The following is a 71,777-nucleotide window of genomic DNA, read 5'->3' as shown; positions in this document are numbered from 1 at the left end:
TTATTTTCTGACTCCCCTAGAAGTCTGCAAAAATATATCGTGGTTGTACAAAGTTTATTTGCATTTGTTTTACATATGTTTGAATCTCCAGAATGTAGTAGTCAATAATATATAGCAAATTATAATTATATGTTAGAAATGCCAAAGACTCCACATCCAAGGAATATGTCTAAATGTATGAATGTGTGTAAGTAGTTTACCCCTTTATACTTGGCTTTGATGACCAACGTGATCAATTTGTCTCTCTTCAATTTAAATGACTACAAGCATAAGGTTAGATTAAAAATAATATTTTCTTTGACACTTAGGGCTGGTGAATTATTTAGTTAAGTGGCTTCCATCCCTAATCATGAAGAATATGTTTATAATGAAAAAATGATGGGGTAAAAAGTTATTTTTGCATTTGGTTAGGAAGAGAATTATAACCCTTCATGAATACCTTAAAATATGAAAGTACCACACGTGTCACTATTGGAAAAAACAGATGTTTAAGAAGTAGTCTTGGAAGGGCGCCTGGATGGCGCAGTCGTTAAGCGTCTGCCTTCGGCTCAGGAGGTGATCCCGGCGTTCTGGGATCGAGCCCCACATCAGGCTCCTCTGCTGGGAGCCTGCTTCTTCCTCTTCCACTCCCCCTGCTTGTGTTCCCTCTCTCGCTGGCTATCTCTATCTCTGTCAAATAAATAAATAAAATCTTAAAAAAAAAAAAAAGAAGTAGTCTTGGAAGTTTGGGTAAGCACAATATTTAGTACTAGTATGTTTCAATCACAATATTTGGTGTAACTGTCATGTATTAGGGCATCTCAGTAACTTTCAGAGAGCCCACTACATAGCAAGTCTTCAGAAACGATTCGCTATAAGGAACAGCAAAGTGCAGTAACAGAGATCGAATAAAGATAGAAAAAAGAGGCATTGCGATGCCAGGCTGGCTCAGTCCATTAAGCACCTGCCTTCGGCTCAGGTCATGATCCCAGGCTCCAGGGATGGAGTCCTGCTTTGGGCTCCTTGCTCAGCGGGGAGCCTTCTTCTCCCTCTGCTTGCTGTTCCCCCTGCTTGTGTGCTCTCTCTATCTCCTCCTGACAAATAAATAAATAAAATTAAAAAAAAAAAGGAAGAAAAAAGAGGCATGGATAAAGATATAAATGAATAAATAAACAGCACCTCCTTTTAAAATTTATTTCCTCCTAGTTACCACTGACATTTCTACCCCATGTTGACTTAGAATTGAGAAAATGCTCAATTTCACCGATGTGACAGAGTTTATTCTTTTGGGACTGACCAGTCGTCAGGAATGGCAAGTCCTCTTCTTCATCATTTTTCTCATGGTCTATATTGTCACCGTGGTGGGCAATATTGGCATGATCGCGTTAATTAAGGTCAGTCCACAGCTTAACAGCCCCATGTACTTTTTTCTCAGTCATTTGTCATTTGTGGATGTGTGGTTTTCTTCCAACGTGACCCCCAAAATGCTGGAAAATCTGTTATCCGAGACAAAAACTATTTCTTATGCCGGCTGTCTGGTACAGTGTTTCTTCTTCATCGCCCTTGTCCACGTGGAAGTTTTCATTCTGGCTGTGATGGCCTTTGATAGGTACATGGCAATTGGGAAACCTCTGCTGTACAGCAGCAAAATGTCTCGGGCTGTGTGTGTGCGACTGATTTCTTTCCCTTACATCTATGGTTTTCTGACTAGTCTGGCCGCAACGCTGTGGACATATGGCTTGTCCTTTTGTGGGAATATTGAGATCAACCACTTCTATTGTGCGGACCCACCTCTCATCAAAATGGCGTGCGCTGGGACCTTTGTAAAAGAATATACCATGATCATACTTGCAGGCATTAATTTCACATATTCTCTGACTGTGGTGACCATTTCTTATCTGTTCATTCTCATTGCCATTCTGCGGATGCACTCAGCGGAAGGGAGGCGGAAGGCCTTTTCCACTTGTGGGTCCCACTTGACAGCTGTCGTCATATTTTATGGGACTCTCATGTTCATGTATCTCAGACGTCCAACAGAGGAGTCCTTGGAGCAGGGGAAAATGGTGGCTGTGTTTTATACCACAGTGATCCCCATGCTGAATCCCATGATCTACAGCCTGAGGAATAAAGGTGTGAAAGAGGCCATGAGCAAAGTGATCAGCAGAACGTGTATAACAAAATAAAATAAAATTCAGTGAATATTGTCGTCTGTGTTTCATAAGCATCTGTCATGTCAATAGGTTGTGATTCAGCATATCGCTCAAGACATTTTACAGAACCTAAAGATTTAGTGCATTAAAAATAAAAAAAAAAGTGGGATAGGCCGGTGACGGGTATTAAGGAGGGCACATACTGCATGGTGCACTGGGTGTTATATGCAAGTAATGAATCATGGAACATTGCATCAAGAACTGGGGATGTACTGTATGGTGACTAATATAACAAAATAAATATCAATAAAAAAAAAAACAACCTCCCCAAAGAAATAAAAATAAAGAGACTCAAAATGAAAGGAAAAAAAAAAAAAGGAGATGGATCCAATTCTTTTGATGTAAGTCGTGAGGATCAATTAGAACTTAAAAAATTAATTAATTGAAAAGGTTATTGGAACGAGTGTTCACAGGTACACTAATGGAAAGTGTTCGAATAGTTAGCTAGAATGAAAAGATTTTGCATTTCTTGTTAGAAAAAATGGAATGGATGAGTTTGGGAAAACTTATCAATTTGCCTATTTGGAGAGTAATTTGAGGAGGCCACGGGTTGTGATGAGTAGTGGGTGTTATTATCAATTAATGAAACATTGAACACATCAAAAACTAATGATGTAGTGTATATATGGTGGCTAACTGAACATAATAAAAAAAGAAAAAATAATGCATTTCATTTAGTTTTCTAGTATGATGACATAAAAATGGTGGTCTCGCTTCATTCCGTTATTAAAGCATTCTGTATATCTGCAGTACACAGACTATAGGAGTTTGCTAGGGCTGCCATAGCAAAATACTACAGACTGGGGGGTTTCAAAAACAGAAATTTATTTTTTCACAGTCCTGGAGGCTAGACATCCAAGGTCAAATTGCCAAAAATGCTGTTTTTTTCCCGAGGACTTTCCCTTTGGTTTACAAAAGCTGTCATCTCCCTGTGTCTTGTCATGGTCTTTACTCTGTGTGTCTGTGTCCTGCTCTCTTCTTCTTATAAGGACACCAGTCATCTTGGATTGAGACCTACTCCTAGGACCTCATTTTACTTTGATTTCCTCTTCAAAGATGTTACCTCTAAATACAGTCATATTCTAAGGTAGGGGGAGTCAGGACTTTGACATACAGATTTCAGAGAAACAGGAGTCAGCCCATAATGCAAGGTGACATGGTAATTGCATTATGACTCAAAGTTGGGACAATGCTGTGGAAGACACTGTCTCAGAAAACCTGGTTAAGCTGAAAATCACCATGGGAAACAGAATGCCATCTGAGCATCCATGGCTGACGTCACTGTTACTGGATAGACTTCCGGTGTATGAAGGAAAAAGCTGAGCCTGAACGTAAAGGAGAAAAGGCTTCACAGTGGTGAGCTCTCATGTTCGATCTTCACCGTGCCAGCTGTGATTTCTCCAGGGGACTCCGGCAGTGAGAAAAATGATCTAACAAAGTAATTGCCTCCCCTTCACCTGTTTGTGCAGTCTCTTAGGGAAATGGAGTTAACAAACAAATACTACAAATTCTGCCTGCGTTACTCACCAGAAGAGCCACTAATATTCCTTGTAAAGACGGTTGTTCCCCTGTAGCTGGTAGGTGTCTTTATTCTGGGAGTGTGTATAACCATGAACGCTCTGTTACTTATTTGGGCAATCACAAGTATTATCAAATTAGATTTATGATTTATAAATGCCTACATGGAAGGGAGAATGCCAATTACCTGGAAGGTGTAGACATTTAGGACTTCTGGTGCTGTGATTTATAAAAGTGATCAAGTAATGAGCCGAGAAGATAAGGGAATCAGCACATATTGAATGGCATTCTCTAGAATTCTTCATTTCACATGACTGGGAGCTCACATTTCTTGAGGGCTTGATATGGCTTGTTTATAACGCTATGCAGAGAGCACACTTTATTCCATGTAATCTTCCAAATAGTCCTGCCCATTTATGAAACCCCGTTTGCAGTAGAAGAAACTGAAACCCCAAAATATTAAGTAATATTCCCGGTTGAGTCGGATTGAAAGTGCTAAAGCCGGAACTGGAACTCAACCAGTTGACTACACAGCACATGTTTTGTGCTTGTTGCTGTTGCTGTTGTTGTTGTCATCAGAACATGGGGTTGTGTATAATATTATCCTGTATACTAACCTTGACAAGTTTGCCATTATCCATGGTGATAAGGACCAAATGCAATAGGGTTGTGTGATGGTTAAATGAACACTTGAGTCAGAGCTTGGCCTATAAGACACAGTGATGTAAGTGCTTTCTAAATATTAACTCAACTCACCCTCAAAGCAATCCTATGGCATTCCGTTCCTCAGCATTCATATTCGAAGAGTAGTTTCCTGCGGGACATTCTTAAGGAAAATAGATGACTTCAATATAGAAAAATAAACATGGACATTTTAGATAATATTAGGAGTCTGAATTTTTTCCTTTCAAGCAATAGAAGTCAACTCTAGATACCTTAAGCAAAAAGAAACTGTCTGGCCCCCCAATTTTTTCTAGACCTTTTTCCTAAGTTACAGGATGGAATTGATGATGAAATGAGAAATATGGTACATCAAAGGGGAACATTTTATTTCTAAAACTTTTAATAACTTTTTTTTAAAGATCAAACATGAGAAGTAAAATTTCCTTACAAAAATGGACATGTCTGTACTCGTCATTCATTTTGCTCACTAGGTATTTTAATTTCTTTGCCCTTTGTGCCCATGCTAGCCTTACCTTTCTCCTGTTTGGGGTTTAGGTGGAAGGGTGTGGCTATTTCTGGACGAGTTAGATTAGAATTCATATGTGTCACTTCTCAGCTGAGCACTTCATTGCTCATGAGAAAGCCCTTCAGTGTTTCTTTTTTTCCCCCTTTTCCTGGTGACCAGTGATATTTAAAAAATATAAGTTGTAAGCGTGGGTTCTTTAGTGAGGACATGTGGGAAATCGCCCTCCACCAACTCACACTAGAAATGTGGGATGGATGAGAGGTGCCCTCCGTCTTACAGGCTGCTACCGTATGTTGAGTTGCTTATTTCCGCGGCAGTGAGTAGCCTCTTCTGACTGAGACTATAGTAACTATACAGAATTCAAACATGTGAATGCATGTAACAGAGAAATGAAGCACCACGACCCTCCAAAAATAGTGTTTGGGATTTTATGTTTTTAGTTTTTTTCTGTTTCTACACATATGCATGTTTTCAGTTTAACTACCTTATTGTAATTATTTAAAATTACTAATGTAAAGCATATATACTGTTTTAAATGTCAAATAGTACTACAGGCTTATACCATTCCTGTCTCTCCCCCCCCCCCACACCCCGCCATCTCCCTGTAGCTAACACCTTGTTATTGTCGTTGGGCACTAACTCATTTTAAATTATAGGCCTATGTGTCTATGTATTGATTTTCAAACATGTGCACAATTGATTGGCGTCTTCTTACTGAAGTTAAAGTATAAAAATGCTTCCACCTATCCCTGCATCCCTACCCAAGAACCACCAGTTCTTTCTCCTCATCTTTCCAGTGTGGTCACATTTGAAGTTTTTCTTTAATTGGTAAGTGTGGTTAAAATAACTTTAAATACGGGGCGCCTGGGTGGCACAGCAGTTAAGCGTCTGCCTTCGGCTCAGGGCGTGATCCTGGCGTTATGGGATCGAGCCCCACATCAGGCTCCTCCACTATGAGCCTGCTTCTTCCTCTCCCACTCCCCCTGCTTGTGTTCCCTCTCTCGCTGGCTGTCTATCTCTGTCAAATAGATAAATAAAATCTTTTAAAAAAATAACTTTAAATATATCATTAGTAATACCTAAAGAATAATATGAGTAGCACTATGAACATTACACTTACTGATAACCAACACTTTACATAATAATATTAATGCAATTCTCTTCTTGCACAATTATTTGTTTTTCAGAGTTACTGGTTGTTTTACTTTGCTTTTTTTTTTTTTTTTTTTTTTAATTTCTTGCCAAACTTTCACAGAACTAAAAAGCACCTCTTGCAGAGACCAACCAATAAGTGACCTATAATTTACACATTTTCTCCCTGGGAGTTTTCTGTCTTCATTTTGGATTTTGCTGTGGTTGCTCTCTAGGTTTGTTGCAGAGCTGTTATCTGGAGATAGTGATTGCTACTCTTGGTTTAAAATGTTTCATTCATTCAACCTATGTCGATTACTGGGAAGAGGCTACAAACTAGAGATTCAGCAATACACAAGGCAGGAAACGTCCTGTATTAAGTTTCAGAGATGGGGTATTTCAGTAGTAAGGCATGTACACAAACAGATAATAAAATGTTTCAGCTGTTGGTCAGTGCTGTGCAGAAGGTAAAGCAAGGCAGTGTGAAAGACAGTGACTTGGCAACATCAGAAGTGAGGGTTGTGCTGATGTGTCAATTTCAGCGGCTGGGAAAGGACTCTTAGAGAAGTGACACTTTGAATCCAAGCCTCTTGGATCAGAAGAAGGCAAACACAAACAGACCTATGGGAACTGTAACCTGGAGAATCACTAGCAAGTACAAAGTTTCAGGATGAAGCCTGGCATGTTGAAGACACGGAAAGAAAAGCCATGTGGCTGGAGTGTAATAAATGGGAGAAACAATGGGAAGAGTTGATACCGGAAAAATGGTTCCTTATTTACTGGAAGGCACTGTGCATTGCCACAGTTGACAAGGCAAACAGACTGCATCAGTTTGTGTTCATGTCCACACTTCGGTTGCTGCCATGGTATATGTGGCCAGTGGTCCCTCAGGTCAGGCAGAACGGGAAGTAGTAGTTTGGTTCATTGAGCTTTTGTTTTTTTTTTTTTTTTTTTTTTTTTTTTTTTTTTTAATTACTGTTGTGTTGAGTTAGCAAAGATCAGTTTACGGAACACTTAACGGACTTTATGCTATCCAGCTCCAACTGTCTTGCACACATTTCTCTATATAATTTACGACTTAGCTAAAAACTTGTTGACTGATTCATGCTCCAAACAGTCTTTCTTTCTAGGTTATCATTGTTAAGCATTCTATTCAGGTTATGATAGTTAATATTATACAATTATCAATTACATATGTACATACTAGATGAGGAAGAAGGAATTCGGAAATACATAGTAAATGTGAAAATGGAGTTAATTAAAACATCCAGAAAAACATCGTAATTTGGAGGAAGGAGAGAGACAAAAATAAAATAAAAACTTTCAGGTTGTGTTTCCTAAAAATAGAAGAATCTATGTCTTTCGTCCATTTTCTCTGCATATGATTTGGGAATTGAGTAGGATATAACATCCATTTCATTAGATTTGTAGAATTCAAGTAGTAGGAGAGCCTATATTCTTTGTTCCAGTTGAGCCATTGGAAGCAACAAATTCCGCAACTGACAATGATTACAACATGTGTCTATGGAGGTACGGCTTCAGTCTTCCAAGAATTTCTATGGACCTGTACAGTGTGGTAGCTCCAGACTGTTGGCTTTCATGTAGCAACTCTTTATGCAGAGGAGTCCCATTGTTTATTGGATGAGATGGGGCATAATTCTGCCGATCTTGGACTGCTTAAATGACTGACCACCCAGGTGCCCCAGTTGTTGAGTTCTAAATATGGAAAACTCATCAGATAAGGATGAGATTGTATCTTTAGAATATCATCTCCATGATAGCAGGTGCTTTAAATTTTTTTTTTAACTCTACCTCAGGCCCATAGTAAGTGGATATATAAGTAAGTAAATGCATGTCAATGCTTGTAGATGCTGATCACAAGGTCAAGAATTGTGTTTTTCAATGCCTCGTAGTACATTCATCTTGTATAAGTCAGGTGCAGACCCATGGAAAGTAGGGACAGGACTGAATCGACTTAACTGGCTTTCACTTTGAAAAATGGAGCCTCAAAATATTAATTAATCTCATTTAGAGGAACAAAGTTGCATGCCTTACAATGAAGAGATTGTGAACTGAAAATTAACCCACCACATCTGCATACAATGCTCTACATTAAAGCAATAAAAATTAAAACCTTATATCTCCCAGATTAAATTCTGCTAATTTATCTTCTAAATGAGTAGAAACTATTCAGTACAGGGAGAGGGTAGCTATTAGAAATCATCTTCTAGTAATAAAAAGCATTTACCAAGGAATTCCTTTTAAACAATAAAATATTATCAACCTCTAATCTGGGAATTCAGTTAGGTGTTAGAGAAGTGTGTTAATTCTTTTCAGACGCAGAGAAGCCCGTTTGAGGCTCATCAGTGACATGTGAATATGATAGGGGCGCCTGGGTGGCACAGCGGTTAAGTGTCTGCCTTCGGCTTAGGGCGTGATCCTGGCGTTATGGGATCGAGCCCCACATCAGGCTCTTCTGCTATGACCCTGCTTCTTCCTCTCCCACTCCCCCTGCTTGTGTTCCCTCTCTTGCTGATTGTCTCTATCTCTGTCGAATAAATAAATAAAATCTTAAAAAAAAAAAGAATATGATATATGACATGCATCTTCCTTTATTTTCTCATTCTTTTTACAACTCTTCCGTACTGAACATGGAAGGGACTTTATTAATACACAGAATTGTACTCATGTAGTACAGATTGCTTGAAACGCATGACTGATGTAATACTGACATGATTATTATCGCATGGGACACTAAGATCCCCCCACCACAAACAAATGTAACAGAGTCACGGGGCAACAGACAAAACATTTTAAAAGAGGAAGAGGTAAAGTCTCAGGTTCTTCTAGCCCTTTTACTTTGTTTATTTTAAAAATTGTAATTCTGCTGGGAGTGACTTTGCTGTTGAGATGCATTTCCCGTTATAGATGATGCAGTGCATAGGTTTGTAATGACCTCTTCCGGTTTCTGTCTATACTCTCCAGTGAGAAAGCCCCCTAGTGGGAGATCCAACCCTTATAAATCCTACTGAATTATCCACTGACAATAACAGAGGAGATGTTTCTGAGGACACTTTTCCTTCATGTACAGGTAGGTTCCTGCACAAGGACATTCTATGTGTTTTTATGGAATCAGTCTGAAGTGGTGGCCCTCTAGGTCGTCCTTGTCATTCTGCGTAGAGAGAGAATGTTCTTGGGAAGGGTTATCATGGAGTGGGATGAGAAGCTTTGTTGCAGCAATGCATGTGGTTGGGGCCTTTGGCCTGATGCCGTAGTCCAAGATCTGCAGAATTATGCCCCATCTCATCCAGCAAACAATGGGACTCCTTCACGTAAAGGGTTGTTACATGATAGTCAGATGATAGTATTTCTGTTTTCTCTATTAAAGACATTTTCTCTTTTAGTACAAGTATCATTTTCCACTTCTCTCACTTTACCCTCCGATTCTCTCTCCCTCTCCTTCTTTCCTCTTTCTCCCCCATACGCATGTGCAGAGTCACTCAGTGGAACTTTTACACTGTTCTACCATCTGTGCTCAAACCAACAATCAGTTGAAGCACAATGATTGACAAGCCCTCTTACCCTGAAGACATTAAGAAATGACCATGTACTGTTTAGAACCCACTCGTCCTTTTCTGTCCCTTTTCTTCTACATCCTTTGATTGTTGGAGCTTGAACATGGAGACAATCTGGGAGAACAACCTCACTCTGCATATGATTTTTCTATTGTTCTCTGCCTTGTGAAAAATAGCGCTCTGAAGATGACTGTAAGATGTTGGCAGGTCCTCTATGGGCCCAGACATTTCCAAGGGGAAGCAATTTTCTTGGTTTGCCTAAGACTGAGGTGTTTCCTGGGATGCAAAACTTGCATTTCTAGACCAGGAAATTCCTGAGCAAACTGGATGACATTTGATCATGCTACATCTATCCCACCACAGACTGAGCTGGTCAAAGACATAGATGAATGGCCCTAGTGTCAACAGCTTGAATCTCATTCTGCTCCCCTGTCCAGATTTGTCATTAAATGCCGACTAAAATTTGAGACCTTCTTTGAGGTGGAGACTTCAGTTCCTATGGCTTGACTTACTCACTGATACGCTCCTCACTTCCTAATAGCATTTAACTTTTGCTTCTATGTTTTGATCATATTTGCCATAAGTGAAAAAGAAGCAATTAAGATGTTCTCATACATAGCAATCATATGGTTTATTAATCATCAAGAAATCAATGCATTTGTAAAAAAAATGTTTCTTAAGAGTGCTTGGATAGAATAGGCTGAGAACATTAACAGGTTTCTTGCCTAAATACGTGGAAATTGGATAATTATTTGGAAGAAGGTAAATGAATCATGTAGATCTCCCTACTGAGCGAAGAGGATCAGGAATAGAGTTGACAATGTTTTCTATTTCTCTTTTTTTCAAATTCACGGTTAGATGAGGTAACACCTCTCTGAACATACCATTTTGGCAAAGAGGATGTATCATGCAATCCCTTTCCGTTTGCCCCAGTCACTGCCAATAGCCTAAGGGAGGATAAAATCCATTTCCTGTTTTTCTAATCACCATCTGATTTCTAGCACATAAATTTCAACCCGGAAATGAGCAATGGGAGGCACAGATAGAGCTGGAAAACTAACATAGAGACAAATCCTAGAGAATAAAGAGGGCAGAACAGATCTCAGATGATAATGGGTAAGAAAAGTTGTGTCTTTTCACACAAGAAACAGGTTGGACATAACAGCTTATTATGGGTAAGAGAAGAACCAGTGATTTTTCTGGAAAGTATTAACTACATAAATGAATGAGTGAGAGAGTGAATGAATAAATATAAAAGTATTGTGGATGATGTTTTTCTAACTTGTGTTTTGCTGGCAAATACAACAGGATTATATGAAGAACCAATTATCATTGTGCAATCTATTGTTTCATAAATAAACAAGCTATACGTAGAATATTACTGCTGGCAAATGAGCTCAAAATATTTAAACTACTGAATTAGAATATCCTAAATGGTATTCAGAATCCAGATAGTTAGGCATTTTAATCTGATACAGTCAAAAACTAAAAACTATTTCCTCTCCAACCCTTCAAAAATGTCCTTAGCTTTTTGGTATGTTTTAGAAATGTCATTATTTTAAGCTTAAATATTGATAGAAGAGTATGGTAGGCTCTCACTCAGTGTCTCATTGCTCTTATCTTATTTTATTTTTTTTTTTAAAGATTTTATTTATTTATTCGACAGAGATAGAGACAGCCAGCGAGAGAGGGAACACAAGCGGGGGGAGTGGAAGAGGAAGAAGCAGGCTCATAGCGGAGGAGCCTGATGTGGGGCTCGATCCCATAACGCCGGGATCACGCCCTGAGCCGAAGGCAGACGCTTAACCGCTGTGCCACCCAGGCGCCCCTCATTGCTCTTATTTTATTCCAAATTCTAAGACAGAAAGAAAGGAAGAAAGAGGCTGCCATAGAATTTGTTAATGCTTCCAGACCCAAGGGAGAAGGCGTTCTAAAAGGAGAGGTGAAGCTTCAATTTATTCTTATTTGATTTGTTTGCAAGGTGGACAAATGTCTGGCAATGATTCAATTGTCGATTAGGTCAATTTTCAAAATTAAAAAAAAATCTTAAATTAATGTGATGCTTTAAAAGATTTTGCTTTTTTGGGATAAGGATGATTGGTTTACAGTAAACCATTTTCTACAGTTTTATTAAGTCATTTCTATGATAAACAGTTCAATTTGCAAGATTCATAATGGACACTGAACTTTCTGATTATGAATAGTATTTCTTTGTGGCTTTGAGTAAATTTCTACTATATTATAGACCTTCAAAACTTTATAAATCTAGTGAAGAGATAAAATGTATGCACATTTTAAAATGTGGGGCTGGTGTTAAAAGATGTTTTCTTTTCAAGAGATAGCAAGAACAAACATTCTCCTTCTGATTTTTTTTTTTAAGAGAGGGAGAGAAAGGGACAGGGAGGAAGAGAGAGAACCTTAAGGAGGTTCATCCCCAGCGAGGATCCTGACTGGGGCTCATTCAGTCACTGGAAGGAAGGCCTCCCAGTAACATCTGCATTAGCTTGTTATATGAATAAGAAATCAACTTCTGTGCAAAAACACCAAGATTCCAGAGATTGTTATGACTCCTAGTATTATTTTTAAAAAAGATTTATTTATTCATTTTAGAGAGATGGAGGGGAGGGGTAGTGGGAGAAGGAGAGAAAATCCAAAGTAGTCTCCCCTATGAAGTTGCAGCCTGATGCTGGGTTCGATCTCACAACCCTGAATTCTTGACCTGAGCCAAAATGAGAGTCAGTCACTTCACTGACTGAGCCACACAGGCACCTCTCCTGAAATTTTTGTGTACGAGAATAACTATCACAAGTTCTGTTGGTATATTTCTATAATTTTATATCACTTTCCTATTTTCTTTGTAAAAATATCTCATAGAGTTACATGCATAAAAGAAAGAGATACTGCTAAGAAAAGATGTGTGAGAAAGAAAAAAAGGAAAAACCGAAAGAAAACTAGCTGAGGAATTGAAAGAGAATGGGTTAAGAAATGACATTATCCATGAAGAACGGCTATATTTGGTCTGTGTGTTTTCTGATTTCTCTTTATTTTGTTAGATAAAATGCATCTTTACCTGGATCAGATTTAAGAAAATGCTCAATTTTACTGATGTGACAGAATTTATTCTCTTGGGATTAACCAACCGTCCTGAATTACAACTCCTTTTCTTCGTGGTGTTCTTACTGGTTTACATTATCACGCTGATTGGGAACATTGGCATGATCCTATTAATCAGGATCAGTCCCCAGCTCCACAGCCCCATGTACTTTTTCCTGAGCCACTTATCCTTTGCCGATGTGTGGTTCTCCTCTAATGTCACGCCAAAGATGTTAGAAAATTTGGTAGCTGAGATCAAAACCATTTCGTACCCTGGCTGTATAGTGCAGTGCTTTTTCTTCATTGCCTTTGTCCACGTGGAGGTGTTCATCCTTGCCGTGATGGCCTTTGACAGGTACATGGCGATCGGCAACCCTCTGCTCTATAGCCGCCGAATGTCAAGGACCATCTGTATTCGGCTGATCTCTTTTCCTTACATGTATGGCTTCTTCATTAGTTTGATCTCAACACTGTGGACCCATGGTTTGTACTTCTGTGGGAACATTGAGATCAACCACTTCTACTGTGCAGACCCAGCCCTCATCAAAATGGCCTGTGCAGGAACCTTCGTCAAAGAATACACCATGCGCACACTGGCAGGTCTCAACTTCTCCTATTCCTTGCTCGTCATTATCGTCTCCTACGTATTTATCCTCATTGCCATCCTGAGGATGCGCTCAGCAGAAGGAAGAAAGAAAGCCTTTTCCACATGTGGCTCCCACTTGACAGCTGTCACTATATTTTATGGAACCCTCTTCTTCATGTATCTCAGAAGTCCAACGGAAGAGTCTGTGGAACAGGGCAAGATGGTGGCCGTGTTTTACACCACGGTAATTCCCATGTTGAATCCCATGATCTACAGTCTCAGGAACAAAGATGTAAAGGAGGCCATGAGCAAAGCAGTCAGTAGAACATTTTTGATTAAGTAGAACAGACACTTCAAATGTAGGATGAGACCCACAGTTCAACAGAAGCAGTGTAAATTGACTTTCAAATAATTCTGAGATAATTTGTCATTTATGTTTTCAATAAATAGACAAAGAAAACATGATTGAGACAGGAGTGAGGGCGCAAGGGTAAGGGAAGCATATTGTCCACCAGACTCTCTGGGTCTATGAGATCTGAGATGAGAAGATGTGTGGGCATAGGGTCCATTCTTTCCCTTTCACACACTGTCCAATTTGGTGGTTTCTTTTGTGATGGGGAATGTTTGTTCATGGCTTCTCAATATCTCACAAATCACTGTTTGAGTATGGTCTTAAAAGAACTGTAATGGTCTCTTTTTGCACCTAGAATGGGTATTGGTTTGAGATTATAGGTTATTATTTTTAAACGCTTCAATTTCAATATAATTTCACCATGAGGCATTGTTGTAATTGGAGACAACATCCCTGACAATCAGATGTTTTAGTAGACTATGCTATAAAATCTATGTAACCATGGTAATTGATGTAACTGTATACTGGATGAGTGTTTGCATTTTAAATATTTGATAATTACTTCAATAAACTTTATTTGTCTGTGAACATACTTGGTATCCTATGGTATCCCTTTAAGATCCATTTTATGCCTTTGGTTACAATGACTATCAGAAGGTGCTAACACAATCTCAGTGATGTTTTAGAATTTGGGACGTGTTTCCATAAATATATTGCAACAAGTTACATTTAGAAAATTTGGGGAAGATGTAGAGATAGATTTACTCTGTCGTTTTTTCTTTTTTCCTTTATGTTTTTTAAAATAGCACAATTGGGTTTGGTTGCAGTAAGAAACTTGTGGGACCTTTTTTTTTTTATTTTAATGTTTTTTTTTTTATTATATTATGTGAGTCACCATACAGTACATCCCTGGTTTCTGATGTAAAGTTCGATGATTCATTAGTTGCGTATAACACCCAGTGCACCATGCAATACGTGCCCTCCTTACTACCCATCACCAGTCTATCCCATTCCCCCACCCCTCTCCCCTCTGAAGCCCTCATTTTGTTTCTCATAGTCCATAGTCTCTCATGCTTCATTCTCCCTTCTGATTACCCCCCTACCTTTATCCTTTTCTTCCCCTACCGATCTTCCTAGTTCTTATGTTCCGTAGATGAGAGAAATCATATGATAATTGTCTTTCTCTGCTTGACTTATTTCAGTTAGCATTATCTCCTCCAGTGCCGTCCATGTTGCAGCAAATGTTGAGAACTCGTTCTTTCTGATGGCTGAGTAATATTCCATTGTATATATGGACCACAGCTTCTTAATCCAGTCATCTGTTGAAGGGCATCTCGGCTCCTTCCACGATTTGGCTATTGTGGACAATGCTGCTATGAACATTGGGGGGCTTATGGCCCTTCTTTTCATTAGGTCTGTATCTTTGGGGTAAATACCCAGTAGTGCAATGGCTGGGTCATAGGGTAGCTCAATTTTTAACTTTTTAAGGGACCTCCACACTGTTTTCCAGAGTGACTGTACCAACTTTATTCCCACCAACAATGTAGGAGGGATTTCCCTTTCTCCACATCCTCTCCAGCAATTGTTGTTTCTTGCCTTGTCAATTTTTGCCACCTTTTATGTTTCTAGCACTTGCCTATGTATCTTGTCATACGTTTCATATCAGACTTCCAAGTGAACACATCATCATTCATATACAACACATGATCTATCATTTTTTTTAGAATACTATTGCCTCAGCTTCAAAAATGCTTTTATTTGAGAGATAAAGATTTCAAGGCATGAAGAGCTAAACGTGATTGAAAATGTACAAAATCTATTATCTTTTATATGCATGCACATCTATGCATATGTGTTACACAAGTATACATGTTTATGTATATTTGTGTGTTCTGTGTGTATGTGTGTTTCAGAGTAGTTAACTTGATTGCACTTTTCAGGAGTTCTTAGATAGGAATTTTCTTTAGGATCCAACTAGTTGTCACATAAAATAACCACGATGGTCATATGGTTTATAATATTATATGTCATAATATAATGGGCTGTCTTATATTACGACATTATTTCCACTTTCACTACATTTAATTTTTACTGCATACCTCTCCAACAGCACAACTCCATTCTCTACATAGCTATACCTGGGCACACACTGTAAAACTTAGTCTACTAATAGTTAGAACATTTCCTCATTACTAAAATTCAAATATACTTCAGTGCTAGTGAAGCCAAACATTACAACATATTGCTTAGGCATTTGAATTATTTCAAATCATTTTTGCTTCATTTTATCTATTTTTCTGTTGTGGAATTAATTCATATATTTTTTGCACTGAAGCAAATATTTTTCTAATAACTATCTGTTTTAAGAATGTGATCTCACTGTACATTAAGTTCCATGAGAGAAGAAACCATTTCTGTCTGGATCATCCCTGTAATAGCAGTATTATAAACTCTGTACATAGAAGCACTTACTAAATATTTGTTAATTAGATGAATGGACTGGCTATTTTATATGTCGTATCTTTGGTTTAACACTTGTTGTTCATCTTCTAATTTAGTTTAGAAGAGTGTTTTTAAAACATACTTGCATTTTAAATAAGTATGTTGTCACATACTTATATTTTCAATAAGTGTGTAGTCAAGTCAACTGAACTCTGTATTGTGAGTTTCTTCATCAGTGTTGTGATAAAGAGATCCTTTTTCAAATGTGGAGTGGTAGAGTATATTATGTTGTCCCCACATCCAATCTTCTCTTCTCTTTTACTGAAACATAAAACAAAACCCAAAGACTAGATGTGTTTCTCAGGTGTCCTTGCATATTCTGTGGTCAGAGGTCTGAGGTCTCTCTCGGGGTGCGTGGGTGGAAGTGTGTATCATGTGTCCAATTCTCTCCGTAACAGTCTCCCATGAGACACTGTCTATTACTTTTTAGTTCTTGTTCACTCATCAGATACAAACAAAAGTCTATGAGGCCCAGGCGATGGTGTGGAGTCATAGGAAAAAGTTCCAGCTCATTCAATCACTGAAAGGAAGATCTCCCAGTAATATCTGCATTAGTTTGTTACATGAATCAGAAATAAATTTCTAGTATGCTAAGCCACCAAGGTCCCAGATTGTTATGACTACTAGTATTATATTAACCAATATGAACAGACTTCATAACCATTTATACCGAAAATGCATACATATTTAAAATATTTACACTTAATTTAAACCACTCAGAATTTATTTCTGTGGATGGTCTGAATCTAGAAACTAACATTAATTTTCACAAAACTTTAACTACCACTATGCAGTTACTAATCTCTCTATCCCCCTAATTATAAATACCAGTAATATTATACATAAATTTGCTTTTTTTTCTTTCGCTCTATTTCTTAGCATTCTAACTGCTATTTAATCAGTCAGTTCACTCATTCATTTAACAAGTATTAGCTGAATGTCTATTATATACCAGGCACTGTTTTAGGTATTTGTTATCAATGAACCAAACAGAAAAAGAAATCCTTGGTCTCATGAGGCTTATATTCCAAGGGTGTGAACATATAAACAATGATCATATAATACAAGTGAATCATATAATATATTAGTGATTGTATGGCAAAATCTGAAAAAAATTGTTGTAGGATAATAGGAGGGTCCCTGACTTAGGCGTGAGAATGAGTGTAAATTTTATTGAGAAGGTGACAGTAAGCAAACACTTCATGAGGCTGGTCTAGATAGTAGCTATGCAGGCATGTGTGTGTGTGTGGGGGGGGGTAGTGCTCTAGGCACAAGAAACAACTAGTGAAAAGGGCTCACAATGCAAATATTCAAGGAATATTTCAAGGACAAGTTGGAAGCCATTGCTGCTAGAGCCCAGGATAATGAGAAAAGTAATAGAATACGAGATGAGAGGCATAATAGGGTCTTAGCATAAGCAATATGAACTAAGTTGTATGAAATACAGGGGAAGAGATTATTAATTTTACATAAGGACCCTCAAGGAAATGTTTAAAAGGAAAGTAAGTTTTTCATGACCCATATAAGTAGATAATTGCATTAAGTAATCTTTGTGATCTGGAGAGGACTCTAATGAGAATAATAAAAACTCACTCTTGCTCTGTGCAAGTTGTGTTATCTGGATTTCTCCGTGCTAAATGAGTGGTTGTCACGGCTTCTTATACTGAGAACCACCTTTTAACATATACCCTGAGTAATCACATGAGGCTTTTTAGTGTCTTGTAGAGGCTGCCCTTAAAAATTTAACCTAACACAATATTTAGGGGGATAAAAAAGTAATTAACTTGCCATTGAGAGAAATTCTGGGTCAGAGGTAGGTTACTGTTTACGATGTAGGCCCAAGACTTTTGTGGATAGAAAACCTTTGGTCCTAGGTAGCAAAATTAGGCTCTCAAGTAGCAGTTACTCTCAAGATCCACACAGAGCTGTAACTTAGACATGGTTACTCAACACTCCTCAATGCCAAAGTATGGTTGCACGGTCTGCCTGGAGCTTCTCTATTCTGAGAAATATATAAGTGATAGTTAGATATGTGCCTCTCTTAGCTGTATAGTTCACCTATTGAAAATATGATCATTTCACCATTTTCTTGGGTCAACAAATATTTCCTGCATAGCTATCATGTGCCCAGTATAGCTATATGTCCTGCATAGGGCCATGAACAAGGCAACTGCTTTACTGACAATCTTCTTGCAATGGGAGAAGAAGAATGGATTTGGGGGAAACCAGCAATTCCTCCACTGATCTCAATAAGCAGAAATAGGCTCTTGTTGCAGGAACTGAAGTGGGGCCATATGAGTATAAAGCAGCAGTCAGGCCAGAAGAGGGAATAACCTGGAGGGCATACATTGCCAGGCACTCAAGTAAAGTGATCAAATGCATGTATCACTGAAATACCCACATTTTCTGGCTATACAAAGAACATACTTTTGTTCCTTCAAGTTCATAAAGACTGTGATAAAATATACTCTTTAGAACATATATACCAGTCATAGAGTAGAAATGAGAGTCGTTCTGGGTCAGTTGTTGAGATTTTGATCTGCACGATTAATAGCCTCTTTCGGGCAATAGGATGAGATGAGAAGCCATACAAACTCTGGAATCAAAGTCTGCAATCAGGAATCTAGTCCCTGATTCATTAGAAGTGTGACCTTGAGCAAGTCACTGAAACTCTCTGAGGTCTAATTTCTTGTCCGTAAAAGAGATATAATAATAGTGATCTCGGGAGGTAGTTACGAGCATTAAGTTAAATTAGCATGTGCAAATGCAATATATGTTTTATTGTAGCTATTATTAAATTTGTCATGTTCCTTCTTTATAAAATGGAGATTTGAAGCAGATATATTTTTCCTGCTCTGATATGCCACAGTGTTCGTTGTAGGGAATGATGCTACTTGTTTCATCTTTCACTGGAAAAGCCCAGGAGCACAGAGCGAGGATGCAGAACACGAGATTGCGTCGTGCAGATTGACACCATCACCCAGTTGAGCGTGATGCAAACCCAGAGCAAACTGTGTTATCTGATCCCAGAACACATTCAAAATAACTTGAGTTTGGGGAAAAGGCAAATTGTGCAAATCGGCTATAAAAAACAAAAAACAATTCAACAGTGGACTCTTCCTCTAGAGAGGTAATTGCCCCCAGGGTCCTTTGTAGGCACAGCTTCTTAATTGGTTCTTCTCCTTCCCTTTTTTTTTTTTTTTTTTTTTTCAGTTTTTGTTTGTTTTCCGAAGGCAAACATTTAAAGGAAACTTCTCTTGTGGATTTCCTGGCTCTCTTTTGCCTGGTATACATTCTTAACATCTCTTATGTAGCATTTGTTTTCACTTCTGCATTCTTACTGGGAATATTTCTCTTCATTCTCAGGTTGGTATAAAAATAGATCTATCTGGATCTGTGAGATTAAATTTGCATCTTGGATTTTATATTCTCTCTTTTTTTTTTAAAGATTTTATTTGTTTATTTGAGAGAGAAAGAGCACGATCGAGAGAGAGCTAGCTAGCACAAGCAGGGAGAGCAGCAGAGGAGAAGCAGGGAGCCCAAAGCAGGGCTGGATCCCAGGATCCTGGGATCATGACCCCAGCAGAAGGCAGCTGCCCAACGGCTGAGACACTCAGGTGCCCCTATCATCTCTTATTGTTTAAAATTACCATTAATTATCCATACACGATATCTGTGTATGAAGGAGTCTATTTGTGCGCGTAGAGGAGACAGAAAAATGGGAAGGAGGGAGGAAAGAGACAGAGAGATACAAAGAGAGATATTTTCTATAGAGATTTGATTATTTGATTATTATAAACTAGTAATGGAAGCTATAATTTCCAGGAGTGCATTTAGTAATAATTATGCCCTGTGTATTTATTATCTGTGAATATGTAATAAATCTTTTCATACTCATAGTTAAACAATGAAATGAGTATTACTATTACTGTTACATCATATTAAGGCATAGAGAAATGAAAGATAAAGCAAAGCAAATATAAAAACAGCCCAAATTTATGTCATGGAGTCAGAATTCAACCAAAGTCTGACGACAGAGATGGGATTCTTACCTGGAATACTGAATATTTCCTCATGCCTGGTCTTAGTGGGGGGAAAGTCTGTATTTATTGCTATAATTTGAAATATGGAGTGTGACGATAGGGGAATCTCCATAACGTACTAGTCAATAATATTTAGATTATAATTATATGCCAAAGAGTCCGCACCCAGGGAATATGTATAAATGTATGAATGCATATAAGTAGTCCACCCCTTTATACCTGGCTTTGATGACAATTGTGATCAGTTTGTCCCTCTTCAATTTAAATGGGTACAAGCATGAGAGTAGATTAAAAATAATATTTTCTCGGGGCGCCTGGGTGGCACAGCGGTTAAGAATCTGCCTTCGGCTCAGGGCGTGATCCCGGCGTTATGGGATCAAGCCCCACATCAGGCTCCTCTGCTGTGAGCCTGCTTCTTCCTCTCCCACTCCCCCTGCTGTGTTCCCTCTCTCGCTGGCTATCTCTGTCTCTGTCAAATAAATAAATAAAATCTTTAAAAATAATAATAATAATATTTTCTCTAACACTTAGGGCTGGTAAATTATTTGATTAAGTGTCTTCCATCCCTAATCATGGAGAATATGCTTATAATGAAAAAATGATGAGGTAAAAAATTATTTTTGCATTGGCTTGAAAAGAGAACTATGACCCTTCAAAATATCTTGAAATACGAAACCTCCAAACATGCCAGTATTGGACAGAAGAGACATTTAAGAAATAGTCCTGGAGGGGCGTGTGGGTAGTTCAGTCTGTTAAGTGCCTCAGGTCTGGAACTCAGGGTCCTGGGATCAAGCCCCACATTGGGCTCCATGCTTGGTGGTGAGTCTGCTTGAGATTTTCTTTCTCCTTCTCCCCCTCCCTCCACTCAGGCTCTCTGAAATAAGTAAAAAAGTCTTAAAAATATAACCAGTCTTGAAGTTTGGCTAAGTACAACACTTAGCCTAGTACTAGCATGTTTCAATCACAGTATCTGGTATAACTGTTATGTGCTACGGCATCTCAGAGAGCCTCTGACAGCAAGTGCTCAGGAAAGATGTGCTGTAAGAACAGCAAAATGCAGTCATAGATAGGGAATAAGAAAGATTAAATAGGCATGGATAAATATATAAATGAATAAATAAACAATACCTCCTTTTAAAATTTATTTCCTCCTAGTTACCACTGACATTTCTAACCCACGTTGACTTAGAATTGAGAAAATGCTCAATTTCACCGAGGTGACAGAGTTTATTCTTTTGGGACTGACCAGTCATCAGGAATGGCAAGTCCTCTTCTTCATCATTTTTCTCGTGGTCTATATTGTCACCGTGGTGGGCAATATTGGCATGATCGTGTTAATTAAGGTCAGTCCACAGCTTAACAGCCCCATGTACTTTTTTCTCAGTCATTTGTCATTTGTGGATGTGTGGTTTTCTTCCAACGTGACCCCCAAAATGCTGGAAAATCTGTTATCCGAGACAAAAACTATTTCTTATGCCGGCTGTCTGGTACAGTGTTTCTTCTTCATCGCCCTCGTCCACGTGGAAGTTTTCATTCTGGCTGTGATGGCCTTTGATAGGTACATGGCAATTGGGAAACCTCTGCTGTACAGCAGCAAAATGTCTCGGGCTGTGTGTGTGCGACTGATTTCTTTCCCTTACATCTATGGTTTTCTGACTAGTCTGGCCGCAACGCTGTGGACATATGGCTTGTCCTTCTGTGGGAATATTGAGATCAACCACTTCTATTGTGCGGACCCACCTCTCATCAAAATGGCGTGCGCTGGGACCTCTGTAAAAGAATATACCATGATCATACTTGCAGGCATTAATTTCACATATTCTCTGACAGTGGTGACCATTTCTTATCTGTTCATTCTCATTGCCATTCTGCGGATGCACTCAGCGGAAGGGAGGCGGAAGGCCTTTTCCACCTGTGGGTCCCACTTGACAGCTGTCGTCATATTTTATGGGACTCTCATATTCATGTATCTCAGACGTCCCACAGAGGAGTCCGTGGAGCAGGGGAAAATGGTGGCTGTGTTTTATACCACAGTGATCCCCATGCTGAATCCCATGATCTACAGTCTGAGGAACAAGGATGTGAAAGAAGCCATGAAAAAAGTGATCAGCAGAACGTGTGTAACAAAATAAAATAAAATTCAGTGAATATTGTCGTCTGTGTTTCATAAGCGTTTGTCAACAGATTGTGGTTCAGCATATCCCTTAAAGACTTTTTACAAAACCTAAAGACTTTGTGCGTTAAAAATAAAAAAGAGAAAGACTCAAATCCAGGGGGAAAAGGATATAAATTGGCACTATTGATGTGAGTAGTGAGGATTAATTAAAATTTAAGAAATCAATTAATTGAAAAGTTTATTTGAGCCAAAGTTTGCCTGTACAGTAATTGAAATTGTTCAAATATGTAGCTGAAATGAAAGATTTTATTTTTCTTATTAAAAAATGCAATGGATGACTATGGAAACTAGTTATCAATTTGTCTATTTAGAGAGTAAACTGGAGCAGAAAAAAACTATTTCATTTAGTTTTCTAGTATGACAATATAAAAATGGTGGTCTTTCTAATGGTTGTGAGATTTTGTGGAAATAAATGCTTTTTCTTCAATATGAAGGGTGGGTCTTTTCAGAGACTACTACATTGAAAATAGCTATCCTCTTGTATGTCATCCCTTTTCAACGTTTTTATTGTTCAAGAGAGATTCGACATGGTATGTGTATCTCTCTTACAGATTCCAGTAACTGCCATATTTAAATGCCAAGGTGGCCATTGACCACTGAACTTCTCCCTTGTCCTTGCCAAAGTATCTTCAGTTGGACTGAAAAGTGTGTAGAATCAGCAAATGGATATGTAATTTTGAAAGCACAGCTCTCTTGAATCCACTTAATAGATAAATTGGTATTCATGTGGAATAGTTTGCACATCTCTGACTACGATATGGTAGTTACGTATTTTAATTTTTTTTATTTGAAAGACAAAATATTTAGGGTGCTCTGTTTGTTGCTAATGATAACATGGTCCACCACTCTCATACCTCATTTCATGAAATGCAAGCATAAGGAACTACTTTAAAACTTGGACTTCTTGAAGTCTCTATATAAATATATATGTATACATACATCAATAACCCGCCGTTCTGGTGTAGAAAATACATAAGTACAGCAGTGTAACACACAGACTTAAATTACACACTTAAGTAATTACAAATTTGTCTGCAAAGATGTAAATATAAAATGACATTGATATGAGGATAAACATTCTTTGTCCATTTTTGAGTTTTCATTTTCTTTAAGGGGAACCAGAAATGCATATGAACTCATTTCCACACACATACACATATATCACTGGCAACATTTTAAAGCTATTTGCATTTAAACAAACTGCTAATTTAGATTAAATTATAATACTGTATCACTACGCCTATAGTTTCAAAACGTAAACCCCCCTAAAAACTTTAAGGTCTACCTCAATGTTACTTTGGGGGTTAGTTTAAAGTAACTTCGTCAGGACAACTGTTTATTCCCCATTTGTTGGAGAACTCTTGCTATGCCAATTAGTTGCTGATTACTAATACATTTCAAAGCATGGTTTTAAAGCATTTAAATATTACACAGTCTGTTAGCAGGTGGATTTGGGTCTCTGATATCTCTCTCTCTTTCTCCCCCCAAATGAAAAGCTATCCCTATTTACTTTTTTGAGAGTTAGTTCAGTGTTCCATGAAGAGTGAGGACATCATGTTCCTGGTTTGAGTTTCCAAATTTCAAATTAATTTGTGGGTCGCCTTGGATAAATCATTTTTTATTATTCATCCAGTTAACTTCTAGTTTGTAGTCACTACTCTCCAAGGTCTGTCCAAGCTCATAATTTCTATGAATCTAACTTTAGTAGAGCTTAAAGCAATTTTGCCATTTGTTGAGAATTTGGGATATTTTTGTGAAATACTTTGAAAAATAAATCTTACTGTTACACTTATTTCTACATCTGTCACATTCATTATATTTAAGCATCTCCAACATAAAGTGCATTTCTCTCTCCTTGTCATGATGCAAACCAAGAATATTTTCTCAAGATGCATAACTGCTAAGTGTGAATGAAAGAAGGCAGGACTCATGTAAAGAGGGGAGAGATGACATCATGTTATCAAGAATTTTGATTTCTTAATTTTACTATAAGGGTTACCCTCCTCATTAACAGTCCTTGACTTCTCCTACCCCTGAGACATTTCTGGTGTTTCAATCATTATTCCTTTCATAATTACCTGGGTAGTTTCTTGGGGGAGATGTTCTTAATGACCTCAGTGTTCCAAATTCTATTATAAATAGTGAGAATTGTCATCTGATGCTCTCCTCTGCTGAAGGTAGGTCTGCAAATTGTACACTCTTTGCAACACAGATTAATGCAGTCAAATCTTTTCATTTTTACCCATATTTTGAAGATAAGACTGAAACTTTATTTGTAGACTTACTTGTTATCACAGTGATTTATATTATATGATATTACTGGGAAATATTCTTTCTGTATCCATTCAAAACGTCCTGAGAATGAGCTCATTACAATGAAGATTTATAAAATTTTATCCTTGTTTGTTACCCTTTACACTCTTCTCTGCAAATAGCATTGATTTTCACACTGTTGTTTTAAAATAGATGTGAATGGAGTTGAGGATATTGTATCAGTGGTAATGAACGGGCCAGTAATTGTACCTATATTGTTTTTCTTTATGGGAAATTCCTGAAAGGTTAATAAAAATATATGTATTTTTGAAATTATACATTCTATCTTCTCAATTGCACTTATGCAATAAATTAGCTCTACCCCAGAACTCACTTGGTCATCCGATCCCAGATCTAAACTTTGAGGGGGAGGGAGAAGCAATGGTCTACTACCTCTGTAGTTTAGCCTGCTCGAGGGTTGTGCCAAGTTCTCTAGTTCATCTGGGATGGACTGTTAAAAGGAGAATGTTGTCTTAGAGGATAATCAAAGTAAAATTTAAATGTAAAAAAATAGGATAGTAGAATAGGTCATCAAAGAGGCAGCAATATAAGGTCATTAAGGGTACAATACTGGAGTTAAATTAATTGGTTTGCATCCTAATCTGGTCAATTAGCACTTGTCTGGCCAGGGAGACCTACTTCGTCCCAGTGCTTTGGTTTCCTCACTGCAAAGTGATGACGCTAATAGAATCCGTTTCATAGGAACACTGCAAGCAAAAGGCTCAGAGAACACTCAGTAAAGGTTAGCTATTCTTATTGATGTTATAAAGCTGAAACTGTTGTCACCAGAAAAATCTGTCTTAGTCTCTTTTTAATGTTAGAATATTATAATGTATTCCATAAAGCTGAACTAGAAATCACAACACTTTTTAAAAAAAATCATAACTTTACACGCTACATCTAAGCTAGGCAACTTAAAGAGGTCCCAAGATGAATGAGACAAACTCTGCTACCACAGAACTAAGCATTATGTATAGAGAAAAAGAAACGCACACTCATGCAGGGACTAAAACAAAATTGGAGAAATAGTATTAGTTTATGTTTTAAGATACCTTGATGCTTTCTATTTTTTATATTTAACAAATATGTTTATATTGTTTTATGCTTAACACAGTAAAGTAGTGCCATTAACCCAAGTCAACTCTGTGAACTGCAGAATCATGGGTTCATCATTGGGGTCAAGAGTTCTTACATAGGGAAATCCGTGACCTTAGCTCTCTTCCCCAATCAGACTGCAGCTATCATCTGATTCAGTATGCTCACACTTGAGCCAAAAGATGAGTTACAACCATAGAAATCTATAGTAATGGGTCACTTAGATCAGAATTAAAACTTTGGTGACTATTATGTTAGGTGACCAATTAATAGCATATTTAATTCTACCATTAAACATTTTCAGGGTAAGAAAATAGTTCATAAAGATTAATTCACATCCTGAATTCATCCTGCTTCTAAGTGCAGGGGGCCATGATATAATCACAGAGCTCATACTTTTTTTTTTTTTTAACTATATAAAGGGATGTCTCTAGCAACACTCTTTTTCACCATGCCAAGCTAATATTTCTCCTTCTGAGCTTTTGCATTTCATGCCATTTATCCTTCATATTTCTACACAGCTTATTGTTTCTCACCAACTCAGCAGTCCCCTCCTCAGAGAAATATTTGATCATTCTGTCTGTACCCTTCCTCCTCTTATTTCTTATCTTCTAAGAATGCTGTAGTTTTGTCACTGTAGGTCCACTCCCTAAAGTATCTCATTTGTACATTTGTGTATTGCTTACTCTTTTCAATGAGAATAGAGTATGATGCAAACCAGAATCTTGTACATCTTGTTCACTCTCAGATTTCCAGAATTTAGAATACTGCCAGATATAGGGGCACCTGGGTGGCTCAGTCAGTTAAGCGTCTGATGCTTGATTTCAGCTCAGGTCATGATTTCAGGGCTGTGGTATCGAGCTCCGTGTTGGGCTCTGTGCTGGGCTTAGAGCCTGCTTGGGATTCTCTGTCTGTCTCTCTCTCCCACCCCTCTCTCCCTCTCTTAAAAAACAAAACAAAACAAAAGAACTTCTAGATATAACAAATATATCTGCCATAATATTGGCTTCGATGTTTGTAAATCAATTAAGGTAAACAATTATAAACCAAGGCCCATTTTTGAGAGTAATAGTCCCTTCAAACACTATTATTATGGGGAGTTCAAATTTCCAAGATGGTGTTAATCCTACATATATGTCCTTAAGAACTTATGGCAAGTTTTTACTTCTTGAGAGAAGTAAGCTGGAAAAGTGTAGTAAATGGGGAAAATATTGTTTGGGAACCTGTTCCTTGAGAGAATATTAAATGTGAATATGATAAGAAGGTGTAGAATTGATTGGTTCTGAAAACCAGTGGAATCGGAAATAACCTATCACCTAAACTTTACTTCAGGATATATACTTGTTGACATAATTTTGATAGTGGGTGCAGCAATCAGACAAGCATAATGTTTAGTTAAATAAAATAAAATATGACTAGGAATTTCATATGTTGAAGGCATATGATAGCATATGGTAGGGCAAATATGTCAATAGCTAGATTGTAACATCAACGTGTAAGTCCATAAATTGGAAAGAATTTAGCCATTCCCTGACAATTTTCAGTTCGCTTGAATCATATTTGTGCCTTGAGATTTTTAACTTTAGTGTAATAATCTAGCAAAATGTAAATGTTCAATTTTTATAATACATCATAGCAGTGTATGTAGTTGTCTATCTTACCAATAAAGAACTAATAAATATTGGTGGTAACTACCTACCTATAAGCCCTACTAAAGGAAACAATGAGCCTACATATTCTAATCTTGGACATGGTGCAAAATTGCACTGATTTTTCAATGATTTCAATTAGAATAAAGATAAATGTAGCTTGAAAGTTTCAAGAATAAAACAGACCCATTCCTGGTTTTTTTTTTTTTTTTTTTTTTTTTTTTTTTCATTTCTCTGTAGGTACTACAGACTGGCTCTATGTTAAGGCAATGCCAAATTTCACGGACGTGACGGAATTTATTCTTCTGGGCTTGACCAGCCGTCAGGAGTTTCAGGTCCTCTTTTTTGTGGTATTCCTGGTAGTTTACACGATCACTCTGTTCGGGAACGTTGGTATGATCATTTTGATCCGCATCAGTCCTCAGCTTCAGAGCCCCATGTACTTTTTCTTGAGTCATTTGTCTTTTGTGGATGTGTGGTTCTCTTCCAATGTCACCCCCAAAATGCTGGAAAACTTATTATCAGAGACGAAAACCATTTCCTATGTGGGGTGTTTGGTGCAGTGCTACTTTTTCATTGCCCTCGTGCATGTGGAGGTCTATATCTTGGCAGTGATGGCTTTTGATCGCTACATGGCCATCTGCAACCCTTTGCTTTATGGCAGTAAAATGTCCAGGGCTGTCTGTGTTCGGCTTATCTCTGTGCCTTATGTCTACGGGTTCTCTGTTAGTCTAATATGTACACTATGGACATACGGCTTATACTTCTGTGGAAACTTCGAAATCAACCACTTCTACTGTGCAGACCCTCCCCTCATCAAGATTGCCTGTGGGGGGGTCCACATCAAAGAATACACGATGATTGTCATTGCTGGGATTAACTTCACATATTCTCTCTCTGTGGTCCTCATCTCCTACACTCTCATTGTAGTCGCCGTACTACGCATGCGCTCTGCTGATGGCAGGAGGAAGGCATTCTCCACATGTGGGTCTCACTTGACAGCCGTGACCATGTTTTATGGGACTCTCATATTCATGTATCTCAGGCGGCCCACTGAAGAGTCTGTGGAGCAGGGGAAAATGGCGGCTGTGTTTTATACCACAGTGATCCCCATGCTGAATCCCATGATCTACAGCCTGAGGAACAAGGATGTGAAAGAGGCCGTCAACAAAGCAATTGCCAAGGCAAACTTGGGGCAGTGAAACTGCAGTAAATATTTTTGCGTATGTTGCTACCTATTATAAATGTCCAGGCATAAAAGTCTTCACACAACAAGGATTTTCTAAAGGCAACTCTTACGTACAATAAAAGGTCCGATCTAACACAGTGATGGTTTACCTCAGGAATGGACTCCAATTGTTAAAACTGCTTTATTCTAGATACACAACCATATCATCAAAACAGACACATTAATGTCATTCACAGTGTAGATAAAATTGTAAGTGTAGTCATTGGAGGAACTCATAAATAACTCTATATAAATAAATGTTAATTAAAGGTACCTTTGGTAGAGTTGAACATGATTTTCTAGGGTATTTTCTCCATAGGCATGCTCCTCCACCTAGGTTTCATATGAAATTTTTAATTTCATAAGAAAAAGAGTAAGAATTCATGCATTTTTCATGACCTTCAGTATGTCAATGCTCCCTGCTTAACCAAAAAAGTATTCTGTAATGTTTATATACACATGGACTTCTGAAAATGGGATTGTATTCAGAATCTTCAACCTATGTCTCAGTACAATTAAAACTTCTATCCTCGGTATGTGTTATTTAGTAGTGAACAATGTTCCTGCTTCAGTGAGCTATTCAATTACTCTAACTCTATTCTTTAGTTTGGATTCTGGTATAACTCTTTAAAAAAAAAAAAAGATTTTATTTATTTATTTGACAGAGAGAGAGAGAGAGAAGCCAGGGGAGCAGCAGGCAGTGAGAGAGGGAGGAACAGATTCCTCCCGGGACCCTGGTTTCATGACCTGAGCTGAAGGCAGACGCTTAACTGACTGAGCCACCCAGATGCCCCTTGATTCTGGTATAACTCTTGATATAAAGGGCTAAATACAGAACCAAAGAATATAACGTTAGTGAGAAGAAACTAGGATCCAACAATAATTTCAAACCATATCAACCGAAGGTTTAATAGGACAAAGTCTGGCAGCCAAAGGCCAGATTTTATATATCAGAAAATTTTTATGTATCAGAAAATTCATAGTTTCATTTTTTCATTGTGATGAGGACAGGAAACTCCTTTGTTGTAAGTATTCACCCTTTTAAAGTCAGGAAATTTATTTATGTATTTTTGTGACTTTCTGTTTATTTATGAGGCTCCTTTTCATTTGCAGTGGTTGTCATCCAAAGTTCAGTTTTCAGATTTATTTAGATAAAATTATGAGTTAGTTTAAGAAAAAAAATGTTAAATAAATAATAAATGTGTTATGCCAATGAGGAAAAGTCATAAGGCATAATAATCTAAAAGTCAGAAAACACAACCAATGACCACAATCTCACACACACACACACACACACACACACACACACACACATATATTTAGTTATTGTGCGTATATTATATACTATAATGCATACAGCTACTTCTTGGAGGTACTATCAGGTACTACTTCCCATTGGGTTTATATATATCCCTCTGTCTTAATTTTTTCAGAGTCCAATAATATCTGCAATGTCCAAGACTATTACATGGTTAGAGTGAGACAAAATCCAGTAAGTCTGTTGTGAAAGTCTCTGTTGTTATACCATTGGTTTATTTTAGTCATGTAACATTCAAACAGCATTGGAGAGAACTCAGTTATCCAATGTGCTTTCCACACTGTTCAATGAATGGTAGCCCTAGGATGGAACCAGCTTTGAGTTTCTGCACCATGCACTCAGAACTTAAAAATGTTAAAGCAGTTAACTTTTCATCTTTTTCTCGCCACTAAGAGGTGGTTTTGAGGAACCAGAGATATTAGCCAATGTCACTTAGCTGACAGTGGTAAAACTTAGGTTGGAACTCAAGACCTTAAGAATTCAAGAACTAGCTTCCATTTAACTAAGATGCCATGGCTTGAATGCAGACAGATTTTGACTTCTGGTCATGCCTAGGTTTGAATCACAAGGCTCTTGAGATGAAAACAATGATGACAGGGAGAATAAAAAGAAGAATCAGCTGATAGTAAGAAAGCCCTCATACGTAACCCTGGCGCATATCACTAGTGTGGCTTCATTTGATAATGAACTTCGTTTTGTTTGTTTTTTGTTCATTGTGTTCACTGTTAATTATTTATAATTAACACTATTATTATTTATAATTAACATCTGTTAACTGTTAATTATTTATAATTAACTGTTATTTTTATATAAATATATAAATAATTATTTATAATTAACTGTTATTTATAATTAACATCTAACACCTACCATGGTACATAGGTCATAAGAACATAGTCTTACAGTTGAGCAGACCGATTTATTTAGAATCCACTTACCTTCTACTCGTCCTATTGTTGCATGAGGTCACTGAGAGGACACGACTGCCAGTTGACTCTCAAGCTGGACCAGGGCAATTGGGGGCTCCTCACTCCTTCCCCTGTCTTTGGAATGTTCTCCCACAGTAGGAGTCATTTTTAAGGATGCAGCCTTGGAGAATAAGGCATTGAAGACCATCTGGACATACATGTGACTGAACCCTGTGAAGGCCTCCATATAAACTTCTAAGATTGTGGCAGGTATTTGTGAAGATTTACTTGTCTTATGGCCACCCAAGACAGGACTCACATGTAAGTTCCCTCGCTTATGAAACTGCACCTATCAATCTGTCTCTTCCTTTGGTCTATCTATGCCCTTATGTAAGGAAGCCAGTTTCAGATTTTACCAAGGAAACTCCCAAGGTTAGAAATTAACACGTATTGCATGGAGCACTGGGTGTTATAAGCTAACAATGAATCATGGAACACTACATCAAAAAAAAAAAAAAAAGAAATTAACACATAAAAAAATAGTTGTTTCACTTTAAAGCCACAGGAACAACTCCAAGTGTCTTCATAAAAATAAGTGACAAGTGTGTTTTGTTTTAGTTTCTGTTTTTAAATGAAATTACAATGGTATTTTATGAAACTCAAGGGCAGAGAACAGAACCAGGCTTCACAAGAAGCCAGTAGTTGGGCCTTGAATTTGAAGACCAAAAATTTTTCTTGCTTGGATTTCTTATTTTTCTTTCTCTACAGACCAGCTTTCTGTTTCTTAGTGTACAGGGAAGTCTTAAATGGAAACCTCAGCTCCAGTATGCACTTAACCTAAGATTAAGTGATCAGTTAAGAGTCACTGAAATTATAGGATTACAATGGCAAATTCCCTTGAAAGACGTTTGATTGGTTTATTCTCAGTTATGTGATCATCTCAATGTAGTGTGCTTTTAGGGGTAGGACTCCTAGTGCAATGACAGAAGTCACATTCCACCTCTGTGAGGAAGGAGATTCTCAGAGGGGACAGGGTCCTTGTAAACAGGAAAGCAGTCTACACTGTGTTCCTTTTGTTTCCTTTTTTTTATTATAATATTTTTTTATTATATTATGTTAATCACCATAACACATCCCTGGTTTGTGATGTAAAGTTCGATGATTCATTAGTTGCGTATAACACCCAGTGTACCATGTAATACGTGCCCTCCTTACTACCCATCACCAGTCTATCCCATTCCCCCACCCCCTCCCCTCTGAAGCCCTCAGTTTGTTTCTCATAGTCCATAATCTCTCATGCTTCATTCCCCCTTCTGATTACCCCCCCTTTCTTTATCCCTTTCTTCTCCTACCGATCTTCCTAGTTCTTATGTTCCATAGATGAGAGAAATCATATGATAATTGTCTTTCTCTGCTTGACTTATTTCACTTAGCATTGTCTCCTCCAGTGCCATCCATGTTGCAGCAAAAGTTGAGAAATCATTCTTTTTGATAGCTGAGTAATATTCCATTGTATATATGGACCACAACTTCTTAATCCAGTCATCTGTTGAGGGGCATCTTGGCTCCTTCCATGATTTAGCTATTGTGGACAATGCTGCTACGAACATTGGGGTGCATATGGCCCTTCTCTTCACTACGTCTGTATCTTTGGGGTAAACACCCAGTAGTGCAATGGCTGGGTCATAGGGTAGCTCAATTTTTAACTTTTTAAGGGACTTCCACAGTGTTTTCCAGAGTGGCTGTACCAAGTTGCATTCCCAGCAACAATGTAGGAGGGATCCCTTTCTCCACATCCTCTCCAACAAATGTTGTTTCTTGCCTTTTGTTTCCTCACCCACTCACTCCACTCCTCTATCACCATCCAGAATAGTTACAGGGGTTGTATTAGACACTGAGAGGGACACATTGTAGAAGATAAATTCATCAAACTCTATTCTGGGAATGAGCTTGCCAGACTGAAAACCTAAACCGTGTGTCTGAGCCAAACCGAGGCATGTCGTAACATACTGGCAGAAGAGCAAAGCAGAAGGGGTATTTGTACTATAGGTATTTGTACTGTATTTGCACTGGAGGCTGGTGGGCTTCACCCAAAAGAATCAGGACTCAGAATTTGTCTTTTTTTGTTTTTAATATGCTTATGATATTTGTTTTCCACACTGGTACCGCCTTATCCCCCATGTTCCCCTGTTCTCCTTGGGGCCTGATGCAATGCTCCCACACTTGAAAGACTTCTCGAGGCACTTGTGACTAGTAGCTCATGCTACTGGAATTTTTGCCTTGGTAGCACATTAATTGCCTTAATAACCTTTTCCGACCTTTTAATTCTCTCTGAGTCTTACTAACTCCCATCAAAATTGAAAGTTTTTTTTTGTAATTATTTCATTGCTATCTGCCTTCTCTACCAGACTGCTCAGCCCTATTGGGCAGGAATGTGCTTGCTTTGGCTCACAATATCAGGCACACAGTGGACATTGGGCATTTGAATTTATAGTGAAAAAATAAATCGATTACATTACAGTTGAAAGTTTAAATGGATTTTGGATTATTTTGTTTTATAATCTTGCAACATATAGCTATATTCTTGGAATGTGACAGCAGTCATAATTATCACTTGTTTTTAAACTACCCCCTGCCTATCCCCCAACCCTTTGTAAAGTCCCCATAACCCCCCAAATTCAAAGAAACTTTGCAAACACAGCTTTGCTTAGGGAATTTAAGGATAGGTTGACATTTTTGCTTTGATAGGGTAATAAAAGATATAGCTTTTTAAAAGGTAATCCTGATTCTCAGATCTGCATAGTGAAAAGTGACATCTTTTCAAAGGACATGATAACTGTGTAACACCAGGGAGTGACCAGTAGTGAATCTCCTGGTGGTCAGAGGCAGAGTGAGGACTGATGGCTAGCAGACCAGGTGCAGGTGGGGGCAGGCTATGAAATGACATGCGGATGGACAAGAAACTTACTTCACCACATTTCCTGCCCCTTTCTCTGTCTTCCACTGATTTACAAAACAGAAACACTTTTGAAAGAAACCTTTGATTCTTATTATCAGTTGAATAGAAACTACCCAGGTCAGGGCTATCAGAGTCATATACATAAACAGTAGCAATTTATTCAGAGTCTAAATCCTACTCCTTTAAACATTTCATCTTATTATACACTATATGAAGAATATAATTCATGTACAAGATAATTTTACTCATATAAAGTGTGGTCAAAATGAATTTTCTCCATCAGATGATTATAAAAGGTTATAAAAACAGTATATCTACATATAGCATTACTCCAAGTCAGACATTTTTCCAAATCATTTTTTAAAGTTTGTTAGAAGCAGGACATAACCTTTGTCAATTGCTTTCCTTAAGGCATTTTTTACCTCTTGGTTCCTCAAGCTATAGATCATGGGGTTTAGCATAGGAATTACTATTGTGTAGAACACAGAGGCCATTTTGTCTGTGTCAAGGGAATGGTTTGATTTTGGCTGCAGATACATGAAGATCAGAGTCCCATAGAATATAGTCACAGCGGTTAGGTGAGAGGCACAAGTAGAGAAAGCTTTGCACCTCCCTTCTGTGGATTGGATTTTCAAGATGGCGGCCACGATGTGTAAGTAAGAAATAAGAACAGTGGTCAAAGAGCTGATCATGTTGAATCCAGCAAAGATGAAAATCAAGATTTCTTTGAGGCTGGTGTCTGAGCAGGCGAGGGCCATCAAAGGGACATCGTCACAATAGAAGTGATTGATGATATTGGGGCCACAATAAATCAATTGGAAAGTAACAACTGTGTGGAGCAAAGCAACAGAGAAGCTATATAAGTAGGGGCCTATTACCAATTGCATACACACCTTTCGGGACATAATCACCATGTAGAGAAGAGGATTGCAGATGGCCACATAACGATCATAAGCCATTACTGCAAGAAGGAACATCTCCGAAATCAGGAAGAAGCCCAGCTGTGTTGCACATGCATAGAAAGATATAGACCTGTGCTTGGTCAGGAGGGTCTCCAGGAACTTGGGGGCTACCGATGAGGAGTAACAGAGGTCTACAAAGGCCAGATTACTGAGAAAAAAGTACATGGGTGTGTGAAGTCGAGAATCCAATTGGATTAATGAAATCATCCCAAGGTTCCCTACCAAAGTTAGAGTATATACCACTGAAATGAGCAGAAAGAGAATGATTTCAAACTCTCTATGGACTGAAAAACCCAAAAGAATGAATTCCATCACCTTGGTGCTATTCCTTTCAGCCATTTATTCCAGTCTCTTAGCTGCTGAAAAAAAACAAGATAGAGCCAGAGACAAATTATTTAGTCAAGGAATTGTCACCAGATGCCAACTCTTGTGTGTTTTAGCTTCAGAAATTATAGTTCATTGAGTGGAATATCAGAACAAACAAATACATCCCATTTCAAACTCTTCTCGCTGGCTGTTTATAATTTTCTGAGGTCAAAAATTGAGGGACAATAAAAAAGAAGTCAATTGATGGCTATATAGTAAAAATAACAGAGAAACAAAAAATCTTTATATGTTTGTAAAGATATTTAATATTTTAGGTTTAGATTATTTTAAATTATATTGGATAAGAGGAAGAAAACAATTTTTTATTTCCTGTCCCTTTACTTCCTTCTTGGTGGAACAAAACCATAATGTATCAATTTGTCTTTTTGAATAGATAACATTTTTTTCTATTTTAATAAATATGCATTGCACTAAATGAAAAGGTAAGCAGAATAGTCAATGGGAAAACACGGGTCATTAAATGTTTCTACTTGTGGATCAGGTAAATTCTGAAGTGTACATGTTAGTTCATTTTCAAATACTGCATTCTAAAAAGTAAAAAAACATTACACTTGTGAGTAGGGTTAGAATATGTATTTTTTAAAAGGTATAGTTATTTGGATTATAGTGTTTATGGCATTCTATTTTAATTACTTCCAACATTTATAGTTAGAAATGTTTTCCACCATCTCTGCTAAATTCTCAGTGAAACAATAGCATACATTCTTACTTTTAAGAAGTGGCAATCTCTTTGTCAAAAGAAAGAATAATTTTCAGGAAGCAATACTCCTATCATATGATGTTTGTAGTTTTCATTGTTAAAGCAATGACCTTTGGGCACCTGGGTGGCTCAGTTGGTTAAGCATCTGCCTTAGGCTCAGGTCCTGATCCAGGGTCCTGGGATGGAGCCCCGCATCTGGCTCCCTGCTTAGCAGGGAGTCTGCTTCTCCCTTTCTCCCTCTCTCTCCCCTTCTCCCCGTCCCCCATCTTGTGCTCTCTCTCTCATGTTCTCTCTCTCTCTCAAATAAATAAACAAAATATTTTTTAAAAAGTAATGACTCTCATGTCCACAGTTGTGAATATATCAGTACTTTTTGGTCCAACTTAGGGATACATGTCAGTCAATCTGCAACTTAAGTAACTGTAGGAGGAGGAAGCAGACAAATGGGATAGCCCAGATTATGAATAGTCTTCCTTTGTTTGGTGAGAGTCATTTCCCCTATTGGATTCTATATTCATAGGACATGTGAAGCCATGTCTTTCTCCAACTGCTACCGTATTCACAGTATTCTTAGACCATTGACCTTCAGTGCCTTCTCAGCTCCACCTCAACAGTCAGAATTAATTTATCTTATTCCTCTGTATATAACTCGCCTACGGTTATCATAACCTATATGGTGTGGTTATTGGAAGTTGGCCTCTTTCCACCTCTGAGACTGTGAAAGGTAACTTTTAATTTTGGGAGGAAAGTGAAAGGTAAGACATTCTCACCATATCAAATACACACATACATACATACCGTGTGCGAAATAGAAAGAATCATCTCCTTTCCTCCCCAAAGGTATTACCCAAAGGGAAACAGTTTTGTCTAAATGGTCCGAAAAATCGTCTTTTAAATTTTCTCTTCTTCCTTTATTGACTCAGCTTAATCCTGTAAATGATACCTAATGCCTTCTCCAAAAGTAAACAAAACATATACACGCATGTATATACACGCAAACACAGACATGTATTCATACAGACATATATAAGTGATGTATATGGATGTATACATATACATACGTGTATACATATAAACACATACATACATATTCACACACATAAAATCTGACATGAAAACAATTTTCTGTCTCATTCATTTACTTTCTCCTTGGTAGAACCAAAGTTCACCTCGTGAGAGGTGTGCTTAGATAGAATTTTGGAACTGGCTTGTCTTCCTGAGCTGGCATCTTACCACAGCTGTACTTGCTAACTCCCTACTCTGGGTGTAGAACAAAAGGGGAAACAAGAAAGTGCTGATGGGATCACTTTGGATGTTTGAGAGGGAGAAGTTGTGGTAGTCAATTAATTTTCTTTGCACACACACTGGAATCAGGCTCATTCCCTCTCCTTGTACATCCATTAAAAGAAAAGAAAAAAATGCAAAATCGACACTTTCATCAATCAGATTTTGAAAAGACCAGCCCCCATTTTTATGTATTACTTTCACTTATGAATATCTTTTTAATACACATCTCTGGAACCCATCAAGATTTTCTTCTGAGGGGCGCCTGGGTGGCTCAGTCGTTGAGCGTCTGCCTTCGGCCCAGGGCCTGATCCCGGGGTCCTGGGATCGAGCCCCGCCTCAGGCTCCCCTGCTCCGCGGGAGCCTGCTTCTTCTTCTCCCACTCCCCCTGCTTGTGCTCCCTCTCTCGCTGGCCGTCTCTCTCTCTGTCAAATAAATAAATAAATTCTTAAAAAAAAAAAAAAGTTTTTCTTCTGAGAGAAAGGTGACTCCCACACAAATGCTTGTGTTCTACAGAAACCGACTCTAAAGTTGCATCAACAGATGAAACGTATTTCTTCCGAAGGAAGCCTGAGTCTCAGGGAGCTGTGTGTAAGTGGGGGAGGCGGGGGGAGCTTATTTTGGGAGTGTTAGGAGGCTTGTTTCATTCTTGTGGATAGATGTCAGCTTCATCCAGTGGGAGCAGAGTTAGACAGGGTCAGCTACTTTCTTTTTAATGGGGAAAACTGGATGACTTGGGGAAGGTCTGTGGAAACGACCAACGGTACCCATTTAACCTACCTGGTTGTAGAAGAAATCTTCCCCTGAATGTTTTCACAGGAGCCTCTTCCGCTGACTCTCAGACAGTGAGGGCATGTGAATGTGTGATATAGGCTTTATGCCATGGAGTCTTATTCCCTACAGAGTTAATTCCCAGTGTTCCTCAGACATGACTGCCTTAGGGTCGGTGACGCTCCCAGGGCACAACTATGATTAAAAAGTTCTAATTAGAAAAAGAGTAGTCCATAAAACAAAATTAACATTAGGTCCTATTCAAATGAGAATGATCTCACCATAAAATCACTAGTCTTTGGTTACCTATGTCCAATCCAATTTGTGTAAACAAAACAAAGAAAAGCAAAACCAAATGGCAAGCAATTGAGATGTTATGACCAATTCTAATGTTGTCATCATTTGTTATATAATTGTCCCTTCCTGTCCCTGTGACCATCTTAGAGGGATTCTGATTTAATCAGTTGTCTTATCATCTAGCTGAGTGTGTTTTATACCTAGAAGTTATAAATTCTTAAGGAGGCAATTCTGTTTATTTTTTTCTTTGAGGCAATTCTGTTTATTTTTTCTTTGCTAAGTGTGGACATGAAAATAATAACAAACCCTCTTTATTTAATCAACTAGCTTCTGATTATAATAAATACCTTGGAGTTTTAGAAACCTATCAAAAACATTTTATATATCTTTTCTTTTGTAAAAAAAATCTTTTACAGAATATAAACAAAATATATGCATATGTATGCTGATTATAAAACTCTATATGTAGGAAGATAGAACTGCAAATATAAAAATAAATATTGTCACATATAAATATATATCATCTACCAGAGGTAACTGTTCTTTAAGTTTGGGGAGATTTGTTTTTCTTTTTCCTTTATATTTTTATGTATTTCATTAAATTGGGTTCATAGAGTATATGAAAATTTACTACCTATAATTACCATTTTTTTACCAGCAATATGTCAGGATTTTACATGCTATTTAAATGTCTTTCCAAAGCATGTTTTCTACTATAACAGTTCCTATTTTGACATTTTGTGATTTTTTTAAATTAGTAAAATAATAATTCTTTTATTCAAAATTTGTTTTGAATGATCCAGTATTTTACGGTAGAGTGCTAAAAAATGGAAATGTTGAAAAATAGGATGTGTCTACTTTAAAACTTTTTACTTATTGCTATATTTTTTTTTTCTGGCACTGTTCCTTAAAAAGCTGTTTGTGTTTACATGTTGTCTGCAATTTACATCCCCCTACTTCTCTAATTCATTCCAGTAGACTTCCACTGCCATCATTCTCTTGAAAATAACTTTAATAAGATCATGTTAATTAACAACATTCCTCAACAATATTGCCAAATTAATGATTCCTAGATTAGCTTTCTTCACTTGGATTCCTACATCCTCCGGATACTCTTTCTCAGTTTTGTGGGTTCCTGCTTGTTGCCTTCACCTCTAAGTGTTGGCGAGTCCCAAGCTCAGTGCTTTCTCAGTTTGTCTATTTATATCTGTAAGTGTTCCTTTGCTAGTTTCACTTGGTCTTACACCATCTAATAGTGTCTGTATGTCAGTGACTCCGAATGTGACTCCTCCTCCCAATACATTCCTCTGAATTCTAGTTTCCCATATTCAACACCCTAATTAACGTCTTTACTTGGATGTGTACCCAGCATCTCAGATTTATTGTCCACAACTGATTTCCATCTCAAGCCTGTTCCTCTCTAGCTCTTCTTATCTCAGCACATGGAAACTATGACTGCTCCAGGCAAAAAAAAAAAAAAAAAAAGAAAATCCTTAGAGTGACCTCTGACTCCTCTTGCTCATATTCTACCCCAGTCTGGTAGGAATTCGGGTTACTGCTATTTTCAATGTAATCAGCATCCAGCTACCTTTTACCAACTATGCTGCTACTCTGGGGTCTCATCCATCATTCCTTCCCTCCACAGTTGATTTTTAACACAGAGTAATTATTTCAAACAGTAAACCTGGTACTTTCACTCCCTGGCATGTAATCCTGCAATGGTTGCTAATTGCTCCCAGAGTAAAATCCAGGATTCTTACAAGGGCCCGAAAGACTCCAAATGATCTGGCCGTTGTTGGCTTTTTGACCTTAATTATCTTATCCCTTTATCCCCTCCCGTCTCTCTTTCCACACTGACTTCGAATCTTCCAGGGCATACCTGCCTTAGGTATTTGTTTCTGTTCTTACGTAGATACCTTACTCCATCACCTCTGGATACTTGCACAATGGTGAAGTATGAGAGCACTGGAACCAGATTATCTGGGTCTAAACTCTGACTCTGCCATTACAGAACTTGGTCACATAACAACCCGGGTCTTGTTTTCATCATCTTTAAAACAAAAATAGTGATTACCCCAAGCGCTTCTTTGAGGATTAAATGAGTTAAAGTGTGAAAAGATCTAGGGGCATGTGGGTGGCTTAGTTGGTTAAGCACCTGACTCTTGATTTTGGCTCAGGTCATGATCTCAGGGTTGTGAGATCCAGCCCTGCATCGGGATCTGCCCTGGATGTGGAGCCTGCTTAAGATTCTCTCTCTCCCATGAGAAACAAACTGAGGGCCTCAGAGGGGAGGGGGGTGGGGGAATGGGATAGACCGGTGATGGGTAGTAAGGAGGGCACGTATTGCATGGTGCACTGGGTGTTATACACAACTAATGAATCATCGAGCCTTACATCGGAAACCGGGGATGTACTGTATGGTGACTAACATAATATAATAAAAAATCATTAAAAAAAAAAAAGATGCTCTCTCTCCCTCTCCCTTGCCCCTCCCCATTCTCTCCCCCTGCCCCGCCATCTCTCCTCCTCCTTCTCTTAAAAAAAAAAAAAGTGTGAAAAGACCCAGAATCATGTTTGGATTAGCATATGCGCTATATAAGCATTGATTACTACCACTACTACTGCATTTCCTCAATTTCCTTTTTTTTTTTGAATATTTATCACTATACAATATTTTTACTTGGTTGGTTTGTCATCTCTTTGTTATCTATTGTGTGGGCAGAGGTTTGGGTCTCTTTAACTGTAGTTCTTGGTACTAACTGAGGACTCAACAAATTTGACTCCCAACTGTGTGTGTGTGTGTGTGTGTGTGTGTGTGTATTCATTCCATTATATATATATTAGAATATTATTACTCAGCCATCAAAAAAAGAAATCTTACCATTTGCAGCAATCTGGATGGAACTAACGGGTATTATGTCAAGCAAAATAAGCCAATCAGAGAAAGACAATCATCATATGATTCCACTCATATGAGAAATTTAAGAAACAAAATAGAAGATCATGGGGAAGGGAGGGAAAAAAATAAAATAAGACAAAATCAGAGAGGAAAAGAAATCATAAGAGACTCTTAACTATAGGAAACAAAATGAGGGTTGCTGGAAAGGAGGTGGGTGGAAGGATGGAGTAACTGGGTGATGGGCATTAAGGAGGGCATGTGTTGTAATGAAGAGACTCTTAACTATAGGAAACAAAATGAGGGTTGCTGGAAAGGAGGTGGGTGGAAGGATGGAGTAACTGGGTGATGGGCATTAAGGAGGGCATGTGTTGTAATGACACTGGGTGTTACATGCAACTGATGAATCACTAAACTACCTCTGAAACTAATAATACACTATATGCTAATTAATTGAATTTAAATAAAGTTTAAAAAATAAAATTTAAAAAAAGGTGTTTTTTATGGATATTTTATTTAAAAAATTTATTTAAAAATTTAAAAATAAAATTTAAAAAAGTGTTTTCTCTTTTACAAATATTTATTTAATCATTGGCAAAATGTAAATATGTCATTTATATTTTAAATAATAACATTTAAATATTTGAAATGTATATTTTACCAATGATTAAATAAATATAATAAAAGAGGAAACACAATTTTAAAATAACAAGCTTGCAATCCAGCAATTGCCTACTAGATATTTACCCAAGGGCTACAAAAATACAAATTCAAAGGGGCACAGGCACCCCAATGTTTATAGCAGCATTATTAACAATAGCCAAACTATGGAAAGAGCCCAAATGTTCGTTGACTGATGAATGGATAAATATGTGGTATGTATACTCAACGGAATATAACTCAGCCATCAAAACAAGCCCTGCATTCTGGGAGGGCTTTCTGATCAAAATCAGAATATCAGCATATGTCAAAATCGTAATTGTGAAAATCGTAGTAGTGTGACACTGAATTTGAAGGATTTTCATTACTGACTAGTTTTCCAAATTATTTGGTACTGGTGAATATTCGGTATCTTGGTACAGAATTTAAAAGTGCCAGAGTACCTATTGCCCTCCATACTATACAATAAGCATTTCCATTTTTAGTCTGGCTCCAAAATGTTCAGAATATCTGAGAAATTAAGAAAAATGTTGGCTTCTGTCACTGCCTTTCTTCATCCGGTGATTTTAATTAAATAATTGCTGGTCATTAAGAAAAAACTGAAGTCAGAGTTTACTCCAGTGTGGATGATGAAACTGTCTCTCTGTGTCTTATTATAAAACTCTTCATTGCAAACAGAATTCCCTACTGTAATTGCTTCAAGGAGGCTACTTGCTAATCAGTTTCAAGGGGCCTTATTAAAATGACAAGTTTTTCAGCATTTTCATGGGGACGTATTAGATGAGACCAATCTCAGCAAACATAAAGTTTCAGTTTAGAATTAATGAATCTACACTTTAGTGTGAGCTGCGGAGATCATCATCTGATTCCTTGGGGATGGTTATTTCCTCTACCTTCAACTGCCATCCTTCGGGAGGTAAGATAGTGTAGTGGGAAGAGATGGGAATGTGGAGCCAGATCTCGGTTTGCACGCAGACTCTTCTATCTACCCGTGTGCTCTTGGGAAGGCCATAAATGCTGAGCCTCAACTGAGAAATGAAAATGCTACTTATAACACAGGGCTATTTTGAAGAGTGAACTCATAATGGCTACCAATCACTTTGCAAACTGCAAGTTGATCACGCAATGATTATGAGTAGAATATTAATGATCATAATAATCACTGGGACTAAAATTTATTGTGTGCCAGGCAAGGTACTAAAAAGGTCTACATACATACCAATCAAAAAGCAATTCTTATTCTCCCCCAAAATAAGAATCCCACTCTAGCAGTGAATTCCACACCCAGGGAATAGTAAACTATTAATCACACCTCTAAATTCTCTCGTTTTCCAAGGCATACACATCAGCTACAACATGTAACTTTTTTCCATTTTGAATTCCACAAGTTGAAATGTTTCTACATGCCAATCTCTTTCAAATTCATTGGATGCAATTCCCTAATGTTAAGCCACTATCTTCTTTGAGGGAGCTCTTGAAATACATCTGATGTATCAGTCTTTTATAGGAGACATTGCTATTATTTCTCTCCATATGGGGTGTAGGCAAAACTCATTACTATGATCTACAATGTTCTGTGTGCATGGTCCTGACTGTCTTTTCTAATTTTTCCTGCTTTTTCCTTCCCTATCCACCACAAAATTCCTTTCCTTCATTGAGTGTGGCTGTACGTCTTGTCTTTGCATATTCTGTGTCACTGACATACTTTCCCACAGCCTTGTCTCTCTCATCTTCTTAGTACAAGGTCAAAAGTTAACATCTTGGTAAAATTTTCACAAAATACACACAATTTTCTCTTCACCTGATCCCTCAAAAAAGGAAGGATGCTGATTGATTATTACTCAGGATACTTTGTGTCTTCCTTATGTCATTGTTATATTTTTCATGCTATATTATAATATGTGTTTTCCTTGTCTATCTCTCTTATTAGACTCTGAGCTACCTGATAAATAAAATAATATAAATAAAATAAATAAATGTTTTAAAAATAATTTTTAGTAATTAGGGAATAATTTGAATAAAATGAGCTAAAAGAAAAAAACAACATAGGTGATTATTATTATTTCTATTATTTCTTTAGTGCTTTTTTATTTGAATATTTTTAATGTATGTCTTAGTTCAATACACGCATATATAATAGATCTCACAATATTGTTAATAGATTTTCCCATTTTGTTTTTTTAAAGATTTATTTATTTTGGGGGGGGCAGAGGAAGAGGGAGAGAGAGTCTTAAGCAGATTCTGCATTGAACATGGAGCCTCAAAGAGGGTTCGATCTCACAACCCTACGATCATGACCTGAGCTGAAACCAAGAGTTGGACCCTCAACCAATGCACCACCCAGGTGCTCCACCCCATTATGTTTTTGACATTTCTAGTAAATAAGAGTGACATTTCTGGTGACATTTTACTATTCTGATTCATTGATTTCCTTGGGTTTTGCTGATCACATTATTTGTGAAATATATTTTTATTCCTTTCTTCAAAAAATCTATGTCTTTTATTTTTCCTTCATACAGGTTTCCTGGCCTCTATGATAATACTTTTAATAGAGATGTATTGATATTTTAACCCCCCAACTAATATGACTACTTACAAATTTTAAAACATCTTTATCCTTTTAGTAAATGAATTATTATTAGTAAATATTTTTAGTAGGGACATTTTCAAATATAAACAAAATGAGAAGTTTTGATAGAATAATCCCTACCCTAACAACAATTGTCCAGCTTTGGTGTCTACATTAATGGTCAGATATATTTTATCCGTACTTCTTACCCCATCCACTGGCCCCCAAAAGTTATTTTGAAATAAATTCCAGAATTCACACCATTTCATCTATCAGGGTTCTCCATGCAATGACCACCAGGAAGAAACTCTAGTCAAAGTTGTGTTACTGTTGCTCATTTCAACAAGGGAGGTTGAACACCATGGGAAACAGGTCCATCTCAATAAGGGGGCTTAGGTATCAAGTTTGATATGGAATTTCATCCTGTGAAGTTATTTAGGGTAGGGTTCAATACAGCATGATTGCACTCTGAATTAAGTGCTGTCATCGAGCGGCTGTGTTTTTATGATTTGATATGCTAATGGCTCTTATTTAGAACATGGGCAAATTGGAGTCAGGCTAAAGCTTTAATTGGTAAAGAAGCAACAGTCACTTGTATTAGCCAGATGAAAAGGATATTTGACCATTTTTGTGGTTTAGACACAGCATTCTTGATTTTGTCTAGATCTCCAACATTATCACTGAGTGACTCTTTTTGTCTTGCTTCATTAACATTACCAAGTAAACTGTTCTCATGTTGGTGCTCTGTGAAATTACTGATATATCAGTAATATTATTGATATGATGCTACAACTTAGCTTTCAGCGTTAGACCAGATCTCACCTGACAGTTGTCAAGAGATTTTTTTTCTTCCTCATATCCACACATATCTCACTTAAGATATATAATTTTGATCACATGGATAAAGTGTAGGGTTAATATTTTAAGCAGATAGTAAAGATCCATGCACCTTACAGATCATTTCCTCATTTCTAGGAATAATAATCTTGTCCATTCTTTAAATCCTGTCTTGAGTGCTTCATTTATCCAAAGGCCTTAGAATGCACCCACTCTCACTTAAATAAATAGAAATGATCTTACTTACTAACAAATTCCCAAAGCATTTGATTTTCAAAAACACAAACAAAAAATGAGATGACTTGCAATGGAATTTGAGAATTACTGATCAGATTCCTGAGAATAAGCCTATATAATTCAATTGAAGAAATGTGAACAAGCAAAGAATAGTGAGGCATCTAGAAACTAACAAGAGTGCAATCTTATCAGCACCTCTAAGTCTGAAGGAACATGGGGAGTTGTAGGAGTCCAATGGGAGCAAGACTGTGGATGAGGGGCTGACTGGAGGGAGCCAGAGAGAGACGGTTGCATCTGCTGTTTGAGACATGGTACCAAAGAGAGGAGAAAGCAACGACAGGGACACTTAAGTGCTCAGATCTCCCTCTCTTGGTCCTCTTGTCACAACTTCCTTTTGGCTGGATCCATTTGGATCCAGGTTTCATGCATTCCTGGGAGATGCAGTCAGTATATTTATGCTTAGAGCAGAGAAGGGAAGAAGTTCCAATTCATGGTTGTGTCCCTGGGATCAAAGTATGGTTCTTCCACTTACGCAGTGGGTGACCTTGAGGAAGGTGCCCAATCTCTCTATATTTTGGTTTCCTCCTTTGAAAATAATAATAATAATACTTACGTCACAGGATTGTTATGAAAATTAAATGTATGTATAAGTATATGTATAATATATAACATTTATAAAATATATCATACATAAATACATAAAAATTACACGCACATGCACACTCCTACACAAAGTGCTGGGAACAATATGAGTGACCCTAATTAAGTGTCTGTGGGTATTATTGTTAGTGAAGACAGTGATGTTCTTTTATTTATTTATAGAGGGAAACCGAGGGAATTACTTAAGGTCAAGAGACTTAGTTTCCTCATCTGTTTAAATGATCATGTTAAATTAGATGACCTCAGATGTTTAGATTGAGGATGATTCAAATAATAAGTTGTAAGGCCTTGAGAAATTCAAAGCAAGGGTTAGTGTTGGTAGGGTTGTTGAGAAATTGCCTTGTACTTAATTGGTAGGAATATAACATGGCATAGCTGCTGTGGAAAACATTATAGAGGTTCCTCAGAAAATGAAAATAGAACTACCATACAAATCTCACTTCTGGATATATATCCAAAAGAATTGAAATCAAGATCTAGAAGAGCTATCTGCGTCTTCATGTTCCTTACATCATTATTTCCAGTAGCCACAATGTGGAAGCAACTTAAAGGCCCATTGATAGGTGATGAATAAAGGAAATGTGGCATACACCTACAATAAAATATCACTCAACCTTGAAAAAAAGGAAATTCTGCCATATGTGATAACATGAGGACATTATACTAAGTGAAACAAGCCAGCTACAGCAGGATGAATATGCATTATTCTAACTAGAATAATGAGATATCTAACAAAGGCTCATAGAAAGAGAAGGGTGGTTGCCAGGGACTGGGGGGTGGAGGAAATGAGAGTTCTTTGTCAATGGATAGAAAAGGTCCATAACGTAAGATGACTAAGTTCTAGAGCGCTGCTGTACGTTTTGTCTATAGTTAACAGTGCTGTATTGTGCACTTAAAAAAATTGTCAACGGGCTCGATCTCACATGAAATGCTTTTACCATGATTAAGAAAAGAGAGAAAACTGAAAAAAAAAAAGTGTGGTTTATCAGATGACAAGGAGTGAGACAATATACATTTTTCCAGGTTTCAGAGGAAATCTGACAAAGAATTGAAAAACGTTCATTGTATGTATCAGTAGAATAATAAACAGACAAACTATAAAGAACTGGCTTCAGTGGTGGAGGAAAAGCTGGTTTGGAAAGGACAAAATTTGGGAGAAACCGGAAGCAGTAGATACATTTTCCAGAAATTTTTGCTTCTGCTATGTTTTGTTTTACACACACACATATCTAGTAATATATGAGATATATTAGACTCGAAAAGGGTTTTCTAGTTTGAAATTTGGTGAGAACTTGTGTTTTACCATTAATAAAAAACACATTTCCCTTCTTGTATAGATTCACCAAGGTAGAATCTGAAACTGTTTTTCAAGTATGACTTTGGAAAAATTTTGGCTTAATTTATTTTTTGTTTCCTCTGATTTTTTAAGCAAACATCTTCTGAACACTTATGACTTCCCATAGAGTTTACTGAGTCCTTCACATACATTAATTTATTTAATACTCACAAAATTATGAAAGATGTATCATTATTATATGATTTTACAATTGAGGCTTAAAATGAATATGGACATTGTCCAAGGTCTCATAAGATAGTTACTCAGGGTTTAAGTATTGGTCTTTTACTTTCATAAAACTTGAATTTTTATTCAAATGAACCAAGGTTCACAGTCTTTTCATGTTGTTTCTAGTAGTATAGTCTACTTTTGCCTTTATGGAAATTATCTGATTGGTATAATTGAAGTATGGTTCCTTCAGGAATACAGATAATTAAAAGATTTTTTAACCTCCCCAATATAATTTGTCCACCTCATCTTAATTTGAGAAAAATAAGGAAGGAAATATTACAGCTTTCAGACATTTCCAAAGGTTCAAATTTAATCCCAAAGGGATCTAGGAACTGATAAATCACCCAACTTCAGAATGAGCTCACCGGGAGCTAGGATCATTGCCTAGCAGGTGAGTCATGGAGTTTGTGTATGGAGTGAATCACCAATGCTCTACCCATAGTCAGGCTCCCCATTCGAAATCTCTCCCCTTGGTGAGTGGTGGTATTCGATGGCATCAGTCTGGTTTTAAAGATAATACCAAGAACATCCTAATTGCATTTCTTAGTTTCATACTCCTTATTGTCACACTCTTTGCTTTTCAGTACTTTCTAAAGGATGCCTACTTCTTTCTTCATCTCCAGTTCCTTGTCCATCTCTCCCTCCCTCTTTTCTCTGTCTGTTTCTCTCTCTCTCTCTCTCTCTCTCACACACACACACACACACACACACGCACACACACATTCCTTCAATGACCTCATATTGAGTTAGCTAGATAATCTAGAATCACCCTCTGTGCGACAGTAGCACCCACAAAAACTAGTTGTTATTATATGGCCAACGGAGGAGAAATACAAAGGCAGGTGGGTTTTTCTGTCTAAAATTCTCTTACGCGAATGGGCGACCAAGAATCGTTCTATACTTAAGTGCTGGTAACAGTGTTTTTCTATCCTTGGCCTTTGGAAACACCAAATGTACTGTAAAAATGCTCCTCTTAAATGAAGAATGGGTACTCACTGTAATTTTTGAATCCTGATATAAAATAGAAATCCACTGGATTTCATTTTCCTATTTTTGCTTCTCAGAAGAGTGTTTGGCCTCTAGAAAGGTTTTAAGGCAATCAGACTCACACCCATGCTTTCTAAGCCTTTCTCATGCCGTGTCATGTCATTGGTATGTGTTTTGGGATACACAGAGGGAGCGTCGGATGGCTGAGGAAGTCACAATGTCTGCACATCTGTACACCCGTACACCTAGTATACTGGTGGTGCTCAGGGTGCCTCTGCAGGCTGGTAAGCTCTAGGGGAGAAATCAAGCTTGGTGAAGACCTGGAGTGAAGGATGCTTGGCTTGGAGAAGCCATCCAGGCTCTTATAAAGCAGGGAGCAGGACCTGGATAAGACTAGGCAGTGAGTAAATCAGGGAATAGCTTGACTAATAGAGCAGGGAATAGGAGAGAAGAGGTTTACCAATGACTCTTTCCTTCTTCCTTATTTATTGAACTCTTTTTCTGCGCAAAGCTTTGCCATTGTGTTAATTGTCAAAGAGTGTAGACACATCAGAGTTATGTCCCCAATCCTTAATAAGTGAAGAAAACTGTTTAAGAATTAGTGCAAAGGAGAGATTTAATGTGCTCGGCAACTATGTTTTGAGAACCTAGAAGGGCAAAATGGAATCTACAAAGACTGATGGAAAACCAAATAAATGAAGTTGCTCATTGTTAGAAATAGTATACAACTACCAGAATGGACTAAAAATGATCACTAATGATAAATTCTGGTACTCAAATAACAGAAAATAACAAGTATTTGCCTCATTATACATAGTTAAGTAAACATCTAACATTTTCCACCAATTGTTTAAATAGGTACAAAAGATGTAACTTTTCATATTATAAATATTGGCATTCATATATATATGTGTAAATTTATATGAATATATATATGAATTTATATATACATATATATGTATACATACACACATATATGCCTAAAGTTAAATGTATCAAAAATAGTGTAATATTATGGTAATCAATAATTACCATCATCCGTTGAAAATACAGAGACTCCCTTGTAAAATTGGATAGTATAGAGCATTTTTTTTTTTTTGTTCTTGAATTCATTTGTCCATTCAATTTCCACCAAAAGAAAAGGTAAACCTAATATAATACATTTTATTATGGAAACTGTTTCCCTGGTTATTTTGCCTTACTCCCCTAAAACTCAAATGCTTGCACACATACTGATTGGAATTTTATTCTTGTAATAATAGGTTCTATAGCTTTTATATGTTATAGTAGTAAAATATTTTGAGTTATAATTGCAATTAAATGATTAAAATAACCTATATACTTCCAATGTTGGTGAATAATTATTCACTATAGATTTAACTTTCATTTGCAATTTATTTTGTTAATGAGATGGGGGTATATTTATAGGGTCATATGAAAAGAATTATCTAAATGCCCAAATGTTGGAGCAAGGAATCTTAACACGATTCCAGATGAGTGAGAGATATGCCTTGCATTTGTAGACTGTGTGAAGTGTGAATTTTGAAAAGGGAAGACAAAAACAAAAACAAACAAAAAACCAAGAGCACAGATGCCTTCTTAGACAAATGATTTTCAGAAAGGAACAGATTTAAAAAAATGGAGGATTTGAAAATTAATTTTCTTCAAACTATTCTTGTCCACATAACCCTTGGTGAGTCTTTTTCATGCGAATAGAAATAGCCATACTTCAACTTGAATTCCGCTGGCATGGTGGAGTCACTGGCACCCCAACTGATTCAGCCATAAGTCAGGCAAACAACACCAAAAGAGAAATAAAAGAAAGTTTGAAAATATGGCTGATCTCAACTTGCCATTCTCATGAATTTGTTCTTTAGGCTACTTATTCCCAAACATGTCTGTATATTGGAACCACCTGGGGAGCTTTACAAATACTGATGCCTGGATGCTGGTCAGACATTCTGATTAAATTGGTAGGGGGTGCCTGGGCATGGAGATGTTGCAAGCTCCATAGGAGATTCCAATGCGCAGTCAAGTTTGAGGCAAAACTCCCTTTAGGAAGGATGCAATGAAGCGAGAAATAACAATGGTTATTAAGTAGATTTTTAGGTGAACTATGTCAATGATTTTGAGGACTTCCCCTCAAAACTGAGAGACATGTGGAAATGACAGAATAATTAGTAAGACTTTGAGAGAGTGGTTGCTTTAGAACAACCTGTAGAAGCTGATTGGAGGATACGAGAAAAAATTACTTTTAAAAAATCAGAGGAGTTGATAAAATAATCCAGAGAGTTGTAAGTAGAGACAAAATCATAAATACTTTATTTTAGGAGCACTTTAACAAATGTTTGTAGGTAATCTTGTTTCTAGGTGATTTAAAAGTTTCTTGAACTTGGAATCCAAATTCCACCTTAATATTAATATTAAAATAGCTTCATTTATGAGTTACCTATTTTTGTGTTGCCATATTTATGCATACAAAGAAAAGATAGTGGCAGCAAAAATGCTAAATCTTAGTGTTAGTTGTCTCAAGTGTTTTCTATCAGGTCGTAGTGCAATTTTAATCTGCACCCTTTCATATTCTCTAAAATTACAAAGCAAAACAACGTTCAAGAAGGCTATTCCTAGAGTATGGGACTCCTCTCCCTGAGGTAAGAACGCATATCATCAGAGAGCTAAGGTGTGCTTTTTGCCCACAAGGCAGCATGATTCAAGGCAAGAAGACATCAGCGATCACCTTTTGCCTGCACTGGTAGGGGCCATGAGAAGTGTCATTTATATTCTTCAACTTGCTGCAAAATTCACCCGGATAAATGGCCGATGTCAATATCACTTATGTCACTGAGTTCATTCTAAAGGGAGTTACAGACCGGCCAGTGCTTCAGGCCCCGTGCTTTGTGGTATTTTTCATCATCTATCTGGTCACAGTGCTGGGCAACCTGGGGCTGATAATTCTAATCAGGATTGATGCTCGACTCCACACACCTATGTACTATTTCCTCAGTCACTTGGCCTTTGTGGACCTTTGCTACTCCTCTGCTATCACGCCAAAGATGATGGTGAATTTTGTTGTGGAATGCAATACTATTCCTTTCCATGCTTGTGCAACACAACTGGGCTGTTTTCTCACCTTCATGATCACTGAGTGTTTCCTTTTGGCTTCCATGGCCTATGATCGTTATGTGGCCATCTGCAGTCCCCTGCACTATTCCACCCTGATGTCAAGAAAACTCTGCATTCAATTAGTGGCCGTTCCATATATATACAGCTTTCTGGTTGCCCTGTTCCATACCATTATCACCTTCCGTCTAACTTACTGTGGCCCCAACGTAATTAACCATTTCTACTGCGATGACCTCCCTCTCTTGGCTCTGTCCTGCTCAGACACACACATAAAGGAAATTCTGATCTTTGCCTTTGCTGGTTTTGATATGATCTGTTCCTCTTCCATTGTCCTCACGTCCTACATCTTTATCATTGCCGCCATCCGAAGGATCCGCTCTACCCAGGGGCGACGCAGGGCCATTTCCACCTGTGGCTCCCATATGGTGGCTGTCACTATTTTCTATGGTACCTTGATCTTTATGTACCTACAGCCCAAATCAAATCACTCCATGGACACAGACAAAATGGCATCCGTATTCTACACAGTGGTGATCCCAATGTTGAACCCCCTGATCTATAGTCTAAGGAACAAAGAGGTGAAAAATGCCTCAAAGAAAGCCTTGGATAAGGGTTGTGAAACCTTAAAGCTGTTAAAATTAAGAAAATAACAATAATAAACCCTTTATTACATGCAAGAACGTAAATAAATCAAACTTCCTCCTGCTGACATTTCTTGTAATTCTCTTCAAATCGATTCAAACTGTGACTGTACTTCAGCAGACCTTGACCTTTTCTACAAGCACCCAGGCCATGTCTGGAAAGTCAGTGTGATTCAAAGAACCCCGTTCAGCCCGTTGCAGCCTTTACAGACCACTGAAGTTATGGTCAAATACACCCTCAAACACACATCTGTGAATCTCAAGCAAAGGCAGCAGCGTGTTTTTGCTAGAACTTCCTACTCTGGAACTGGGGCTGCCTGAGTTTGAATGCTATGCCCTTCCTGTATTCGCCACGCCCCGCTTGGACAATTGACCTAAACCGTGTGACTCTATTTCTAATTCTGGAGAGTAAGAGGACCCAACTCATTAGTTTGTTTTAGATATGAAACAAGTTAATATTTATGAAATGCTTACAACAATATCTTGTGATAATTAGGTGGTCTGAATGTGTTTGCTATATAAGTGTTTGTTAACTAATTGAATTTAAATAAAATAAGATTTTAAAAAAAGGTGAATTCATTGAGTTGTCAAAGGCTTATCAGTCTTGAAGAAAGAGGAACAAAGCCTGGTTAGGTTTCTACTCCCTTCCAGGCAATCAAGTAGTATCAAATAGTCCTACTTAATACAATCAAATACATCTAAGAAATGTCTGAGACTTTACCTCTGGGCCTCAATTATGTGTAAAGTGCCTAAGTTCACGTGGATGGTAATATGATAATTCTAAATGCAAATATAAGTCTATAATTTAAAAATATATGTGAGGATGACAATCATTGGCACCTAATGTGGGTTTTTTTCTGTGCCAGTTTAATTATCATTATTAGTGATGGACCATCCCAAAGATATGTTCTTATAGATCAAGGATTTTTTTGGTAACTACAACGGATTAGTGTTTTACTTTGAATAAAAATCCAAGCCATTGTCTTATCACATTGATATTAAAAGCTTTAGACTTTCTATTAGATTTTCTTTAATTGGGCTACTCTTCACTTTTTTTCAGTTTGTTGAATGAAGACTGACTTGTTCTAAAAAGAACTGTGCCCTTTCTGTATAACTTGTTTTTAAATGTTTTATTTGAATAAAAGGTCATCGCTCAGTTCTAAAATTTTTTCACTAACACTGACAATAATATTAAGAATAATGCAAATAAAAATAGCTGGCATTTTTTAAGTGTTCAGCACTGTTTGGCCTAATTCCGTGTGGTTAGCATTTATCAACTCATTTAATATTCTTATCGATACTAAGAAATAAGTCACACACATCGACGTTTAATATGTGAAAATCAGAATTTAGAAAGTAGAGAAATTAAGTGGTCTTTAACCCATTTTACCTTCCAACAGGATAATTTAAACATGTACAAAGTTAAAATTCCTTAAAAACATAGTTTATTTAAAACAATTCAATTGTTTTAGAGACACAGGATTTTCAGGAATGTATCTAGAATGTAAGTGTTCTGATAAACTTAATGCACACTTTTTTGAAATGCTTACTTCTAATTCCTTCATATTCTCTCAATTATATTTCTTACTCATATATTAGTTAAGAGGAACCCATTTTTTCCACATTTTTTTTTGACCTTACAAAAGTTCGTATTAGAATGTAATCTATAAAGAAGAACCACTAGTGATTTTACACTTACAGACTCTTTTCCCTCTCAGGCCTTCTTTTTTGGCACTTAATTTGGTCATTAAACAATTAAACTAAGCATAGGGTGTTGGTATTCTATTATGTAAGTAATCACCCAGATTGAGGACCATTAGAGATAACTTTTCTTAAAAGTCTCAATTTAGTGTTGCCTGGGTGTCTCAGTCGGTTAAGGCTCAGGTCATTATCCAGGGTTGGGGAATCGGCCCTGCCTTGGGCTCTCCGCTCAATGGGTAACCTGCTTCTCCCTCTCCCTGTCTACTTGTGCTCTTTCTCTCTGTCAAATAAATAAATAAATAAATAAATAAATAAATAAATAAATAATAAATCTTGAAAAAGAAGTCTCCATTTATTTTTTAATTTTTTAAATATTTTATTTATTTGAGAGAAAGCACAAGGGGGGTAGGGGTGAGGCAGAGGGAGAGGGAGAAGTGGACTCCCCACTGAGCAGGGAGCCTGATCCCAGGATCCTGGGATCATGACCTAAGCTGAAGGCAGATGCTTAATCCACTGAGCCACCCAGGGACCCTTTAAAAGTCTCAGTTTGTCGATGAGAAAATTGTGTCTCCAGTTGCTATGGTCCTTTCCTTAGGTTGTCAACCAAGGCAGTTTTGTGATAGCAAATGGGACCCAGCGACATCGAAGTGTTGAAGTGAAATATGGTTAGGCTTTATGGAAACAGTTAAGAACCTGACTTTTCAGGGAGATGGGAAATTCTCAGAAATATCTGAAGCTAACTTCACTGGTAGGGAAATGGATGATAAAGACAGAAGGTCCTCAGCTCCATATGTTGTGACCTTTCTCTTTACTTTCTTCTCCAGAGTGTATGACTAACAGGGGAGATAAATTTTCTGTGCCAGACTAAGGCTCACATATCTTTCTAATTATTTCTTTAACTTGCGAAAAATTTAACTTCAATCTAATTTTAAGTGACATTTTTGTGAATCACCATTCAGTGTTTTAAAAATCCCAAGGCTGTATAACTGTAATTGAAAATATAAGATAGCCATTAAAAAATGAATTTTTACAGTTGGACAAAAGTGAACTCAAATCTTGTTTTTCCCCCCAATTATTAGATACATGTTGTGTTAATGAATTACATAAACTGTTAAGAATTTTTTGGTTTTTAGATACTTGTCTCAAGTAGGGTGCTAGGAAAATTAACTGAGCAATTAATTAAAGTAACTAATTTAAAGCACTTCTGTAAGCACCTGACACATGGAAAAATATTCAATAGAAAGACAAAGAGTGGGGCACCTGGGTGGCTCAGTTGTCATCTGCCTTCAACTCAGGTCATGATCCCAAGGTCCTGGGATGGAGTCCTACATCAGACTCCCTGCTCAGAGGGGAGTCTGCTTGTCCCTCTCCCACTCCCCCTGCTTGTGTTCCCTCTCTCGTAGTCTCTCTCTCTGTCAAATAAATAAATAAAATCTTAAAAAAAAAAAAGACAAACAGCATAGATTTCACTCATATGTGGAATTTAAGAAACAAAACAAAGGGAAAAGGAGACAAACCAAAAAGCAGACCCTTTAACTACGGAAAACAAAATGGTGGTTACCAGAGGTGATGTGGGTGGGGGGGATGGTGAAACAGGTAATGGGGATTAAACAAAAAAAAAATCAATGTTAGCTCTATTTTTACTTTGAAAAGTTTCAAACTAGTTAAACTCATTATTCATTTGTCTATTCATTGCTAAATATGACAAAAGTAGCTTAACTCTTTTTTTCAAGGGAAAAAAGATGCTTATTTTAATAGCAGGAGTGGAAGAACTTAAACAATTCAATTTAAAATATGTTCATAAACAGGTGATGCAAAAGGGAATTTAAAAGAACTGAATTGTTTGAAAGATCACAATAAAATAATTTCTTAGCTTTTACATCTTCATTTTGTTGATTTTGAAATGAAGCATGTCACGTTGCTGACTATTTCCTAAAACCTAAAACCTAATAAAGGGATGGCTGATATAATAACAATGTTAATAATGAAGTATAATAGTTAACACTTACGAAATGCTTGCTATGTGTTGGGAACCGTGCAATAACCCCCCTTTTTTAAAGATTATTTATTTATTTATTTATTTATTTATTTATTTATTTATTTAAGAGAGAGAGAGACCAGGAGCAGGGGGAGGGGCAGAGGGAGAGCGACAAGCAGACTCCCTGCTTAGGGGAGCCTGACAAGGGACTGGATCCCAGGACTCCAAGACCATAACTTGAGCCAAAGTTGGATGCTTAATCAACTGAGCCACCCAGGCGCCCCCGTGCAACACCTTTCATATTTAAAATCTTATTTAATCCTCACAAGCAGTCCTAGAGAAAAAACTATTACTACCTTCTGCACTTGGAAAACCAAGATATGGAAATGTAAAATAATTTACCAATGGCAACACCTCTTGGAAAAGCTAAGATTGTTACCAAACTTATGGGAATGAAGAGTCCACACTCCTAACTACACACTTAATATCACATAGGCAGTGAATTATAATCATGTATGTAAAGTGACTCCACTGAACTAAACTGATATAGAATCAATGTCAAGGTAACTTCGTTGGTGCTATCTCTTAGCCGACTGCAGAAAGTGGAGTATTAGGGATATTATCCATAGTGTTAAAGTAAAAAATCCTTGCTATTCAACTTTGACATGATTTCCAGATTATCTATGCAGCAACTTGAAATACAAGATACCAGATATTGATCTATTTCAGTACAACACAAATTTTTCAATATGACACAGAATTCAGATAAAGCCACTATTCCCCCATACTCTGTTCTTTTGATTTTGGAGAGGATGTCATGGTCAAGCAGGTTAAGAATCTCTCTCTCTCTCCCGCCTCCCCTCCCTCTGGCTCTCTCTGGCTCTCACTCTCTCACTTTCTCTATTTTTCTCTCTCCTTTTACAATTCAATAATTTAAAACTTACAGAATACCTTTCATGTGGAAATCACAGAATGGAATAGGGGGTAAGACATCTGATTGAATTTGAGCCCAGGAAGTGAGGAATTCAAATCTACCTTTTATCAGCATGGTAACTCTAGGTAAGACGCAGCTCAAAGTCCTCCGATTCTCTCCTGTCCAATGAATTTTAAGTTATTTGACAGGCAAACACAACTTTCCTATAATTCTTTTCAGCGCATTTTTTACCTCCTGATTTCTCAAGCTGTAGATCAGCGGGTTTAACATGGGAATCACTACCACGTAAAACACCGAAGCAAATTTATCTGTGTTCAGAGAATGGCTTGACTTGGGCAGTAGGTACATAAAAATGATTGTCCCATAAAATATTGTGATGGAGGCGAGGTGGGAAGTGCATGTAGAAAAGGCTTTCTGTCTTCCTTCAGTAGAACGGATCCTCAGGATGGCGAAGAAGATGAAGATATAAGAAATGGTTACAAGCAGTAGAGAGCAGAGGGTATTGAACCCAGCGATGATGAACAACATCAGCTCTTTGGTGTGAGTGTCAGAGCAGGCCAGAGCAATCAAGGGAATATCATCACAGTAAAAGTGGTTGACCACGTTGGAGCCGCAAAAAGACAAGTGGAATGTTGCCACTGTCTGTATGAGACCCACGGTGAATCCGTACGTGTATGTGCTAGCAATCATTCCATGACAGAGCTTTCTAGGCATGAGAATGGCATAGAGTAGAGGGTTGCAGATGGCCACATACCGATCGTAGGCCATGATCGCGAGCAAATACAGTTCACAAACTACAAATGTGATGAAGCAGCAAACCTGGATGGCGCATGCATAAAATGTTATACTTTTAACATCACACAGGAAATTCACCAAGGTGTTTGGGGTGACGGATGAAGTAAAAGAAAAATCAACAAAAGCCAGATGGCTGAGAAAAAAATACATGGGCGTGTGAAGCTGAGGGCTGACATGGATGAGCACAATCAAACCGAGATTACCCATGACACTAGCTAAGTAGATGGGTAGGAATACGCCAAAGAGACAGACTTGAAGCTCTGGATTATCAGTGAGTCCCAGGAGGATAAACTCAGAGACTACTGAATGATTGCCTCTGGCCATGGAATAGACTTCAAAGACTTTTTATGTTTGAAGACCCTCCAGAGTGTATGTTCTGAATATTCTCGTCTCCATTGGCAATAATCAAGCAGATGTTAGGAGCTGGTTCTGACCACCATGATCTTATTATGTTGAACACATTCACAGGAGAATCCTCATGTTAGTTCTGGCTTCAGAACGAAGTGATTTGTTCTAGGCAGCAATTCCAAAAGATGAAACTCTGGGGATTTGTAAACAGAGAAAGATGGTATTTTATTTAAATTTAACATAACTGAATAATCTATGTCATAACTATTTTTCGTAAAAGAAAATAAAGATTGAGCGTTATGTGAACACAGATAAAATTTTTTTTAAATTGTTGAAATATTTTAAACAAAATTATACTAATTCCTTTGAAATTTTTAATTGACAGGAAACAAAAATTCAAAAAAATCAATGCCAGAAAAGATAATATGAAAAGTCATAAGCAAAATTTTGAATACTGATATCTGTATCTAATATAGATGTAGTGATATCTATGTCTGATATTCATAATATTTTATAGTTTTTTGAAAGATTTTACTTATTTATTTGACAGAGAGAAAAAGCACAAGGAGGGGGAGTGGCAGGCAGAGGGAGAGGGAGAAGCAGGCTCCCCGCTGAGCAGGGAGTCTGACGTGAGGCTCTATCCCAGGACCCTGGGATCATGACCTGAGCCAAAGGTGGATGCTTAATTGACTGAGCCACCCAGGCGTCCCTATATAATTTTTGTTTTATGTTATTTTCTTATTTACTATGATTTCTAGTTTTCCTTCAATGTTCTGTAGTATTTGTAAATTAAAGGATGAAAAAAAAAACCTCTTAGAAATATGGATAGTCTTGCTTTTATTAAAATAAACATTAACAACATTAAAATATATTAAGTAGTTCAGAAAACACATATATCATATATCTTCAAACACCCAAAAGCACAGCGGATGAAAAAAATTCCAGAATAAGTTTATAGAAATACAAATTGATTTCTAACTAATTAAAAGGGAGCAGCTTTTATGATCTTGAGCAGAAGGGAGAGATAAATTTAATTTTCTTTTTTCACTATTTCATCTCATATTATCCTTATACCTATCCTCTATATTGGCAATATAGCTATCATCCTCATTTTCAGATATGGAAACCGAGTTAAGAGCTTAAACACTCTTCATGGTTCATAATTAGCTGAGGTAAAGCAGATATGCTTGCTAACTGGTCCTTGGTTCCCTAGGCTCAATTCATAAAGAAATGATCTTTCAGAGAAGCCAGAATTTCCCAATTAACCAGAGATCAAGGCAAGTTTGGAAAGGGATTTATCAGTTTGCCCATGTCAAGCATTTAGAATAATGCCCAGCTTATACTACACGTTAAATAAGTACATTTTAACTGTAAAAGTATTAACGATATTCAGACTGAGCCTTACTCTGAGGATAGCTGTGTGCAATCCCCTCATGCTGATGACTGCAGGAGGTTACTATTATTATTATTATTAAGAGAGAGATAACGCATTCTCCTCTGGGGGGTATAGGGAAGGGAGAGGGAGAGAAAGAGAATATTAAGCAGGATCCATGCCTGCTCAGAGCCCAACACAGGGCTTGATCTCATGACCTGAGCCGAAATCAAGAGTCCCATGCTTAACCAACTGAGCCATGCAGGCGCCCCAGGTAGTTACTCTTTTGACAGTGCTTTGAAGTGTTCTTGCATCACCTCACAAGCTGTGATCTCAAATCTTTGCCTTTCCTGGCTCTTATTCTTTCTAGTACTGATAGTTCCCTGATGTGTTGGAGGCTGTGTAGATCTTACTCTGATATTACAAAAGTCTCCAACATCTTCAATCATTTTATTTTCCTTTCCTTAAACCGAAATTTGGGTCCCCCTTGAAAACCTCCTTCTTTTCAGGTCACTTCTCCACAGACCGTTCATATGAATGAAACTCTCCACATACTTCAAATCTGGCAGGTAAGATAAGACATTGTTCAGTTTGGAGCAGTGTCCTTATTTATGGTTACATCTTGCACTTGTGTTAGCTGCCCCGATGTTCAAGGCTTATACCCATATTTGCTGTTGTCATCTATACGTCCAGTTCCTACTTCCTTATTCCGTGAAGACTCTGGTCCTAAAATCACTCTCTTCCTCTGCCACAAAGTTGTCATCGGTGCCCATACACTCCACATATTTAATAATATGGCTTCTCAGATTTTTGATCTTGATATCAGTGACCCCACCATCATTCCACTTGAGCTTCCTGCTCCCATGGTTCCATTTTGAAATTGTTTTATCTGGAAATAGATTAAATGCTAAATATCCAAAATTAAAAAAAAATTATCTTATGATCACAGCATTCTACCCTTTTCTTTTCACCTCAGTTGTGACACTACAACTTTTCCTTGATGGATGCATGTCACTATTCCTTTAACTTCACTCATTGTCCTGGATCTATTGGCTTCTCCTTTATTCAACTCCTACCCCATAAGTTGTGTTATAGAATGTGATATGTATAGAATGACTCTTTCCAGCATCCAAATTTTCTGGCCCTATTTCCTCTCAGATATACCAAAACTTGAGTATTGTGAAATATTCCCGTCTTTGCAATTGTTCCTAAACTACCAAGAGCACCATGTAGACAAAAGTGAATTATTACAAATGTATTACATTTAACATCAAGTAGTCACTTACTTGGCCTGCGTTTTTGCAAAACACTGATTGTCTCTCAGTCTGCATACAGTCATTTCACACCCTTTGGATGCCTTCCCCATCCCCCTCTGTCCCACCCCCTTACTCCCAGTAGTTGTTAACAGTTCTGACTTCACAGGAAGACTTAGGGTCATAAAATGGAACATTTCTCAACTTCCTGTCACCATTTGTGCAAAACTACCTGCTTCCACATCTAGTCTTTCCACTCTTTTAGGGAGTGGGGGGTGTATTCTCTTTCGAATATCTAAACTTTTATTTTGGTTCCCAAACTTTTTTGTCTTCTGTTTCTTCTTCCTCTACCAATTCAATCAGTCTTTCCCACCAATCTAAAAATATATGTAAAAAAAAAACCTTCTTTTCCTTTACCCTCCATTAAACTCTGCTCTTTATCCCTTCAGTACCAAACATCCTGGAAAAGTCATTACTTCATCCTTCACGTAGATATCTCAATCTATTGTATTCTGAAATCTGTTCTCAGCGTAATTGCAATGCAATTACTCATTCCAAGTTCACCAACACGCTCTTTATTCCCAAAGACAGTGAGGGCTTCTTTTATGATGTCTCTGTAGCATTAGACACCACTGACATCATCGTTTTGTTTCTGAGTTACTAAAATCTTTGGGTTTTCCTATCTTTACGTGCACTTTTATTCCTTGGTGGCTCTGCTTCCTTTGTTTATGCTTTAAATAGACTATTACCTTATGGTTCTTCCCTCAGCCAACTCATACTATTTTTGCACATTTTTCTTGAGATTACTCATCTAAAGCTATAAGGAAAATTGTCATTTATATGCTGGTGATGCAAAAATTGAAATTTCTAGGCCAGATTTCTCCTCTGAACTCCAGGTACCTATATTTAATAGGTTCCCAGACAACTTCATTTAGGTATTCCCAATGCGCCTAAATTTAACATGTTCAAAAGAAAATTCAGCAATCCAAGAACCACCCTATCCTGCTCATACACATGTATTTTCTACCTCAGTGAATGGTACTGTTTATCAACCAGTTATCCACATAAGAAACCAAGAAAACATTTTTCATATTTCTTTTTAACTTGCACCAATAAACAATGCATTATCGAACACTTTAATTATTTAACTTATTTTAAAAAAATCTGTCTAGTTCTAACACCTCCTATATTCTTTTATTTGTCGAGGACTCTATCAAAACTTTCTGGATTATTTCCCTCTAACATTTATTTTATCCACCAGTCTTGCACTCTTTCTATGCATATAGTAGTGCCTTGAGTGTAGTTTCTGACATATGATCTCCACGCTCCAGCCATGTTGCAGACTATTTGTTTCTCAGACGTGACCATGGATTTTGTACACATTTGGGCCAGAAAACTCTTCCCTTTATTTTAACCTCTTCTAGTTGGCTACTATTTTTCTATTTATCCTTCAGACTTCAGGTGAAATTTCCCCTTTCTAAATGTGTTTCATTACCTCTCAAGTGTTTAATCCAACAATTGAGTCACCTTTTAATTTGTAACCTACTCTAAATTTCAAATTCTTGGCAAACAAAGATAGTTTTCTATTCCCCCCCTTTTTTCCGTCAATACCTCGTAGGACTCAACAATTCATAGATGGTCCCAAAGATAGTTTTATATTTCCCCCCTTTTTTCCTCCAATACCTCATAGGACTCAACAATTCATAGATGGTCCCAATACAATAGTAGAAAATGGAAAAAATAAATACAAAGTTTGTGTTACTTCAAACCCTTTTTACTGCCTCAATTACCTTGATTTTCCCCCCACTACATGCTGCCTTTGAGCAATCCACAGTATAACCAAAAAGAGTCCAACTTATCTTGAGACAAAGTCTGTGAATACTTAAACATTACTAAAGTATGGGGGCTATATCTTGTACTATTTGCTGATCCCCGTAGAACATTTTCTTTGTGTTACATCATTTTAAGCAATTTCTGGAAAAACAGAACAAAACAGGTAATGCTTTTTCATGAGCATGAGCAATTATGTTATGGTTAATCTTTTGAGATCCTATTTGCTTAACAGCCAAAGAACAATCATTTGAAATTTCAGATTACTGTGCTGAGCCCAAGTATAATAAAGAATTAATAACTAACACAAAGATTATGTTAACACATGGGAAAATGTGTTCACAAAATACTTAATTATATTTTATTTAGTTCTTTCCTTTTAGTATGGATTTTATCAAATTTTGGATTTTAGCATGAGGTAACAGTATGCATTTGATCAAAGTTCGTTAGCTTGCTGTTGAAGTTTGCAAGGCTACCAAGTATTGATTTAGATTGCACCAAAGATCCAACCTTACATGGGAAAGTCAGTATCTATTGAGCTGTAGGCAAATAATAATTAACCATGAATTTCTTATTGACCTGGAGGTCCATTTAACTTAATCTCAGAAAATTGTTTGAAAGTTCTTGTCAAAGAGGAATATGACTTACAATGAACTTCACTTTGTCTTCACTTTTGGAAAGCATTTAAGGTCTGCTAACCACAGAGAAATGACCCCTCCTCCTCAAACTCTTTAGCTGAATCTGTTCCTCCCCATTCCACATATACATGTATGTAGAGAGTGATACATAGAAAGATACATGGACAGAAAATTCATAGACAATTGCTTATTTTTACAAAAGAAAAAGAAAAAGAACAATTAAGTCTTATTGAATGTGGATATTTTATCCTAGGAACACTGTTTTTCTGAGTTTTTATAACACCATTCTGCCTAACAGAATTAAAACAACAACAGAGAATCTAAAACCTAAATTATACAGAAGCCACCATATTTTTTGCATTTTAATTTTCTGCATTTTATTTTTATTTTGCATGTTTTTGCATTTTTAAAAACTAATCTGTAAGGATTATACTAAGTGTAGCTTTCCTCAGAGACTTGAAAAACATCCATCAGCATGTGTGCAGCCATGGCCCTCTGCGAATATGTTCATCCTTTGTTTTAGATCAGAGGGGAAGAGAGGAAAAAACGAAACAAGACAAAACCAGAGAGGGAGACAAACCATAAGAGACTCTTAATCTTAGGAAACAAACTGAGGGTTGCTGGAGGGGAGGGAGAGCGGGATGGGGTAACTGGGTGATGGACATTGGGGAAGGTATGTTGTAATGAGCACTGGGTATCATATAAGACTGATGAATCACAGACCTGTACCCCTGAAACAAATAATACATTATATGTTAATAAAAAAATAAACTGAAAAAGATATTTTTAACTTTTTCCTTCTGTCAAAATCATAAAATCTAATTTTAGGATTTATTCTTAAAACTAATTTAATCTTTTTTTTGAGAGGGATTGGGTGGCAGAGGGAGAGGAAGGGAGAGAATCTTTTTTTGTTTGTTTGTTTCATTGTGTTTATTTTATTTTTAATTTTTTATTATGTTCAGTTAGCCACTGTATAGTATATCATTACTTTTTTGATATGGTATTCAATGATTCATTAGTTATGTATAACACCCAGTGCTCATCACAACATGTGCCCTCCTTAATACCCATCACCCTGTTACCCCATCCCCCCATCTTCGTCCTCTCTGAAACCCTCAGTTTTCTTCCCAGGGTCCATAGTCTCTCATGGTTCGTCTCCCTCTCTGATTTCTCCCCCTTCAGATTTCTCTCCCTTCCCCTATGGTCCTCCATGCTATTGCTTATCTTCCACACATGAGTGAAACCATATGATAATTGTCTTTCTCTGCTTGACTTATTTCACTTAGCATAATCCCCTCCAGTTCCATCCATGTTGATGCAAATGGCAGATATTCATCCTTTCTGATGGCTGAGTAATATTCCATTGTATATATGTACCACATCTTCTTTATCCATTTAGTGGTTGAAGGCCATCTTGGCTCCTTCCACAATTTGGCTATTGTGGACATTGCTGCTATGAGCATTGGGGTGCATGTGTCCCTCTTTTCACTACATCTGTATCTTTGGGGTAAATACCTGGTAGTGCAATTGCTGGGTCATAGGGTAGCTCTATTTTTAACATCCTGAGGAATCTCCATACTGTTTTCCAGAGTGGTTGTACCAGGTTGCATTCCCACCAACAGGGTAAGAGTGTTCCCCTTTCTCCACATCCTCGCCAACATTTGTTGTTTCCTGTTTTGTTAATTTTTGCCATTCTAACTGGTGTAAGGTGGTATCTCATAGTGGTATTGATTTGTATTTCCTTGATGCCAAGTGATGTGGAGCATTTTTTCATGTGTCTGTTAGCCATTTGTATGTCTTTCTTGGAGAAGTGTCTGTTCATGTCTTCTGTGGATATTTTGACTGGGTTATTTGTTTTTTGAGCATTGAGTTTGAGAAGTTCTTTATAGATCTTGGATATCAGGAAGGGAGAGAATCTTAACAGGCTTCATGAGGAATGACCAACATGAAGCCTGACTTAAGGCTCCATCTCACAACCCTGAGATCAGGACCTGAGCAGAAATCAAGAGTTGGACGCCTGACTGATTCACCCAGGCAACTCAGAACTAGTTTAATCTTTAAAAAATGCTATTCTTGGGCACCTGGGTGGCTCAGTTGGTTAAGTGTCTGCCTTTGGCTCAGGTGGTGATCCCAGGGTCCTGGGATTGTGTTCATGTCAGGTTCCTTACCTTGTGGGGAGCCTGCTTCTCCCTCTGACTCTGCCTTCCTCTCTCTCTCTCACTCTCTCTTATGAATAAATAAACAAAACCTTTAAAAATTCCAATTCTTTTTCTGTTTACTAATGTTTCAACTATCTATTGCAATATTTAAAAAACCCCAAAGCCTAGTGGCCTAAAGAAACCATGATTTATTATCTCTCATGATTCTGTGGACTACCTGGACAATCCTTCTTCATGTGGTGGCAGTTGGGCAGTAGGACTGATGGATGGTAAGATAATCTTGATCACAACTGATACCTGGTGAGGGTGCCAGCTGGAATACTTTCTTTTATGCAAATGACGTTTCCAGGTGTCTAGCTTGGGTATCCATAAATACAGTGGTCGGGTTCTAACATTAAGCACTCCTATGGAGAAAAAGAGTCAAGCCTTAGAAATTACAGTGTAACATCACTTTTGAGCATTTTATTTTATAAAGCAAGTCACTGGGCCAGAGTCCATAAGAAAGGTAACTCTACAAGTGTGTGAATATAGACTTAGGAATTTGTGTGGCCTATTTGGTAGTAATCCACCACAACTATGATCTTCCCAAATCTGCCTTAAGGCGCTTAAATAAAGCAAACATATAAAAGATATGACACATTGAATCATTAGTCAATGTCTGAGAGTATTAAAACCATGAATTTTGAATTCAGAAATATTTGGCCCCCATTCCTAACTTTGCCACATAGAAGCTGTGTGTTCTTGAGCAAGTCACTTATTATCTTTAAAATTCAGTTATTTATAAAATGGGGATATGCACACACAAATTTAATACAATTATTTAACTTGAGAAAATGCATCTGCTAATATGGAACAATGAAGAATTTGCTTACCCTTAGTTTCTCTACCAAAAAAAAAAAAATATATATATATATATATATATATAAATTACTTTAGGGCAGACTTCTTCAAGGATATGTAAACTCTTTACTTTCAAAATTCGTTCATGTACCTGGAAGATGTTATGCTATGTGAAATAAGTCAGATGCAGAAAGACAAATACTGCATGATCTAACTTATATGTGAAACCCAAACTTTTAGCAAGAGAAAGTAGAATGGTTGACAGGGGCTGGAGATGGAAGAAGAAATGGGGGAAATGTCGATAAAAAGTTTTAGTTACACAAGATGAATATGTTCTGGAGATACAATGTACAGCACTGTGACTATGTTAACAGTATTGTAGTGTATACTTGCAATTTGCTAAGAAGGTAGAAGTGTTCTTATGACAGAAAGAAAGGAAGGACCCAGCGATTGTGTTCATTGGTATTTAACCAAAGGAGCTGAGAACTTATATCTACACAGAAGCTTGCACACTGATGGTTATAGCTGTTTTATTCATAATTGCCAAAACTAGGAAGCAGCTAAGATGCCATTTGGTAGGTGAATGGATCAATAACATACAGCACATTCAGACAGTAGAATGTTTCAGTACTAAAAAGAAATGAGCTATCAAGCCATGAAAAGACAGGGAGGAAACTTACATTATCACCAAGTGAAAAAACCCAATCCGAAAAGGCCACATACTATATGATTCTAACTCTATGATATTCTAGAAAAGAATGGAGACAATAAAAAGATCAGCAGTTGCCAGGTGTGGGAGAGGTGGAGGACAGGCGAATAAGTAAAGCCCAGAGGATTTTTAGGGCAACAAAAATACTCTGTATAATATACTGATGGATATAAGTCATTGTACCTCTGTCCCAACCCATACAACGTACGACACCAAGAGGGAACGCAAGGTGAACTATGGACTTTCGATGATTATGGTATTTTAATATAGTTTCATCCACTGTGACAAATGTACCTTTCTGGTGAGGAATGTCCATAATGGTGTGTGTGGGAGGGCTATGCTGGTGTGTCAGTAAGCATCTGTGAGAAATTTCTGTACCTTTCTTCCAATTTTGTGGTAAACTTAAAACTGCTCTACAAAAATAAAGTCTTTTTAAAAATGCTCAACCATATCAATGAGGACATTTAAAGTAAAGAGCAAGGTCAATTTTCAGGCGTTTTTCAACCCAAACCTTCAAACAAGCACCTTGTTATCTTTTACTCCAGTTCAACTATGGAAGAAAATTAGGTCTGGTATTTTTAATAACATTTGCATAGTTGATGTCTCGCAAAACCACCTAAAATTCTCAACATCACAATGAAATAAGATAAAGTTATGCTTTTAAGTTGCTTTGCTCTTCATCTCTATTATTGAAGCATCTCATGGAAAACCAGAATGGATGGTTTTTGTCTCTTGTTTACAATTCAATAATTAAACAAATAAGCATTTTTAAAATACTATGAACAGGTAAGCAAAACCAAAAAAATAACTGTTTTTTCAAGGAGATAAGAGACTGAGCTTCAGAAGACAAAGATTTCTACACTTACTGGCACTGTACCATGTACAAGCCTTCATTTAAAAGTTCCTAATATCCAGCATTTCTTTAGGAAAAACACAACCCATTATCGATTACTAGAATGCACTTTTTCGAAAATTTTCTTGAAAGCATTTTTTACCTCCTGATTCCTCAAGCTGTAGATGAAAGGATTTAACATGGGAATCACCACTGCGTAGAACACTGAGGCAAACTTGTCTTTTTCCAGAGAGTGGCTTGACTTGGGGCGCAGGTACATAAAACTGAGGGTCCCATAATACACAGCAATCGAAAACAGGTGCGACGCACAGGTAGAAAAGGCTTTTTGTCTTCCTGCAGCAGAATGGATCTTTAAGATGGCGAAGACAATGAACACATAGGATAGGAGAACAACAAGAAGAGAACAGAACACATTGAACCCAGCAATGACGAGCAACATCGACTCTTTGACCTGGGTGTCTGAGCAGGCCAGAGCAATCAAGGGAACATCATCGCAGTAGAACTGGTTGACCACATTGGAGTCACAGAAATACATGTGGAATGTAGCCACTGCTTGTATGAGCCCCACAGAGAATCCATAAATATACGAGCTAGTGACCAATTGGATGCAGAGTTTCCTGGGCATGAGAACGACGTAGAGTAAAGGGTTGCAGATGGCCACATACCGATCATAGGCCATGACGGAGAGCATTAATAATTCCCAAACCGAAAATGTGATAAAGCAACACACTTGAATGGCACATGCATAAAATGGCATACTTTTAATTTCACGTAAAGCGTTCACAAGGGTGTTCGGAGTAATGGCGGAAGAACCATAAAAATCAACAAAAGCCAGATGACAGAGGAAAAAATACATGGGTGTGTGAAGTTGAGGACTGATTTGGATAAGCACAATCAAACCAAGATTACCCAAGACAGTAACTAAGTAAATCAATAGGAATACACAAAAGAGAATGGCCTGAAGCTCAGGGTTATCTGTGAGGCCCAGGAGAATAAACTCAGTGACTGCTGAATGATTGCCTTTCGCCATGAAATAGATGAACCATAAACAATAAGAGACAAATCTACAATAAACTCTCTAGGGCACACACTCTGAATAAACTTCGCTCTGTAAGGAATAATCAATTCAATGTGAGAAGATAGCCGTGGCGAGCCAGGGTGTTACGCTAAATTCAGCCAAAGCAGAATCTTGATAAGCTCTCTGAATTATGCGTGGATTTCACTTATGCTTTCAGCGTGAAAGGATTTTGGTCCAGGCCGAAATTCCATGATATAAAATCCATTAGGGATCTGTAGAGGAAGAAAGAGTATTTCAATTAAAATTTTATAATCAATATAAGATCAAAGTCTGGGTTGTACTTTTCTTTAAATATAAAGAAATAAAAATGAACTTTAAGAAGGTAAGTGGCTTTGACAGCATATATCAAAATGATTTCTTAAGTTCTTAATTCATAAAATTAATTTCTTAATTCATAAAATTATTACAATTTCATCATTTCATAAGAATATTAAAAGTTACTGAAATCAATTGTAGAAAATATAAAAGTCAAAATCAAAATATTAGTACTATTTTTACGCATCCTGCTTGGTATAATTTTATAATTCTCTTCTTTTTATTTATCTCCACATTGTTTTTTTTTTTTTTTTTCAATACCACATATTATATCGATATTAAGGAAAAATAGGACTGTGATTTTTCTGGCTTTGTCTTTTGGCAAAGTGCACACCAGAGAGTAATTTTCCAGATTGTAAAACAGCTTTCAATGATGAGGAAACATTATTTACCTTCTTTCTTCAATTATCTAAATGGTCCAAAGTGAATAGAATTGAAGCAGAGTTTATGTTACGGAACATTTCCAAAAACCCAGGCTGGATTCTGAATGCGTGACAGCTGGCAGAATTGAAATCATCTCCCTTCCTTTCTTACGCACAGCAGATGATAAGTGAACTTGATTTTCTTTATCACTGCATTGTCTCATGTTACTTCATATGGTTAGGACACAGATGACCAAGACAGGTAAAATATAGTAAAATATAAAAAGCACTTCCCCCACTTAAGTTTTGATTAACATCCCCTTGGAAACTTTATCTTGGTTACTATTTTATTTTTTCTCTCCCCTTCAATACTTTCAACCAAAAGCGCTTAGAACAGGCATCTACCCCCAATTTTTCAATCATATTTATGACAACCAGGTATAACCTACCTGCTTTTCCCATTAAACCAAGAAATCCCCTCACCAAGTTTACTATCAACTTCCCTACTCCCAAATCCAATAAAGCCCCCCTTCCCCCTCCTTTTTTTTTTTTGGCAGCTCGGTAGCATTGAACTCTATTGAATACAGCTTTGGTTTCCAGAACACAGCAGTCTCTCTCTGAGTTTACTATTGTCCATTTTGATTTTTCTACCTTGGAGGCTCTGCTCCTATTATCTCTGCTTGAGACAACATGTTCTTCAGGCTTTCTCTAAAGCCCCCCACCCTTTCCCCTTTAACCTTCTTTTTTTTTTTTTTTTTAAGATTTATTTATTTATTTGACAGAGATAGAGACAGCCAGTGAGAGAGGGAACACAAGCAGGGGGAGTGGGAGAGGAAGAAGCAGGCTCATAGCGGAGGAGCCTGATGTGGGGCTCGATCCCAGAACGCCGGGATCACGCCCTGAGCTGAAGGCAGACGCTTAACCACTGTGCCACCCAGGTGCCCCTTAACCTTCTTGTTCACTGATTTTATCCAATCCTGTGTCCTCAATAAGCATTTATATGCTGATTATGCATATGAAGAGTATCACATACAGAAAATAGCTTGCTATCTCTGTACATGGGACCTAATACTCAAGACCTGGAGTATATATTTTACATCTTCAATGAACAGTGCCATTATCCATTCAGTGTTCCAAATCAGACTAATTATCTTTTACTATGCTATTCTGTTCCCTGTGCCAATATTCAACTTGTTTCCACTACCCATTTCATACTTTACGTACTTTTCAGATCCGTTCACTTATATTGTTTCCTTGATCCAAAACGCAATGACTTTTTGTTTTCATTTTGTTTTGTTTGCAGCTGACCCCTAATTTTTATTCTTGCCTCCAATCTTTCCTATGTCTTCTGTTCCTTACATTTTAGCTTATATGAACTTTTATAGACATGGACTTCATTTTCAAGTTCTCCTGATATAATCCTTCAGTGTCTTCCCATAGCTCTCAAGACAAAATTCTAAGGTCTTTAACATGGCTGACATAACTCTTAAAAATCTAGTTCCTGTGTCTCAGATTAGGCTGATCTCTTCTGATAGTCTTCAAATAGTGTTTCGGTCACAGGTATTCCAAACTACCATAGCTATTCAAATGTAAGTGTAATTTTATACACGTTTTAATCTTTGCTTAGAACACGTTCCTTTTGCCATCATTCCCTTTGTCTGACTTCTCTTCCACTAAACTTGCCGTGCTCTGTTGCACCATTTCCTCTTGCAGGCTTTCCTGACTTTTCAGGGCAGATTAAGTGATCCTCAGATATACATTTTTGCGTCCATTGGTTCCTTCATCCTAGCACTTGCTACACCATATGGCAACCAACTGTTAACATGTCTGTAGCACATTCTAAACTTAAAACTGTTATTTCTAAGCAATGAATTTGTATTTTATACCCAATTTAATCACCTACCTTTTATAGTATCTAATACCAAGAAGATGGTCAATAACTATCTGTTCAATGATATATATAAGTCCAAAGGCTTTCTCACCAAGATAGAGTATATTTTTTCCTATGATTTGATATCTTCCAAAATTCAATACACTGTCATTCAGTTCAACCACAAACCCCTAAGTAGTCTGGTCTAGTGTACCTGAAAGGAATCTTCGAGAAGCCAGTAACTTTTAAAATTACCCAGGTATTATGGGACAACTTTGTATTGTGTGTGTGTGGTCCCTCAGGAAACTTTTTTTGGGTATTACACTATTTTTAACAAACA

The 71,777-nt window shown here is 37.4% G+C and overlaps 8 protein-coding genes across 10 annotated transcripts; 5 read left to right on the top strand and 3 right to left on the bottom strand.

Moving 5' to 3' along the window:
- Positions 1–1,190: 1,190 nt before the first annotated feature.
- On the top strand, positions 1,191–2,340 carry LOC103666086 (olfactory receptor 5M3-like). The gene has a single exon (XM_008694114.2). It carries the CDS (start codon positions 1,230–1,232, stop codon positions 2,160–2,162), a length of 933 nt encoding a protein of 310 aa, XP_008692336.2. The 5' UTR covers positions 1,191–1,229; the 3' UTR covers positions 2,163–2,340.
- A 10,351-nt stretch (positions 2,341–12,691) lies between these two features.
- LOC103666085 (olfactory receptor 5M3-like) lies at positions 12,692–13,696 on the top strand. The gene has a single exon (XM_008694113.2). The coding sequence runs from the start codon at positions 12,692–12,694 to the stop codon at positions 13,622–13,624; it is 933 nt and encodes a 310-aa protein (XP_008692335.2). The 3' UTR covers positions 13,625–13,696.
- Positions 13,697–19,271: 5,575 nt separating this feature from the next.
- Positions 19,272–22,310, top strand: LOC103666084 (olfactory receptor 5M3). The gene is made up of 2 exons (XM_008694112.1): positions 19,272–19,280; positions 21,375–22,310. The coding sequence occupies exon 2, from the start codon at positions 21,378–21,380 to the stop codon at positions 22,308–22,310; it is 933 nt and encodes a 310-aa protein (XP_008692334.1). The 5' UTR covers positions 19,272–19,280; positions 21,375–21,377.
- A 5,308-nt stretch (positions 22,311–27,618) lies between these two features.
- LOC103666083 (olfactory receptor 5M9) lies at positions 27,619–28,704 on the top strand. The gene has a single exon (XM_008694110.1). The coding sequence runs from the start codon at positions 27,681–27,683 to the stop codon at positions 28,611–28,613; it is 933 nt and encodes a 310-aa protein (XP_008692332.1). The 5' UTR covers positions 27,619–27,680; the 3' UTR covers positions 28,614–28,704.
- A 2,663-nt stretch (positions 28,705–31,367) lies between these two features.
- Positions 31,368–35,125, bottom strand: LOC103666082 (olfactory receptor 1038-like). Of its 2 annotated transcripts, XM_040638719.1 has the most exons (2): positions 34,226–35,125; positions 31,368–31,388 (listed from the first exon to the last, which is right to left on the bottom strand). In XM_040638719.1, exons 1-2 carry the CDS (start codon positions 35,123–35,125, stop codon positions 31,368–31,370), a joined length of 921 nt encoding a protein of 306 aa, XP_040494653.1. The 2 variants fall into 2 exon arrangements, with proteins under 2 accessions (XP_040494653.1, XP_008692331.1); XM_008694109.1 differs by lacking the exon at positions 31,368–31,388 and having other exon boundaries at positions 34,178–35,125.
- Positions 35,126–47,893: 12,768 nt separating this feature from the next.
- Positions 47,894–58,134, bottom strand: LOC103666081 (olfactory receptor 5AL1-like). 2 transcript variants are annotated; one of them, XM_008694108.1, is made up of 2 exons: positions 57,215–58,134; positions 47,894–47,933 (listed from the first exon to the last, which is right to left on the bottom strand). In XM_008694108.1, exons 1-2 carry the CDS (start codon positions 58,132–58,134, stop codon positions 47,894–47,896), a joined length of 960 nt encoding a protein of 319 aa, XP_008692330.1. The 2 variants fall into 2 exon arrangements, with proteins under 2 accessions (XP_008692330.1, XP_040494652.1); XM_040638718.1 differs by lacking the exon at positions 47,894–47,933 and having other exon boundaries at positions 57,193–58,134.
- Positions 51,452–52,411, top strand: LOC103666080 (olfactory receptor 1038). Its single transcript, XM_008694107.1, has one exon. It carries the CDS (start codon positions 51,452–51,454, stop codon positions 52,409–52,411), a length of 960 nt encoding a protein of 319 aa, XP_008692329.1.
- Positions 58,135–67,900: 9,766 nt separating the features above from the next.
- Positions 67,901–68,851, bottom strand: LOC103666231 (olfactory receptor 5AL1-like). Its single transcript, XM_008694248.1, has one exon. The coding sequence runs from the start codon at positions 68,840–68,842 to the stop codon at positions 67,901–67,903; it is 942 nt and encodes a 313-aa protein (XP_008692470.1). The 5' UTR covers positions 68,843–68,851.
- Positions 68,852–71,777: the final 2,926 nt, after the last annotated feature.

The sequence above is a fragment of the Ursus maritimus genome, unplaced genomic scaffold (assembly GCF_017311325.1).
Source record: "Ursus maritimus isolate PB19 unplaced genomic scaffold, ASM1731132v1 scaffold_23, whole genome shotgun sequence".
In the NCBI taxonomy this organism is placed as follows: domain Eukaryota; kingdom Metazoa; phylum Chordata; class Mammalia; order Carnivora; family Ursidae; genus Ursus; species Ursus maritimus.
This window is presented reverse-complemented; position numbering and strand designations above follow the sequence as displayed.

What these genes read in the sequence shown, in the direction of transcription:
- LOC103666086 (XM_008694114.2), top strand. Translation starts at nt 1,230, where the DNA reads ATGCTCAATTTCACCGATGTGACAGAGTTTATTCTTTTGGGACTGACC.
- LOC103666085 (XM_008694113.2), top strand. Translation starts at nt 12,692, where the DNA reads ATGCTCAATTTTACTGATGTGACAGAATTTATTCTCTTGGGATTAACC.
- LOC103666084 (XM_008694112.1), top strand. Translation starts at nt 21,378, where the DNA reads ATGCTCAATTTCACCGAGGTGACAGAGTTTATTCTTTTGGGACTGACC.
- LOC103666083 (XM_008694110.1), top strand. Translation starts at nt 27,681, where the DNA reads ATGCCAAATTTCACGGACGTGACGGAATTTATTCTTCTGGGCTTGACC.
- LOC103666082 (XM_008694109.1), bottom strand. Translation starts at nt 35,125, where the DNA reads ATGGCTGAAAGGAATAGCACCAAGGTGATGGAATTCATTCTTTTGGGT.
- LOC103666080 (XM_008694107.1), top strand. Translation starts at nt 51,452, where the DNA reads ATGGCCGATGTCAATATCACTTATGTCACTGAGTTCATTCTAAAGGGA.
- LOC103666081 (XM_008694108.1), bottom strand. Translation starts at nt 58,134, where the DNA reads ATGGCCAGAGGCAATCATTCAGTAGTCTCTGAGTTTATCCTCCTGGGA. An exon ending in CTGAAAAGAATTATAGGAAA is followed by an intron (nt 47,934 to 57,214) that starts GTTGTGTTTGCC and finishes AATGTCTGAAAG; the next exon opens with CTGTAATATTTCCTTCCTTA.
- LOC103666231 (XM_008694248.1), bottom strand. Translation starts at nt 68,842, where the DNA reads ATGGCGAAAGGCAATCATTCAGCAGTCACTGAGTTTATTCTCCTGGGC.